Here is a 68,622-nt window from a genome sequence, read left to right as displayed (position 1 = left end):
CCCTTACAAACAATACAGCTGCATAATGACCGAAACCAACGACCAGTTTCATATGGGCGTGACCTTTAACTAGAGTTTCGATGGCCATGTGTACCATTCGCAGAGGATTAGGGAATGTTTGCAATCACAGCATTGTAAGATGGCGACAAATGCATAACAACAGAGACCAACGACCAGTTTCATATGCAAATATGGGTGTGACCCACCCATATTTGCATATGAGGATAGTTTGAGGTCAGTTTAGACTGAAGAGGTCACTGAGTTGAGGGATGAAACTGTATCTGTCGATAAACGTTATATCCAGATGAACTGATTCAACCTTCTTTGGTCATGGTAATTTGCATATGTTATTCCACTGTATTGTATAAAAGGGTGGGGATACCTGCAGTCAGTTGAGACTGAAGAGGTCACTTAGATGAGTGATGAACAATGTCTCTCTCAATACATGTTGTGTGCAGATGAACTGATTCAACTTTCTTTGATTTTCTTACCTGGATTATTGAGCATGCATAAAGACATATTATATTGTAGCGAATTCGGGGGGCAGTCTGGGAGACCGTCACCACAGCCGGGACGCGAACCCGTATCTCCCGCTCCGCAAGCGACAACGTTAACCAGTCGACTAAAGGATCCGACCCGTTAGTCAAGCACCAACGTGTCTTCTTATCCATGCACGTTACACTACCCCCCTCCTTAGGGAAGCGCGTCCCCGCGCTTAAGCATATCAGCTCCTTCACGTCTCAGGGCGCCTACGCTTCCGATGGCCTTACGGCCGCTCCATCCCACTTCTGACACCAATGTAGCGAATTCGGGGGGACAACGCAACCACAGGAACTGCCGCGGCCGGGAAGCGAACCTGTATCGCCCGCACCGCAGGAGGCGTCGCTAACCGCTCGACTAAAGGGTCAGACCCGCCAGCCAGCCAGCGGCCAGCGTGTCTTCTTATCCATGCACGTTACAATATCTATTATAATGAATGCTGAGGCAGCATGGTGGTGCAGTGATTAGTGCGATCACCTCACAGCAAGAAGGTCCTGGGTTCGACCCCCGGGGTCATCTAACCTTGGGGGTCATCCCGGGTTGTCCTCTGTGTGGGGTTTGCACGTTCTCCCCGTGTCTGTGTGGGTTTCCTCTGGGTGCTCCGGTTTCCTCCCACAGTCCAAAGACATGCAGGTCAGGTGAATCTGCCGTACTAAATTGTCCCTAGGTGTGAATGTGTTGGCCCTGTGATGGACTGGCAGCCTGTCCAGGGTGTCTCCCTGCCTGCCACCAGGTGACTGCTGGGATAGGCTTCAGCATCCTGTGACCCTAATTAGGATAAGTGGTTTGGGTAATGGATGGATGGATGGGTGGATGAATGTTGTACATGGCACATGAAAACCTGAAAACCACACCCTGTTCAGATATATTTTTTTTGCAGTGAATCTGATTACAGGCCTTGCTCATACCCACTGCCCTGCTTTGCATCCACAGTGCTATAAATGCAAACCTTATGCCTGCGCTGGGGAACTGTGAGACTTTGGCTTTTGTCAAAGAACGAATCTACACAGCTAACGACGTCAGCCTTTCAAGAGCCAATGAAGTCAAGGTGTCTTTTTCACAAAAAATGAAAGAACTATTTCAAGGCTCTCATAAAGTGAGTATGTGTGTTTATTTGTTGGCTTGTTAGAGAAAAAAGGGGAGTTAGACAGATGTTATCAAGATTATAAAATGAGCAGCCGCCGGCTGTTTTATTGAATTAGACGATCACTCTTAGGAGCTAAACCTAAAGGCGGCTGGAGTAAACCTGACTTGGGCTCTCATCTATTATCACGGCCGGTGTCATTTTCAGATGATAGCGTCCTACAGGTGAATGACCAGCCCCCTTTGCCAGCTGAAGAGAAAAGGAAAATATAGTCTGTTCTTTTAAATCAATACAATTTATCGCTATGTCTTTAATATTAAACTGCGGGTAAATGGAGCAGGCTGAAAAGTGAGCAGTTCACAGGGCTAGCCCAAATTCATGGAAAAAGAAAGCGTGGTTGTCTCTTGTTTTTGGTATTTTGAGAGAGAGAGAGAGAGAGAGAGAGAGAGAGAGAGAGAGAGAGAGAGAGAGAGAGAGAGAGAGAGAGAGAGAGAGAGAGAGAGAGAGAGAGAGAGAGAATAAAGGGGTGAGGCTTTTACCCAAACACAGCTCTGTATTCTTGTGAGTTTGGTTATGTGCTCTGAGTTCATTCTGTTCACCTCATCAGGTCACAACCGAGAAGACAGAAGCCTTTACAGTCCCAGCAGGAGCCGCTGTCGCTTACAGCCTCGTGTACATCACTGTTATAGAAGAAAGTAAGAGAAAAGACAGACAGACAGACAGACAGAGAGAGAGAGAGAGAGAGAGAGAGAGAGAGAGAGAGAGAGAGAGCGAGCGTATGTGTGAGTGTGTGTGTGTGTGTGTGTGTGGGGTGAGTGTCCGCGTGTGTTTCTTCAGTGTGACGGCTCCAGTGTCTCTCCCTTTGGTGCTGCAGTTTGTGCGTAGTGTGTTGCAGGTTGTGGGAGTGTTGCAGCTGAGGTGCCATCGAGTATTAACTGACCTGGCCGGTTCCACTCACTCTGATCTCCCCGATGGAGTCCTTGTTCACCAATCCTTGTTCGTCTGGTCATATTTCATTGTATTACCTTGCGAGCCGGTCATAACAGGAATCGGTGCCTATGTGTGTGAGTGTGTATTTGTGATTTTAGATGTGAAAAGCTGGATTTACATGATTAATTTCATCAGTTAATTCTTTGTATCTCTTCTATTTGTGTGTGTGTGTGTGTGTGTGTGTGTGTGTGTGTGTGTGTGTGTGTGTGTGTGTGTGTGTGTGTGTGTGTGTGTGTGTGTGTGTGTGTGTTCAGGAATTAAAATGCAGATGCACTGTTTGGATACCAGAGCTGACGATAAATTAGATGGTGAATCTTGTCATTATGTTTTCTATTGTCTGTGAACATCATGGAAAAGCTCAATACTATACTATATTCCCCCTCCTACAGCCAAAAGTTCATTGTTATATTGGCTTTTCGGTATGTTGGCCATTGATCAATTTTAGCTGCAGCAGTAATGATTGCTCAAGTGTGTACGTGTAAACACACAATTTTCAAGTTTTATACCCCAACAAAAAAAAGAAAATATATATATATATAGGATTTATTCCCCCTTTCTCTCCCCAATTGTATCTGGCCAATTTCTCAACTCTTCCGAGCTGTCCCGGTCGCTGCTCCACCCCCTCTGCCGATCCGGGCAGGGCTGCAGACTACCACATGCCTCTTCCAATACATGTGGAGTCACCAGCCACTTTTTTTCACCTGACAGTGAGGAGTTTCACCAGGGGGCCATAACACATGGGAGGATCACGCTATTCCATCCCAGTCCCCCCCCCCCCGAACAGGCATCCCGACCGACCAGAGGAGGCGCTAGTGCAGCGATCAGGACACATACCCACATCTGGCTTTCCACCTGCAGATATGGCCAATTGTGTCTATAGGGACACCCGACCAAGCCAGAGGTAACACGGGGATTTGAACCGGGATCCCCGTGTTGGTAGGCAACGGAATAGACCGCCACGCCACCCGGACGCCGCCGCCGCCGCCCCCCCCCCCCAACAAATATTTTTTATCCGTTTGTGGCAGAGTTATGTCTTGGAATATAAATGTATTTTTTAATTTGGTTCTTTCATTTGTTGCTGCTGCAGTTTTCAGAAGTCTGACTATGTTTTCCTCTCGGGGCAGGAATTGTGAGAGCACAGATGGAACCAGAAACATCTGACGACGACTCATCACAGGTTTCCGGCAAAACCCTAAATCAAGTGCGAGAGCGTATGTGTTTGTATATAGGTCCATATGTGTGCACGGTTTTATGTTTGTTTTTTCCACTCTTTTTTCGCCTCTCCTGCTAAATCCACCGTTAACACCCTGTCCTTTTAGGGTTACAGAAGCTCGAAGAGAGTCTGCAGCCCCTGGCCCATCTGCCTAGGCCAAGTCATTCTGCACTGGTTAAGAGATTTTGTGCGATCGCCGAGCAGAGAGATGAACTGACAGATCTGGAGGAAACAGTAAGAGCAAAACAGATTCTTCGCATGTGTGTGAATATGCGGTTAAAGACGTCAAGTCAAGTCATTTTTTATTTGTATGACACTAAATCACATTTAAGTCCCAGAGGGCTTTACAATCACATTACATTCTGCACAATGCATGCATCTTTAGGCCCTTAAAGACATACATTTTGAGGTCTTTCTTCTACCCTTGCTCAGCTGAGACAATGGTGTAATGGTGTGTCATCTGATGAGCCAAAGACACAATCTGGATGTGAAATATTGAATCTGCTGAGGCTTGGCACCACCTCCCAAATGACCGAGATGACCGACAAGTCCCCTCTGCTGGAGGCTGTCCATCTACTAGTTGATGCAATGACCAGTGAGTAAACATCAATGCAATGTTTTTTTTTCTTGTGTGTCTGTGTGTGAGTCTGTGTGTGCCTGTTTGCTTGCCTTTCCTCTGGAAATGCACCACAAGATTAAAACATGGTTGTAAAACATTAAAACATAGGTGGCACGGTGGCCCAGTGGTTAGCACTGTTGCCTCACAGCAAAAAAGGTCCTGGGTTCGAACCCTGGGGTTGTCCAACCTTGGGGGTCATCTCAGGTCATCCTCTGTGTGGAGTTTGCATGTTCTCCCCCTGTCTGTGGTGGGTTTTCTCCGGGTGCTCCGGTTTCCCCCACCATCAAAAGAAACATGCATTAGGGTTAATACTCCTGCCTCTGCCCCTGACCAAGGCAATGGAAAGAAGAAGTGGAGTTGGTCCCCGGGTGCTGCACGGCGACTGCCCACTGATCCTAGCTACACAGCTAGGATAGGTTAAATGTAGAGGAAGAATTGCCCCACGGGGATTAATAAAGTAGTAAAAATAAATAAACCACTTTTTTTTCTCCATAGGATTACCAGACCCTCTGCCATCAAAGCTGACCAAGTGTAGTCCTGATGTACTGAGAAACCTCAACACAATGGTCAGTTTGTTCACACTCCATGGTCGAGGCACTCTGATTCAGCCAGTTGTGACCGTTCTTCTTATATTGCACCTCACACGACAGGACAGTTTCCTGAAGCCTTGCTCTCTATCATTTTGTCTGACAGGTGAGCAATCTGAAGGTGAATTCTCCATCTCCTCGTATTGAGTTGCTGCACCTCTCCGACCAGGATGATGGAGACTTCGACTGGGCGACTGACCTCCTCTGTTCACCCAGCGAGACGCTGGAGGAGTTAACTCATCTGTGGTTGGAGACTGGAGTCAAACCAGAGGTGTTCCTGCTGGCTCTGTGTATCACTGTGGAGGGCCTCAGCATGATGCATGCTTAACTTTGTGAAATGAAGTTGGCTTGCTCTAACGTTTTAAGCTATTTTTTTTTCTTTTGCTGTAGCAAAATTTTAGAATCGCATCGAAGGTTTTTGCAGGCTAAAATGACTTTGAATGATAAATCTTGTTCATATATTGCACAGCATTTCAGATAGAAATTTAATTGCACAAATCTATCATATGGGAAAAAATTATTAAAGATGGTTGAAGGTTTATTTGGGTCAAAAAGACAGCTTCAATTTTAAAAATGTGGAAAAATAGGCTTTTCGTTGAATTTGAAATAATTCAAATTCATTTAACTGATTGCACTCTAAAGTTAAATGCTAGATAATATCTTTGCTTTTGAGACAGATATAAAAAAATGTTAATGGGTTGACCTTTCTTGCTATATACTGTGGAAAAGTTGCTTTATTGCAGGGTTCCCCAATTAGCTTTTCCCAAGGGCCATGCATGTCAAGGGCATGACATATCATGCATGTCAAGCCAAGGGCCGAAACTTCCGTTTTTCCCCATTGCACCAGTAAAAGTTGTTTTATGTGCAGACATTGTTGTTGCTGCTATTACAATTATTATTATTGTTACTATTATTATTATTATCATTATCATTATCATCATTGTTATTATGATTATTGTTGTTATTATTATTATTAGTAGTAGTAGTAGTGCTAGTGGTGGTAGTAGTAGTAGTAGTAGTAGTAGTAGTAGTAGTAGTAGTAGTAGTAATAATTTAGGCCTGAGTCACACAAGAAAAAAAAAGCACTCTTGAAACAAAATAAGTCTAAACCAACCATTTCATTATGGACAAATGGACAAAAATAGATTGATGTTCATTCATCAATCTGAGAGAAGTGAGAGTGACGAGATGAGGCAATCCTTCTGAGGTTGGGCCTGTATTCTGTTGTGGCAAGCATGAGGCGCTGGCCAAAATGTTCATTGGAAAGTCTGTTTCTTTCCTGGTTCTTGTTCAAGTTCACTGAAGAACACGAAGACTCACATCTGTACATGGAGGGGGAATTTGTGAGTAGAAACACTGCAATTCATGTTTTTGAATCGAGCTTGAGGAACACATTGATCCAAAAGTCACTCGCCCCAACGTCCATTTGATGTGCTTTGAGCAAATCAGATGTTCTCATCTCCAAGACCTCCACCTGAGGAGTCTCCTCATCTGTGGAAGGTACCAGCCTTTTGGCCTCTGCAGTCCACTGGCCGTCAGCCAAAATGGAGAATGGTTGTCTCAGGAAGAGGAGGATGTCGCCTGGGAATTTAGGGGAACTTTCAAATCGTTCCTTGAAGTTTTCTGCCAGGCTCGTCACGAAATCCTTCATCGCTGGATCCTCCCGCATTCTATTCTTCTCGCAATGCTCCCGCAGATGTGGAAAGTGTAACTTTCTCCCATGGATGTCTCTCTCCAAAAGGTTCAGCTTTGACTGGAAAGCTTCTACTGCCTCATAACTGCGTCCCCACTATGCCTGCTCAGCCCAGTACTACGGAGAGATCACCTCTAGGTCCGCTGGCGGACCGAGCTCAACAGTGGTGTATGTGTGTGGCATCAGATTGGGTAATAAATACTGTAACCAGGGATTACATACTCCAGTTTGCATCCACTCCCAGTGGCTATTGCAGTCGCGGTCTCAGGGAGAAAGGGCTCATATTTTACAGGAGGAGATCACGTCTCTGCAAAACAAGGGAGTGATTCGGATGGTACCGCTAGAGCAGAGCCAGAGTGGTTTCTTACAAGGTATTTTCTAGTCCCAAAGAAGGGCAGGGGTCTGTGAGCGATACTGGATCTGCATGCACTGAACAAAGACATGGGACAGTACAAGTTCAGAATGTTGACACACAACTCTGATTTGCTTTGTGTGTCCAGGCGACTGATTTACATCTATAGACATAAAGGATGCTTATATTCACGTTCATATTTGTCCCCCTCACAGAAAATATCTCAGATTTGTCTTCCAGGACATGGTATATGAATATCTGGTGCTCCCGTTCGGCCTTTCATTATGTCTATGGGTGTCTGTAAAATGCACGGAGGCTACCATTGCACCCCTATGGTAGGGGGGTGGGGGGGTGGGTGGGCTTGGCAACATAGACAGACGACTGGCTTCTGGCAGTGCAGTTGCCCCAGCAAATTCAGGCACACACCAGATCGCTCACATCACATCTGGAGGGCCTTGATTTCACAATAAACTGGGAAAAGAGTGTTTTGATTCAAACTCAAAAAACATCATATCCATTGGCCAGTCTCTAGATTCAGTCACATTCAAAGCATGTCTGTCAGCGGAAAGGGTGAACACCTTTCGGGCTTGTCGGGTACTTTTTCGCAGCGGGGCGATGCAAAAGTTCAGATTGTGTCCCAGGCTGCTGGGGCTGATGGCTGCAGCACTGGGAGTCATCCCAATTGGTCGTTTGTACACAAGGCCGTTTCAGTGGTGGGTTGCGTCACTCAGTCTGAACCCAATGCACCACGGCCACCGCCAGGTCTTGGTTTCCATGGCGTGCATCCTTGCGCTGTGCCCTTGGAGAGGCATGGATTTTCTGACTACAGGCGTTGCCATGGGAACTGTCCTGGCAAGGAAAGTTATCACAAAAGATGCCTCTCTAGCGGGCTGGGGAGCCACACACGAAGGCAGAACAGTAATCAAAATCAGAATCAGCATCAGCTTTATCGGTCAAGTGTGCCTATGCACACGATGAGTTTGACTCCGGTGCACAGCAGTTTCTAGCACATGCAGACTCACACAAAAATAATAAAGAAAAAAGAAAACAAACAATAAAGGAAAAAAACAGAAGAAATAAATGGAGCAACAACAGGATATTGGAGGAATGTGTGTATGCACAACAGGTATGTCACTACTATCCAGGTTTGTTAATGTTGAGTAATCAACAATAATATTTTACCATATTGCTTATATACTATATTGCCCATACACTATACCATATACCATACCACGACTCCACAGCCCATCATGCCCATATACAATGCTATATACTCCTGCTATATTACTCTATATTATCTTATGTATCATAAGTATACACTATACGTATGTTCACCTACCATCCACCCCACAACTACCTGTTATATACCTGTGTCACAACCACAACAATAACAGCAATAACTGTAAGCAGTATATACTAGCAGTTGAATATGTATTTACAATTGTACATTTGCACATCTGGTTTAAAGAGTTAGTGCACATCATACATATGTAGGTGAAACATCTTGACCAGAAGGGACTGTTAACGAAGTGTCATATTTACATAAGTGTCCATTATTGCACCATGCTGTTAAGTGAGAGAGATGGCTTGCTGTGGAAACGACCATGGGCCGTCAAAATGACAGCCGGATTTTAAACACTATATTTTGTCAAGATGAATACCCAACTGAGGTATTAATGCATTGCAAATTTTAGTATGTCTGTTAGGAAACGACTGACACCAAAATTAACATTTTAACCATAATATTATTTTTAAACAATTTAAACTTCAGAGAGACATGGTCGAACTTGGATAGCAAAATAGAAAAAGTGAAAATATTACCTCATCTCATCTCATCTCATCTCATCTCATCTCATCTCATCTTCAGCTGCTTTTCCGGGGTCGGGTCGCAATGGCAGCAAGCTAAGTAGGGCACTCCAGGCGTCCCTCTCCCCAGCAACGCCCTCCAGCTCCTCCTGGGGGATCCCAAGGCATTCCCAGGCCAGACTGGACATGTAGTCCCACCCCTGTTGCTACCCAGACGCCCATAGGGAGAGATATTGTCTCGGGTGATGTAATGGACAGCGGTCAACCAGGGAAACCATCTAACGTGAATTCAACCCTGAACTCTCTTATGGAACAATTTGACATCATTGATATATGGAGAGATATGTATATGCAGAGACGATGGGATTTTTACTTGGTCTAACAAAAATGGCTCTAGACAGTCACGAATAGACTTTTGGCTTGTTCCCAAATCCTTAGATAGAGACAGTATTTCTGCTAATATCTTAACTACTCCAGTAACTGACCATAAAGCTATTTCAACAAGTATTCATTTTATTTCAAGTTTGTAGGTTGTGCCTACAGGAAAATGAATAGATATCTGCTGGCTCACAGTTGTGTCCAACTGGAGAGGTGTATAAATCACTACTGGACAAAGGTACGAAATGAAAGGATTTTTTGGTCTAAACTGGAAGCTTCTAAATTTGAAGGTGGTAAATATTTAAGGAGATATGGCACCTCTCGCGCTAAATCGAGATGTGCTTTGGAAGAATCGGCCGTTTCAGAAATAATCTCCCTTCCACACTTCCCTACAGATAAATCTGCCAGAAGAAGACAGATTAGAATAGTCTGAGCATCAATTAGATGACATTTACAAAAGAGGGTGCTTATTATTCGATCAAGGCAAATGTTAGAACAAGGGGAGCAAATGTCTACCTATTTTTTTTTTGTTCAACTTGAAAAATCAACATAGAAGGGGCTGTTACTTATAAAATTTCCATCCATTCATTCATTATTCAAGCCGCTTACCCCTACCGGGGTCACGGAGCCTATCCCAGCAGTCACTGGGCGGCAAGCGAGGAGACACCCTGTACAGGCTGCCAGTTCAACACACACACAATTTAACACGGCTGATTCAGCTAACCTACATGTCTGGGGACTGTTGGAGGAAACCGGAGCACCGGGAGGAAACCCACGCAAAGAACGTGCAAATTCCACACAGAGAATGCTTTGGGATGACCCTCAAGGTTGGACTACCCCGGGGCTCGAACCCAGGACCTTCTTGCTGTGAAGCGACTGCCCTAACCACTGAACCACGATGCCACCTGGAAAATGTCCCTTATCTTCAAATCCTAGTGTTGACAGGTATGAACTGCACAAGGACAATTATACTCAATAAAAGTTGATCCAAAACATATCGAAGTTGGAACAAAAAGATATCTTGGGCTTCAAGCCCAAGATATCTTTTTGTTCAAGAATGTGGAGCTGAGGCAGGACTCTACCACTAGAGGGCGACTCCATCACTCCCGCTCATCTCGGATCAAGTTCCCTGGTTCCCTGTGTTATGGTTACATGGAGAGAAACAGCGGAAACAGCTGTCAAACTACACATTTTTGTGTCGGATTTGTATCGGAAACGTTGTCATGTCAGCTACTGAGTTTGTTGATTTTTTTAAATGTAAATTTGTTGCTAAGCTGTTGATTTTGGACAAGGGGGGGGGTACTCATTAACCTTCCCCTTTACCATGAGACACTTGAGACAGCCAGGCTGCAGGCTTCCTGCAGCTCCCTCAGCCTCTTATAGAGCTCATGCTCTCTCTTCCCAAGCCTTAAAATAACATCATAAGAGAAGAACCCAGAGGCTTAAGGTTGTTGTGGTGAACGTGTGCAAACCATATCGATTTTGGACATGTGTTATTTAACATCTTTTTAAATAACAGACGGCTTATTATGTAGCTGGCTAATAACACTATGGTGTAAACAATTTCACACACGATGCAGGGACCACAACGCACACACGGCTGTTCATTTCCATGCTTTACTAGGAACTCTTCTTCTGTTGGTTACAACAGCAATATAGAATACAGGTGCCACCTAGTGGTCACTGGTAGAACAGCCTCATCCATATGTAACCAGGTTAAAATTAATGTTTTTATTTTATTTTGGTTGAGTATGAAATATCACAAAATCCTGTCTGTGTGCTGTTATTTGTGTTTACTACATTTTATTTTATGTCATTATTTACTTTTATCTATGTTTTACAACGCCCGTCATATACATGTACTGTCGCTTTAAGAGAGAGGTCTTGTGGGTACACGGAAGAGGGAACGCGGGAGAGGCCATTTTTTGTTTTGGGGGAGGAGTCTCAAGCAGCGATCGAGCCGAGCCACGCGTGTTTCTTACCGTAGCACAGTTTTGCTGGCTGAAGAGAACGTAACCTCGAGTATCCCTGTAAGAAGATACTGCAAGCTGTGGGATAAAATACTTGTTTATCCTTTCTTACATCCGAGTCCCGTGGACGGTTTCTCTTTCTAACGCACACGAGTGAAGTCCGGGCAGTGGTTGAGCTTCGACCCCCACGTCCGTAAGAAACCGCTCCAGCTGGAGGACTGGACGTTTGTCGAAGGGTTTGAAACCAAAATAAATGGCAAGGTGGGCCAAATAGAGTCCTGTGTGTCCCCCCTCCTTCTTTGATCATGATGATGATGATGAGAGACTGAGGGCCCCCCACAACACCTGGGGCCCCACCGAAAATAGAACACAACGCAGAGCTAATGATGAGAGTGACGGGCGTGCAGCAAGCTGACCAGCATAGAAAAGCATAGGACTGCCCCCGTTACACATACATAACACGGCTGTCACGGGTTTTTCAGGCTATGTCTTCGTTAATATCAAAGGTGGCTTTAACTGATCTCTGGTGGTCTCTGTGGTTGAGAGAGGTGGAGTTTGTTAATGTGCTGTTGGTTTTAACTAAATGTGCCTGTGCTTTAAATCCAGTTGAGGTACAGATGAATTTTAGTTACGGTGCCATATGCTTTAATGGCGCGCACCTGTGCTGGGCGAGGTGTTGGGGGGGGGGGGGGCAGGGGGCAGCATCAAAAACTTCAGTCAACTGGGAAGGTATTGAACCCCCATAGACTACTAGGAGACTCTTTCTATCTATCTATCTATCTATCTATCTATCTATCTATCTATCTATCTATCGAGACTAGAGTTGATGGACAATAGCACCCCCGTGTGTTTTCGTTTTGCACAACACTTACAAATAAAACCATTCATGCGTTGCTTGTAGGGATTTCACAGAGCCAGTGAGTTGAACGACTTTACATTTGGCTTGTCAGTGCGTATTGCATGTTTGCCGTGCGTGTTTGTGTGCGTGTGTGTGCACTCACGTGCGTATGATCTGGGTTGTATACAGTTCGTCTGTCAGTGTATTGTAGGCAAATCATTTGAAGGAAACAGAAAAAAAGTAGGAGTTAGAGTAACTGGGATTCCGCGCCCTCGCTGCATTCCGGAGTGTTTCACCTGTGCTGGCTGCTGTGCGAGTTTCTGCTGTGCTCACCGTCCAATAGCCGCACACAGCATGGGCCAGCCACAGCCTAACAATAGAGTCCTCCGAGTAAACACAGCTGCACAATATCACACATCGAAACTGATTCCATTCATAATAAAAACGAGCCTGCTCCACCCCAAGTTTCTGCAACACACGTGATGCTTTATTTTCTTCAGCAATGGCAAAATCCCCTATCGTTGGCCAATGAATGTGCCCTTTGTTTCATTTTGCTTTTTAACCCATAGAAACAACAGCCAGCAACACTAAAAGGTAAGTGTTTGTTCATCAGTGAAGTACCTGACTTTTTTTCTAAGAAGGGTAGATGTGTTTGTCTTTGTGTATATGCGCTCGTGTTGTGCATCTGTGTGTATATAAATGTGTGTACCTATAAATGTGTACCTGCACCTGAGTAAGGTGTAGGTCACCCAGGAAGTGAGGGGCAGTGTAGTCCGTGCGTGAATGTGCGCGCGCGCGCGTGTGCAATTATTGTTGTTAGATACTAGCCTGCCTATTTCCTTTGAGAAGCTTTTAGCTAGCTGACTCTACCAGTCCAACTGGCTGCTTCCCCGCTTTGTTTCCCATGACCAGCACTCCTCGGTTTAACCTGTTACTCAGTGCCGTGCAAAGAGGCAGAGAGACAGTTTCAGGTTTATCAATTCACATGCAACCCCTGTCCTCATACGGACACGGCAGCTGCGTGAGGCTAACGCGCTCTCGTCATCACACACACAGCAGGCACTGCACGGACACGTTAGCATAACAGAGGCAAGCCGCGCGTGCGTGTTTCAGCCATGCACAGCTGTATTAGTCAGTTCGTGGTATGCTCATTTCCTCTCTTCTAAGAAGTTTGACTCATTTTGTGTGGCATGCCATTCAAATCTCTGTTACCAGACTGTTGAGCAAGAAAAAGGTCTGAAAGCAGCAAATGGGATGGTTTGACTTCATATGGTGAATGTAAATTGAAGGAACGGGAATCGCGGGGTCAACTGCACTCATCAGGTTGTATTACCGAGTCCGACAATCTTGTGATCGATCGACAGCAAGATGGAGCTCATAGTCTGTGCTGTCATGTGATGAGATGTGAGCGATTCTAGGCTAAAGGGAACCTCATACATCCACGTAGATGACATTGTTGTTGTATGATTGTGCATGGTTATTAAGAGGAAAATGTTTATTTATGTGGTTTGTAACGGCATTAAGTGTGTCATTTGCACAACGGAAACAGATAGATTATTGGTTTGGGTGGGGGGGGTGTTAACGTAATGCAACTCCAGTTACTCTTACAGTATCTTTCACATTTCTGCACACATTCTCAACATAACTCCGTTCGTTCTGTATCTCACCCGGAGAAACCACTTGGTTGAAGTGAGGACATGTCTCAGTGTGAGACATAAATATTTGCACTGCTGCTTTATCAGAACATATTGTAGCGAATTAGGGGGGCAGCCCGGGAACCGCCAAAGCCGGGACGCGAACCCATGTCTCCCGCACGTGCATGGATAAGTAGACACGTTGGTCCTTGGCTAATGGGTCGTAGCTTTTAGTCGACTGGTTAACGTTGTCGCTTGCGGAGCGGGAAGACACGGGTTCGCGTCCCGGTTGTGGCGGTTCCCATACTGCCCCCTGAATCCGCTTCAACACCTTCTTTTTTTTCTCCAGATCTGATCGAGGGGAACCATCAGTTCTCAGTGAAATTTCCAGATGATCTCTGTTTTGTGTAGAGGGAAGGGAGTCGGTAAATACGGGGAGTACTAGAGGGGATTCAAAAGGAGGACGGGGTGAAACAGAGTAGAGCACCAGATACGCCGTGAGCATCAGAAGTATGGTCTCCACATGGATACAAACAACAACAACAACAACAACAACAACAACAACAACACCGGGTAGCGTAGCGGTCTATTCCGTTGCCTACCAACATGGGGATCGCCGGTTCGAATCCCCGTGTCACCTCTGTCTTGGTCGGGCGGGCGTCCCTACAGACACAATTGGCTGTGTCTGCGGGTGGGAAGCCGGATGCACTAGCGCCTCCGCTGGTCAGTCGGGGCGTCTGTTCAGGGGGTACCGTGCTACGTCCCCCTGGTGAAAGTCCTCACTGTCAGGTGAAAGGAAGCGGCTGGCGACTCCACGTGTATCGGAGGAGGCAAGTGGTAATCTGCAGCCCTCCCCGGATCGACAAAGGGGGTGGAACAGCAACCGGGATGGCTCGGAAGAGTGGGGTACAAATGGGGAGAAAAAGGGGGGGAAATAACACCCGAAGACCTCAGTGTGATTATGAAACAGTGTCTACCCTATGTACGAACACGTCATTACTAGATGCAGTGTGGCAATTCACTGTTGCAGCGCCCCCTGGCAGCTGTAGATTCACATGATGTATATTTGTGTTGTGTGTGCATGTATGTGCGTGTGCGTGTGCGTGTCAGAGTGTTTTCACATTCATTCATGCCTATAAGTGTGAACGCAGTAAACGTCTTCACGTAGGGTGGATTTAGTAAGAGACCCTGCGGAGTTTCGAACAGAGCGGAAACAGAGGGAGTCCCCCAGGTATGCACACTGCTGTCTCGGCAGTATTGGTTAGTGAGAGACAGAAAGAGAGAGAGGGGAGGGGGGTAGAGAGAGAGAGAGAGGTGGCACACATTCCTTCTGCCAGGAGGGAAACCATTCAGGTATTCCCTCCATCCGTCCTCTCTCTCTCTCTCTCTCTCTCTCTCTCTCTCTCTCTCTCTCTCTCTCTCTCTCTCTCTCTCTCTCTCTCTCTCTCATTCTCTCTCTCTCTCTCTCTCTCTCTCTCTCACTCTCTCTCTCACTCTCGCTCTCTCTCTAAGAATGGGGCCTCCTTATCTACACAAACGCACACAGAAACCATTTGGGTAGGCGTTCTCAAAGCGGCGTTGTTATTCTCATAACAATGAAAACTTTCTCCTCTTAACCTGATGTGAAGTTTATGACACCCGATGACCCATCACATCGCCCAGCCGTCTGGAGTCCCGGGTGGCTTATTGGCAGACCTGTGTAAAATAAATAAATACTGGGGTTGAAGTTTAGTCGAACTCTTCTACAAATGTTTGTTGTGTACCATGTACATGGTGTTTGTCACTCTTGAAACACCGTTATTCTGTTTTAGCTTACTCCTCCCTCGCTGATGCATTTTCCAAGTCGTTTACGTACTCATCCACCTGAATTCCTATATCCAAAACAGCTCCGGTTATCAAGTCGATATCGTTCTGTCTTGAAATGCATACAGTATAGCTGGCCAAATAATTAGTGATTTAAACCAAGATTTAAACCAATTGAAAAGGACAACTAAAGCAACACAGACAGACTCTCTTGCATTTACAATGGAATAAATTAGTGAATGTTTTCTTGGTATTCCTGTTGTTGGCTATACTGTGTGTGTGTGTATGTGTGTATACATGTTTTTTGTACGTTTTTGCATGTAAAATGTGTGTCAAGAGTATACCCATAACGCTGTAATTGATGCATATGCTTGCAAAGGCAGTGCATGTCTGAAAGAAAGGGCAGCACATGAGGTGGATTTAGTAACAGACCCTGTGGAGTTTCGAAGAGAGCGGAATGAGAGGGAGTCCCCCAGGTATGCAGACTGCAGACCGCTAGGTATGGGGAAGCGAGAGAAAGAGAGAAACAGAGAGAGAAAGCGAGAGAGAGGGGGGGGGCAGATGGCACACGTTCCTACTGCCAGGAGGGAAACCATTCAGAGTCCACTTTCTGCTTAGCCTCTTCCTGTGTCAGATTGTTTCTGTGTGTGTAGATCTGCACATAGAAACCTTTGGAGAGGCACTCCTGAGGCAGAGCAAAAAAGAAACAAACAAACAAACAAACAAAACAAACTCTTATCACAGCCTCATGTCTTCGCCTTTGTCTGATAACCTAATATATCATCCATTAACACATTTATTGCAGCATTCACACATGATGAAGAAACTTCAAAGAACAACAACAACAAAAAACAACTCTGTTCTTGGGAAGTGTGTGTGTGCGTGCGTGCGTGCGTGCGTGGGGGTTAGGGGGGTGGGGGGGTCCGGGGTCCGTTCCATTCAGCAAACCCTCCCTGATGTTTACACATCACAGTATGTGTCAGTAAAGGTGAAAACAGACATAACACCCTAAGACAAAACAAAAGCAAACGCATCCCACGTACACACCATATGCGGTTTCCCCAGGAAGCTGAGGGAATCAGAGAGAGGCGGGAGAGATGTACAAATGTTTGCTAGTTTTCTTTTATGCACGTACATTTTTACAAGCACCAGAGACGAACACATCTAACAAGTACCGCTGCAGGTGAAACTGGCACCGGGCCAGACTGCCTCCACCGAGTTATGTGCGCTTGCGTCACCTAGAGATGCGCACCTAGTGTGACAATGTCTTTTTAGAGGACATTCACTCTTCTGCTCCTTTGAGTTGTTGGTGATTTCGGCACTTAAGTCTCGTTGCAATGCATTTAGACCAAAGTGCTTTGCTATTGCTGGGAACAACGCTGCTGCTGGAAAGTGTCAGTGGTCACATCGTTGCAATCGTTACACACGGCGTCGATTAAAATTGCTTTTTGAACATCACAACGTTGCGCTCAAAGCTGAATATAATTTGGCTCCTTTGGCTGGGCTTGGTCCTATTGTTGATACAATGGGCACTTTTTTCAAGTCTGTCGCGCTCCCCGGGGGCTGTGTTGCCAGGTTACCACGAGCCCCGCCCACCTGTGGAACCGATTCACCTGAACAACGCTCACGTTAGAGACTCGTAGATTCTCAGCCAATCAGCGCCGCGGACAGGTGCTTTCACGGGCGAGAGTTTCGGAGGCGGAAACCTGCGGGGTCAAGCAGACAGAAGACGCTTCTTTATAAACGTGTGGATTCGTCCGAGGAGTTTTAATTGTTGGAAGATTGTTTTAGACGTTATGTTCCAGCGGGCATAACGTCTACCAAATTACTAACTGGATTTAGGAGACGCGACGCGGCTGAGCTGCCTGTCCGTGCTGCGCCAAATGGATCGTGTCCGGACTCCTTGAAGGATCGCTGCCAAAGTTGTTTAAAATGCTTCAGCACTGAAGAAGACGCGAAACTGGCTTGTGAATATATCTCTCAGCACTTTCCGCAGACTGGTATTTACACTGCACTGGGCCTTTTTCTGGGCTGTTTTGCACTGCTTTCCACCTGCCTGATATCTAAGGTGGGTGATCCAGTAGATGAGTGGTGGTTTTGCATATTGTTTAACTGTGATTCATGGCTTAGGTTTGCTCGTCTGTTCTCACGACTCAGTAAACCAGTTTAGCAGAGTAGTTAAACGTGGCTAAACTGGCCATTCATTGGATTAGCTGGTTGGTTGTCTTGCCAGTAAAAAGAAAATAGTTATATGTTAGTGAACCTCAGTCTGTTCTCAATGAAGTTTTTGTCTGACCAGACAATAGAGGATGATGGGAAAGGCAGATAGATGATCACAGTCTGGATCAGATCAGGGCCTAAAACACTAGCAGCAGGTAATGCATGCTCTGGCCTGCAAAGCCACACAGATGGCTTAAAGATAACACTCTTCTTTATCAAATGACAGCATTCACAGGGGAAATGTCATCAGTAATGCCAAAAAAAATGGAGAAGAGAGAGAGCATTTTCATGTTGAACTGATTATGAGATTTGTCATGCTTTGGTTGCAGTACCCCGGAGTGAAAGATGGCGGAAAGGGCCCCTTGGTGGAGGGCGTTCCTGGTGAAGAGGAAGAGTGTAGGGGGCAAGGATGCAGGTCTTGCCTCAGACTTTGACCCTTTTGCATCACAGCCCGAGAAGCCAAAGGATCCCATCGTTGCCTCCAAAACTGCCAACGACCAGCCTGCTCTGCAAGCCCAGCAGGGAAAGCCGCAGCAGCCGGAGCAGGGTACCAGTCTCCTCAGCGATGAGACCTACGATGATTCTCAGCTGGACTCGGTCTTCAATGAGCAGACCTGTCGCAGAAACATGAGGGTGTCGCGCTCGGGTCGCTTCAAGGAGAAACGAAGGGTGCGTTCTAGCCTTCCAATTGAAGAGGAGAGGGACAAGACGACGTCTGCCAAAGAGGACCAACGATGACGGGGGGGGGGGTGAGGTTGAGGTAAAGGAGGATGCCAATGAAGATCGAAGACTGTCTGTGAAAAGTGGTTGAAAAAGAATGAAAGGCGCAATGTGAAGACTGCCTCGTCTGCCCAAAAACATATCCAGACGTCTTTTAATGGTTTTAATGGTACCACTGAAAACCACAAAGGCCCATTCGACCTTTTAACTCAACATTGTAAGAAAATGAGCTACTGGCTGGCTTCAAGTACAGATGTGTGATCAACATAATAATAATAATAATAATCTCCTTGGATATATTCAGACACAAACTGTCTGCAGCTGTTTCATGTTTGTGAGGACTTGTTCAAAAAGGCCGCAGTAACAGATGTAGTGATTGGAAAATGAATTAGATTTTTTTTTATACCTACATTGTGGTTATGGTTATTGCATCATAAGACAAAAGCATGAGAAAGCGATAACGTGCCAATCGCCTTTCATGTGGTCTGTATCGCACCACACCCCGTTCAGGTCACGCACAACGTCATTATCTCCACACAACTTGAGTAAGAGACCAGCCAATCCTCCCATTGTTGAATGAGTAGCTATCAACCAATACTAAGAAGTTTATTTTCTACCAGTAAGGAAGACGGAGTGTGATGTACTTCAAGAAATCACTGTTAATGAGTTGTTTACATGATTTGTGTAGTGGCATTAACATAAGATAAATAATGAAGGATATTTTAAGTGTTTGTTTTACAGACGTTGAACAAAGTCATTTGCTAATTCTGTAGGGATAGAGGTTTGCTTGTAATGGGGTACATTATTTGATTGTCATGTGCAGAAAAATCAGTCAGTGGGTGAAATTGCAGAAGGCCTTTAAGCAATTTATTTTTCTCGCTGCATGCACGTTTGCTGGGTAGTGAATACTAGCCAGCTAAATGCCTCTGCAGAAATGTGCAAATGCAGCGTGTTGTGCCGTGAGTGAAGGATCATGATTTGAAGTTCTAGGTCACTTTCTGATATGTTAAGTCCCAAAAACATACAGCTGAGATTGAAGTAAGAGCTATATTTTCTTGTACTGCAATGAACACTAAGGGAGGAGAGATGTGTGTCTGCAGAATTAAGGATCAGGCCACTGGTGTGGTTTTATATGAGACATGGCACTAATGTACTGAAGCATCTGTGAATACGTTAATGAAGGAAAAACATGAGTAATAAGTGCTAAATGTTTCATTGTTTTCTTTGTGTGTGTGTGTGTGCGTGTGTATGCATGCATATGGATCATTGCACTGTCCACTACAACAAAGGGCCGGGCTCCAGCTGGGTGCAGAGAAAGACCAAACCCAAGACTGTCATTGTCTGAGAAAGGCAGTTCAACCTAATAAATGTCAATTACAGTCTATTCAAACCCAGGCTAAATTACACTGCCGACTGTCATTCAGGTGGAGGAGGAGAAGGCCTGTGTGCCTGCATTCCTCAAACACGTTTGTGTGAATGTAAAAAAACACACTGACATATTCATACAATGTGACAGCAAACACACACATGTGTTCTTGACAAGACAGATTTATGGTTGCTGTACTCGGTATAATTGCATCAATTTATTTTACACCAACCCTGGGAGCTCCTCGAAACACACCTTTTGAACCTCACCTGTTCTGCCATCCGCATAGCTGCAACTTCCCGGTTAAGTGCCTTCTTGTTGGAAATATTCATTTTGTCTGTTTTTCTTTTTCACCTCTCTATTTTACCGTTGTTTTATTTGTCCCCCGTCTTTGTAGCTTCGTTAAACTGGTGTCCATTCTGAACTGGTGTCCATTTTGTGCTTTAACTCTGTAACATCTACCTCTATAATTTGAATTTGTGCTTGAGCTTTACGGTAGAACAACGACAACAAATCATTTAAAATGTGTTTCTTGCAGCATAGGAAAGGTAGGCGAGGTAAAGTCAATTGTAGGGTCCGTTTTCCAACACTAGGTGGTGCAAATGCGTCATCTTGTAATCTACATTGCGGTGCAGCCATCTGCTACGCAATGCCACTGTACACCCAGAACACAATAGAAAAGAGTATTTCCATCGAACGTACTTCCATCGATAAAGTCACCCATACACACGTGGGCACTTTGCCGTTTTCTACACTTGCCAAAAACCAGTTTTAATGCACGTAACAAATGCGGAACATATCCGGCTGGTGTAACCCGAGGGAGTCCATCGGCATCTTTACTATGGAGGAGGACGACAAATTAAAAGCATACGGAGTCCCGCTTTCTGATTGGTCAAGGCTTGCATCTGAAACGTGAGGTGGGGCCTCACCCTGTCCTCCTCCTGCCGTGGGTGTAAAGAGGAGGGCACACTGGCCGAGGAAAACAAGACAGCGCACTGACAGTCTCTCTCTCTCTCTCTCTCTCTCTCTCTCTCTCTCTCTCTCTCTCTCTCTCTCTCTCTCTCTCTCTCATACGCACGCGCACACGCACGCACACGCACAGTTAAGGGCCGTCATGTCAGAGCAATTATGCACCATGTCGGTGGCTGCTGCTACTGCTGCTGTTGTTTCTTTAGGCAGAGAGGAAGTGTAAAGCAAACTTCCCTACAACTTTCTTGAGATTCGGCGCGGCTTCGGATCCCCGCTGTAGCAGAGGTGTATTGCTGAAGACGTCCCCCGCAGGTGGAGTTATCTACGAAGCGAATGTCAACTTTTGCTCTCTTATTCCCATGGCCCTGCAGCGGGACAAGTGGGACGAGCTATAACGGTGTCCTCGTTGTGCTAAAAATAACCCGGTGACTTAACTGAACTCTCTTTCACGGCACACAGGTGGAATTCAGCTCGTATCTAAAAGGTAGGTGAAACTGCATAACGTCCACACTACTGAGAACAGCGACCTCCTTTCCTTATTTCTAATGCCGAAGCTTTGTGCGAATCCGTCCCCGAAGTGTGTTTGGCGATAACGGACGGGCACGGTAAATAAGCTTTAAACAAGACAAGTTTGTATATTTTAAATATCTGGGTTGCACTTTGTGCTGTGCACCTTGCTCCTGTGTCGCCACTTTATGGGAGATGTGTGACGTCAAGAAACAAGACGGTTATAATGACCTTCCTTGGTTTTTCTTGCACATTCACTTTCGAGAGTTGCTGTTTCACGGTCCAAGTTGAATGAAGGGGAAATTGGGTCAGGTTGCAGTTGTCAGCTGCTTCGGAGGGGATCAAGGACCTCAAAAAGCAAACGGATCCGTTGTGAGAGGTGCGTTTAGTTTTGACTCACACCTGTTAGCTGCTGCTGTTCAGCCAACTGTTGAGCAGCACTGGCCCCTTTTAAGATCAACATCGGCTGTGCCACAGAAGCTGCTTGACACAGATATGTCGATAGAAATAGTAAGGGAGGATAGACAGCCCATGGCATAGAGGGCATACATACACACATGCACGCACGTACGCACACACGCACGCACACAGAAAAATGCACGGTCCCAAAGAGAAAGGGGAGAGGTGCCCATTACTTAATATCAGATTGAGACCTCGGGCCAGGAACTAGCGCATCGCAGAAAACAAAAACAGGCTCTGTCCTGCATTTCATTTAATTATCCGAGAGTCTGAAATCCACACATTCCGGAGTACTGCACATGAGCAGACCTTAGACAACCCACCCTTCCTCACTACACTGCGAGGCAGCTCCTAAAGCGTTTACAAGGTCCTTTATTTGGGAGAAAGTTTTTGTGACTGTCAACAAGACCCAAGTGCTTAGTTACGTTGCTAGCATCTTGCTGAGTTTGAGTCATGCTCAGGTGTTCGATGTAAGCACGTCTTTACGCATGCTCAATAACATAGGTAAGGATCTATCTATCTATCTATCTATCTATCTATCTATCTATCTATCTATCTATCTATCTATCTATCTATCTATCTATCTATCTATCTATCTATCTATCTATCTATCTATCTATCTATCTATCTATCTGTAACAATAGGAACTATTGTTAGGAACCATTGTTTAGTTCCTTGTTTACACAGGGGTCGTTCAGGTTGTTGCACCTGGAATAACGGACCGAGCATGATGCATAACCTTACGTGCCGAAGTTATTATTAAAGTTTATAGCCCAGTGGGGTTGAAACGAGTTGTAACGTCTCATTAGTAGAAGGAAACAACACACTTTAACACTATCTATCTATCGTAACCTACAAAAAGACCCACTGGCCTAATGCCTGGGGGTCGGTTTTACTTTAGTCGAGCGGTTAGCGACGTCGCCTTGTGATGTAATACACCCCAAACCGAATCCCGCAACGGGCGGAAAAAAATGCTCGATTACATTGGTGGCAGCGGTGGGATACGGAAGCTTGCAGATCCTAGTAAATCTCTTCGGAGCGCGGGTTCCGGGAAAGGGTGACTGCTGAAACCTACAGAAGACTTGCAGTCGAGCGGTTAGCTATGTCGCCTCTTGGTGCAGTAGAACGATGGATCGAATCCCGCAGCGGGCGGAAATATGCTTGGTTACTCTATCTATCTATCTGTATGTTGTAGGGATTTGCAACTCAGCAGTCTTGTGTGGGTATAGTGTCGGCGCTACGGGGGGGCATTGGCCGGGCCTCGCCCCCCCCAAATGAAAGTTGTGCCCCCCCTGCCAATTACCCAGCGATGATGTGAAAATTAGTACTTAAACATCATGTAAAAATTAAAATTAATTAATGCACATAGCACATTTAAATACATAATCAATAATAATCAATGAAATAAAATGCGCCTCGTCACAGGTCTACGCGAATTCTGATGGGTGCTTAGTTTGAAGATGTTGCTTTAAATTCGTAACTTAGTTGTGGAGTGTTACACTTGCTCAAAAATGGCATACCTTACACACCACTGTAACCCGTTATTTTCTTGCCCGGTGCGGGATTCGATACAAGGTGTACCGCACCACAAGGCAACATCACTAACCGCTCGGCTAAAGGGTTAAACCCGATAGCTAGGGACTAACGTGTCTTATTAGTAGTTTACACCACTTTTTTCTTTGATTCGAGGTTCTTTCAGCTTAGCCTACTGTGACGCAGTGCAGCTAGCATATCAGTGTGTTGTTGTAGTGGGCTGTTTGCTGCGAGTAAGCTCACGCGATCTGCTTGTAGCGTCTGTGCGCGAATGGAAAACAACGGGGGAAAAGAGCAGAGCACAAGTAAGGATTCTAAGCGCACATTCGAAGGTTAATTTAGCAAATAATTAATAATTAATAAAAAAATTCACAATCGAAGAATATTCCAATATAGGATGTAAATTTGACAGCCCTAATGCTCATGCCCCCCCGGTAAACCGTAGGCCCGGCCGTCAGATTTGTTCTGGCGCCGACACTGTGTGGATACCTGGAAGGCCACTGAAATTGTGTGGAAATTCCTGAATCCTCATCTTAATGACGTCAGTCGTTGGCATTCGCTACAACAGCTGTATGTAGCGTTGTTTCTTGCAGTCTCTTACTGTAGGCCATTTCCATGTAGCCCAGTAAAGGAAGTGAAAAACAGTAAGTAGGGGTTGTAGCTAGTGATTTCGTTGGCAGACACTTTTACATACAATTTCAGTGGCGTTTCAAAGGTACACAAAAGACTGCCGATTATAGTTGAGAGAGAGAGAGAGAGAGAGAGAGAGAGAGAGAGAGAGAGAGAGAGAGAGAGAGAGAGAGAGAGAGAGAGAGAGACAGAGAGCGAGAGAGAGAGAGAGAGAGAGAGAGAGAGAGAGAGAGAGAGAGAGAGCAAGAGAGAGAATGTTGAAAATCACAAATGCTTCCCTTTATGTTCTTGGTGTTGATCACGTTTAGCACCATTACACCTCTTCAACATAGTTAGTTAGATGATTTCATTTATTCAGGATACATCGGAAAAAACGGGCAGCGCTCAGTAGCATGTGCCTGAAGAGTTTCCCCCTTGTGTTTTCCACCCCATCAACACATAATGCCTCTGGTCGGTGACGGTCTGCAGGTCAAAGGGCCATTACTTTCCACACAACGCTGGCCATTGTTCTTCTTCTCATCCTCTACTACTGGGCATTATGGGAAATGGGAAGAGTATGCGGGGTGGGGGTCTCAGATTTCCCCAGAGAGGAAGGAGTGTTCACTGTTTCCTGTTTGCGACACTGGGTGGTGAAAGCTCTTCCTGTTCATGGAAGAGGGGGTTGAGTTGAGGTTGTTGGATTGCTCCTTTCCACAGTAGCGACATCTTTTGTGGTACAAGAAGTCCTCGGTTGTGGAGGTTGCGGTGGCCGGTCCGTGGCCTGGCGGTATGAGACGATGATCTTGTTTGTTTTGTTACAGGAAGTGTGCACTGTTCTCTTGCAGGTGTCCGAGGCCAAGGCATGCCGGTGCCGCCCCCTCCCCCACCCCCTGCACCCCCACCACCGCCCCCACCCAGCGCTGCCCCGCCGCAGGTAAGACTGCGTTCACCCCTGGCTCAGATCTGATTAAGTTAATTCTCCTAGGCGATTCAGACCGCACTCACATCTGAAAGTGACCCATATCTGATATCACTGATGAAATGGATCTCCATCCTGACAGGACACACGTTCACGGATGACTGAAAACGAATGAGGTCTTGTGACCGTGCATAGACATTTCCCCAGTAAATTTTTTTTAAAACATTGGTCGATTGAGACGTGTGCCTGAATAGCGGCATCTCCCCATATAGATATTAAACCAGCAACCTTGCCCGCTGTCTTTCTTTGATGACTTCCATCAGCATCTTTTCCCCCCAAGCTAACTCGTGTAAAAACCACATCCCCACTAGTGCCCCGTGTATGTCACAGGCTTTTCCCCTGATCTCAATGGAATATAGTGTCAATGAAGTGATAGCAGTGATTGGTCAATAAAAAATAAGCTGTGGCGTCACTATAAGCCTGTCAATCCTGCAGATCTGTACTGCAGAGCGTGAAATGAGACGCACATGAATTAGGACTTTACTGGCTTGATGCACATGTATTGGATATGAATGTGGCCAAAATTGGAATTGAAAAGATGCATTTGCATGTTGTTTTTGTGTTCACACTCCCCCCCCCCAAAAAAAAACAAACAAACAAACAAACAAACAAACAAACAAACTGTGTCAAATTTGAGGATAAACTCGGAATTGGGTCGGATTTAAGGGCGGTCTGATTGTAGCCAATAATGCTGATAAAATCGACTCATCTGCAGCTCTGGACAGCTTAAAATAATGAGATAATGTCAAGAGTAATTGGCAAATGCATGTGCCCCAGGTCTGACATGGTTACACACAATTACAAAGATTCTCTCTCTCTCTCTCTCTCTCTCTCTCTCTCTCTCTCTCTCTCTCTCTCTCTCTCTCTCTCTCTCTCTCTCTGACTATCTTTCACTCAACCTTATTTCTCTTTCTGTCTCCCTCTCCCTCTGGTCTCTCTTATGCTCTCTCTTACTTTTTTTTTGTTTGTTTGTTTGTTTTTTGTTGTTGCTCTCATGCAATTGTAAGCATTCACTCACATAATTGTCATCGATCGTCAACCAAACACCTGGGGGGCTCTATGCATTATAGATTACAGGTACAGTTACACACAGACAGACAGACGGGGGGGGGAGGGGGCAGCACACGGTAGGGCTTGACAGCAAACTCTCCATACCAGCACGGTGTTATATTTCCAGAGCAGGATCGCAGCAGTCTCGTGTTAAATGAGCTCCCTTCACTGGCAAACACAGCATGTTTCAGATGGACACGCCGCAGACACACACAGAGCCCAGTAACTTCTCAACCAGTCAAGGATTTGAAATCATTTACACCGCATTACACCCTGCAAAATATTTGTCTGTGTGTGTGTGTGTGTGTGTGTGTTTGTGTGCGTGCGTGCGTGCATGCGTGCGTGTGTGTGTGTGTGGTAGTGGTGGTGGTGGGACGCAAAATAAGTGCATGGAGTCCTTGCCCTTTATTTGTATAGTGCTGCTACCTTGGTCATCATGTCTGTCCAAACAGTGAAGCCGTTCCATTATTAACTGTGTCCCGTTTTCGTAAAAACTCTCTCTCTCTCTCTCTCTCTCTCTCTCTCTCTCTCTCTCTCTCTCTCTCTCTCTCTCTCTCTCTCTCTCTCTCTCTCTCTCTCTCTCTCTCTCTCTCCCTCTCCCTCTCTCTCTCTCTCTCTCGCCCCCCCCCCCCTCTGACTGTGTGTGACAGTCTCGGTTGGACCCTCCTAAGCTACAGTCCAGTGGTGGAGGAGGTGACAGGAATGCCCTGTTGGTGGACATCCAGAAAGGGACCAGGCTCAGAAAGGTCACGCAGGTCAACGACCGCAGTGCCCCCCGTCGTCGACAGTGAGAGAAATAACCCCACTATCACCCACTAACTTGTATATATATATATTTATATTTATATACACACACACACACACACACACACACACACACACACACACACACACACTCACAGAAACGCACAAAGACCATGTCCCAGTACCCAATGCAGCTCACGTGGGGCGCGTGTTACCAGCGGGAGGAATGGTAAAGGGCTTTAACAGTGTGCGTTTTGTTCGGCGAGATACTGAACCGATGTGTTGGGGGGAAGCAAGAGCAGCGAAGGCATAGAGAAGATGGGATTAGAGCGGGAGAGAAAGGGAGGGAAGAAGGAGTGATAAATTCACAGAGGGTTTATCGCCTTTTTAGGCTTATATTTGGTGTCACGTTTGCTCTGGGTACACCCCCCCCACCCCCACCCCACACACTCCCATCACCACCTCACATAACACACGGGGACCAAACACTTGAGGAAGGAATGCCTTGTGGCAGATAAGCACGAGGGTGGAGTAGTAAACTACTATGTGGTGATAAAGGCTTTATACAGATCAGACAACAGACAGGACAAGCTGTACACCTCATACTGTACTGACAATACTGTATAGCACACTGACAGACTGTACACATACTGTACTGTCGCCTGTGCATCACGCACTCGAGTACTATGAACTATGAAAGGCATCATTAATAGTGTTAAAAACAAAAAGCCAGTTTTTATCTCCACCTTTAAAAAGAAAAAAAGAAAAACTTCCTCAACAAGTTTCATGAGCCTCCGGGTAATCTGATAATAGACATACATGCAAATTGTAAAATTCAAATGAGAAATGATTAATGGCCTCAGTTGTGAGGTTTCTGACTGATGTCGTGGCCGGTGCCCATGATGTTGTATTGGATGGCAGTCAGTGTCGTCCTAATGAACCTAATCTGTGTGTGTTGTTTCTCAGAGCCCAAGACTGGCGCTGATGTGTCCAACAGCGCTGGTTCATGTCAGGGTCCGTCAGGAGGGATGCCACCTGTAGGACCCTCTCTGGGTGGGCTCTTTGCCAGTGGTTTCCCAATGCTCAGGCCCACCGGACAGAGAGATGCAGCATCCAAGACTCCAGGTTGGCCGAATAGTTTTTCTTTTCTTTTGCCCATTTTTCTCCCCAATTGTACTTGGCCAATTGCCCCACTCTTCCAAGCTGTCGCGGTCACCGCTATACCCCCTCTGCCGATCCGGGGAGGGTTGCAGACTACCATATGCCTCCTCCGATACATGTGGAGTCGCCAGCCGCTTCTTTTCACCTGACAGTGAGGAGTTTCGCCAGGGGGACGTAGCGCGTGGGAGGATCATGCTATTCCCCTCAGTTCCCCCTCCCCCTCCGAACAGGTGCCCCGACCGACAAGAGGAGGCACTAGTGCAGCGACTAGGACACATACCCACATCCGGTTTCCCATGCACAGACATGGCCAATTGTGTCTGTAGGGACGCCAGACCAAGCCGGAGGTAACACGGGGATTTGAACCAGAGATCCCCATGTTGGTAGGCAACAGAATAGACCACTGTGCTACCCAGATGCCCGGGTTGGCCGAATGTTTTAACCTAACTGAGCATGTGCAGTCTGTCTGTATCTTCTCTGACCACCTTCATGCCTGTGTGTGTGTGTGTTTGTGTCTGCATGGATGTGCTGTAGTCTTTCGCTCCAGCTCATCGGCAGCTCTGAAGCCTCTGTGGAACCCGTACAGTTCAGCGGAGCCTGGTGGTTCTTCCGAGCTTCACAGGACACTGGAGAGAGGAGGCGCTGCCGACCGCCCTGTGGCGGCCTCCTGCTCTGCCCCTCCCTCCCCCTCTCATGGCGGCCGGCATCCTCCTCCTCCCCCTGCTTCCTCCCTCCCCCCGCCTCCCCCGACTTCTCCCTCTGCTCCCCCTCCCCCTCCCCCCTCAGCCTTCCAGGACCGGCCACCCAACAGGCCTCCTCCTCTCCCCTCATGTCCTCCTCCCCCACCTCCCCCCCCCTACCTCGCAGGTCACCAAGCCTACTTGGCTCCCCATCCAGCAGTCCCACCAGGTTACCGTGCCGCGGCCCTCGACCCCCTCCTCCGCCCCCACCCTCCATGCCCCCCTCCTTTGTCTCGGACTGCTCCCCGGGGTACCTCTACTCCCCGCCCCCCTCAGCAGTCCTCCCCGAGCCCTCCAGGTTCCCCGTGCTGCGGGACAGCCCACTGGGACCCCCGCCCCCCACCTCCCCTCCCCGCCTCCTTCATCCCCAGCTGCCCATCCATGCTGCCACCTCCCCCGCCCAAAGTGCCACCTGTGCCCGCCCCGGCCATGCGCCCGGGGGTGCCTCCCCTTCCACCCTCCTACCCTTGCACCGCCCCTACCCGACGTCCGCCTGCCGTGCCCAGAAGTGCAGGTACTTTTGTTTTAGCAGGACAAAAATTCCAGAAGTAGAATATCTATCGACATTTTAGGCACAATGAGAAACGTTTCCTCTTCTATGCCACAAATAGCATAAAGAAATGCACGATGCTTTAGTATGTGGAATCTCATTGATGGTGTTACATGACATCACTGTGACCTGGTCTTGTATCCATTGCTAACAGGTCGATTGGCTCCGCCCCCTGCTCCCCCAGCCCGCTCCCCCTCCACTGAACTGTCCAACTGTCCAGCCGCATTCCTCCACCACCACCACCCCTGCCACCCTCCAGTCTCAGGAATGGACACCTGCACAGTCTGGGTGAGACCGAGTGTGTGTGTGTGTGTGTGTGTGGATGTCACACATTCATAAACCTTCACCAGTAACACAGAACTGTAAACTCTCATGCATGTCTTAAAAGAGGAGGGTGGATAGAGAGGCGACGTCTAATGACACCTATGGCTCAACCCTCTAGATGACTTTGAGTCAAAGTTTCAGTTCCACCCCGTAGAAGATTTACCCCCACCCGATGAATTCAAGCCCTTCCCACGGACCTACCCCAGCAAAGAAAACAGAGGTAAAGACGCCCGACTCATGTCGCATCCCAGGTTTGATCACAGAGTTACCCATGGAGTCATGTGTGTGTGAGGCCAGTTCATATTTGTTGTTTGCTTACTTTTAATCTTTCACCATGACCTTACATTGCTTAGCTAGATGCTTGAAGGCCATGTGTAATAGAACAAAGGTAGTCTTCTAAAGTGTCTTCTCCAATAAGGGCCTGTTGTTAACTGTTGGCTGTATGGGAGACTCACTGAGTGTAGCAGGTCTTTACACACTAATTGGAGAACTGGCCTTGGTGGATGAGAGCGGGAAGACATGAGATAAGGAGAGGAAGAACAGACAACTGCCCTATAAGAGAGTCTGTACTGTATTGATCGGGTCACATTCAAGTACCTGGGCTTGGAGGCGTCTGTTCATTGAACATGTATTAAAATCGTGTGACAATACTGTAAGAGATTTTTGTCTCGCTAATCATTTAATGTCAGAATGGAATTAAATAATTGCCACAACAATTTGGGGGCTCGTCCGGGAAGTCTAACTCATATTCTTCTTTGACCCACTCTCTGCGTGGAATCCGGCTGGCCAGTCTGGTGAAGGGATTGAAAAGTCACCCAAGACCCAGGAAGTTTGCCTCCCCTGAGGAGAGCTCGTAGGCGACTCCCGGGGTTGAGAAGAGAGTTGTGCGATTGTGGGGGGAGGAATTGTGTGATACGGCTTTTTTTTTCTCTCAGAGTGAAATTAAATAATTGCCATGACAGTGTGTGTGTATCTTCTCTCTTTTCTCTTCATGCTTCCCCTGCAGTGAACACCAATCCACCTGGGATCAGGACACACCTCCGCTGACGTCCCAGCCTCACGCTGCTCCACCCCACCCCACTGCTGCACAGAGTGAGCCGCTCGTCCAAAACCTCCTCCTACCTTGGCTGCAGACAGAAAGATGGGACTCTAAAAGAGCATGAGATCAAGGAGAAGTCTTTGGGTTTCGTATTGGATGTTCCGTCCATTCTGAGATCCTCGCATATCGAGTCTCTCTCTCTCTCTCTCTCTCGAGTGTTTTCATGTGAGTGCTGAGCTGCATCCCACCACGACTATGTGACCTCTAACCCTTGTGAATGTGGAATGTTTTGAATATGTGAGAGGAGGGCCCTCCGTACAGTGCTCTCTTTCAATCACACACGCGCGCACACAAATGCAATATCTCTTTACACACGTCTTATGGGTTGATATTAAGAGAGACATCTGTCACACTACACTGCATATTCTTTGCACGGCACTCGGAATCTGGTGTCAGATCCACTCATGAAGTTGCCGCGTACCTCTACTAAATCTCTATTGCAGAGGCACAAATACAACTGTGGCCTCTCAGCCTGCAGGATATCTAGCCGCTATGCTCATCAAGTAATTAAAAAAAAAAGCTTGACAATTTGCTAAAAGACATATTCGCGAGAGGCGATGTTCTCCTCAAACCCTGCAGACCTTTTGGGAAGGTAATCCTTTTCAAAAGTTGTAGATGATTTCGATTTGCGAGGGCAAGTCACTGACCGTGTACCCGGCCGGTCACAGGGGGCCATAAATTGTGGCCATAAATTGTGGCTCACCCTCAACAAGCAACCTGTCTATTCAATCTGACACACGTCTAAACCAAAATGCAAGCGGAGTCTGATGCCTGCTGACCTTTAAACTGCTAACATGCTTTTATTGTCAATGTGTTAACCTGATATGTTTTTGTAAGTGATTTAGAAGTGTAATGGACAACATAACTTGTATTTTAAGAAAAATGAAAATCCAATGATATTTTTATCTTGTGAAGCATTATTGTGACTGTGTATTGGTGGTGTGTAAGGCGTTGTTTAATTTCCCCTCTGCCCATAACGAAGTAGTAACACTTCCGGAAACAGTGCCACCTGCTGGTTTGATGTGAGAAGTATTGCAACGTTCTGCCACCAAATAAACCTCCATAGGTTATGTTTGTTAAACGGTTCACGTGGTTGCTTTATTGATGGAAAAATTCTACAAAATTTCTAATAAATACATGGTTTGAAAAGGTAAACACCCACACTGAAGATGTACATAGTCTCAGATTTGTTCTGATGCTTTTACCTTGCGAAATTTGGCCGGCCACATACACACACACACACACACACATATATATATATATATATATATATATATATATATATATATATATATATATATATATATATATCCATCCATTATCCAAACCGCTTATCCTGCTCTCAGGGTGGTGGGGATGCTGTAGCCTATCTCAGCAGTCATTGGGCGGCAGGTGGGGAGACACCCTGGACAGGCCACCAGACCGTCACAGGGCCAACACACACACACACATTCACACCTAGGGACGATTTAGTACGGCCAATTCACCTGACCTACATGTCTTTGGACTGTGGGAGGAAAACTAAGCGCCCGGAGGAAACCCACGCAGAGAACATGTAAACTCCACACAGAGGACGACCCGGGATGACCCCCAAGGTTGGATTACCCCGAGGCTCGAACCCAGGACCTTCTTGGTGTGAGGCGACCGCACATCCATGATGGTTTTCCAAAGATGAAGGTACATTATCTAGTTAAGGATACTTGCATGGGCTAGATATTAAGCCCTACTACGTGGGATGCAGGAATGAGTGGAGACAGGATTAAGTAATATGAGTTGGGTCTAATTTTCCTAAGATGTGCTAGAAGAGGTTTACAAAAATTAAAATCAAAGTTGAGTTGACAGTGGGTCTTGGATGGAGTGAATCTGTTTGAATGACTATTTATGATCTCCCATAGTGGTGGGCAGACTAAAAAATGAAGCTGCCCGACTGAAATATAATGCTTACAAATAAATAAACCAAAAGGCTTTCGAGCGCTCACAATATATCTGCAAACAGGGAGGTTGCAAATAAAAACAGTGTTTGTAAAAAAACTAACACATTTAATGAAACATTAACACCCAACACTTAATGCATTTCCACAGCAGAGGGGTGAAAAACAGGGGAACGACAATTATTCATCCTAGGACAGGGTAGCAGTTCAAAGTTCGTCATGTTTGTATGTAAACTCTCTGGAGGATATGAAGCCATCTTTGTTCTCGTCCTCTTTAGTGAATATATCCTCAACCATGTTCTCATGGTGAGTGTCATTGGGAGGGTAGCCGTGACGCTCAAACTCCTTTCTAAGGTATTCTTTCACCTGGTGTACAACGAGAAAGAGAGAGAGAGAGAGAGAGAGAGAGAGAGAGAGAGAGAGAGAGAGAGATGATGCTGTTAAACTAAGATTTTGTGAGAGACTCGAGAAAGAGACATTCAAAAGCGAGAGGGAGAGAGTGATTGAAACAGAAATCATTCCAAGTTTCATTTCATTTTGAATGAAAGGGAATAACACTGAGGAAGCTGCAAAGTGTGTGTGTCTGTGTGTGTCTGTTGTGTGCACACCAGTTAACATAGCGCACAAAGACCAATAGTAAAACTAAATAAAATTCATGAAAACACAGTTGTACTCATCCCCACCTCTTGCTTGGAGAGCTTCCAGTCATCGTTGAGGTCCATCTCCTGGAAAGACTCATGTGACCTGGGGCCATTGCGGATCTCCATCACCTCAATCATGAAAGTCAAGGTGCTCTCCGGCGGGATCTTACCTGACCGTAGACAACATTACTGAGCAAAGGTCAATGTAAAAGGAGACTGGCTAACACCTGAGGTATCAATGTACCTTTATCCACTGCTCAGTTCTCAAGTCCGCTTTGCTTGGTTAGTTCTGCACCAGTCCCACCCAATCACCATCAGTAGATGTGATCGTATAATTAGATATATCAGACATTAATTGAAAATAAGCTGAACATGTATGCTGTCAAAAAGCCCACCTACACTGTATCAAGTCATTCAGGTTATTTCAAATTGTTATTTGTGTTAGGGAAATGATAACTAAGGCCTAGTATGGCAAGATGTGAAACGATTTGGAGTCGTGCTTACCAGGGAATACTACTGCATTGCTTTTTTTTTCACATGCTCCATGCTGCGAAAAGGTCGACTGATATTAGTGGACTACGTGAAATGCTCATTCAGGGTTGGCCGTGCTAGCTGCCATTCAAAACAAGACAGGGTTTAATCAGTGCAAGATTAGATGCAGTCATGTGTAATATGAAAAGCATTACACATTTGAAACAATGGAGGTACTTCTTAATAAGCCGAGCAAATGATATCGTTTAAAGAAATGTGCATACGTATGCATGGACCTACCTCTCCCCTCCTTCCCATAGGCCAAGGCTGGAGGTACGACGAGTCGTCTCTTCTCCCCTGTACACATGTCCTGCAGGCCTTTATCCCAACCTTTGATAACTTCTCTGATGCCCAGAGTGAACCATACGGGCTGCTTGTCACCATGGATCCGACTGTGGAATAACAGACATTTTTTTTGGCAAAGTACAGATTTACAGAACTCCAAAGAGTCGTCATCTACCTTTCCTGTGCATCACACTGTTGCCACATTTCACCCTACTTGTCGAGCTGTCCTATTGCGCATGCGCATATTGGCGTTACTTAACAATTGCGCTACGTGGAGTCATTTTAAAAAGGTAAGAGATCTCCAGTGCTGGTTCCGTCAATACGTACTACCAATCGAGATGTGCTACTTAGCAGTTATGCGCATGGTGGCGAAGTTAGGGTTGGACACTACTACTGATTTGCACTACAGTAGTATTTTTCGACAAGGCAGCTATAAATCGTCAGACCACCGGAACACAAGTTGTTTAAATCTGACAGCCTAGCCCTCTTGTCACACATCAACCAACTTACCTCGAGTGGAACAGTGTGCCATTCTGCAAATATCCCTCATGATGCACCAACATAATGTCTCCATATTTCGACTTGCGATGACAGAGGAAAGGCTTTTGCAAAACCTCTATTTGTACTTCAGCTTCAGGCAGTTTCCCCCCGCTGACGAAAACCAGGACCGACGAACAAAACCAGCTTAGCACAGTCAGCAGCATCCTGCAAGGAAAACTCTTGCTGGTTTAATTTACCAATACTTGCCACAAAGTTGGGACACTGTGCGCCAACTTGTACAGACAAGCGTGCAGCTGGCGCTCTACGTGGCAGTGACGTCACTAACGGAGGTTGTTGCAGGAAGTTTTCGTGTAATTGGTCGAAATTTTTTCATATTTCTCCGCCTCTTGGCACGCCTCTTTCAAGATCCACTGAATGGAGAATAAAAGAGGAATTCTTCAGTGTAATTTTTTATTTAAATCGATTTCTCAACGTTTTATGCCATTTTACCACCATACAGATAGACATAAATGAATCAACATTTGTAAGGAGGTTTTGGTGTCATTTTGATAGAGGGAAATACAACTTTTTTTTTCCATGCATCTGCTATATTCATGTATGCTTCTTTTTGTGGCTATTGTTATGCGTGTAACATTAATTTTACAGTTACTGTAGCTTCGACATTCACTCCAGTGGGTCGATAGGTCCACACAGTTGGCTACTACAGTTGGAGCACAGCTTAAAAGCCAAAACCAATTACATATAATTGAAAGCAATCTGTTACACAACCAAACACATTCACATGCAATAACACAGCATTGCAGGCGCTACATGTTTCGTAATAAATTTCTCTGAAATATAAACACTTATATACCCCTGACTTGGATACTAAATAACATGATTCTTATTATCATCTCTTCTCTGAAAGTGCCAACTTGGAAAATCTTTTTTTCACTACAGGAGTTTCAAAGAGCACAGCTTATTTCTGCAATAACAGTCAGGAAGTCATTGACATTACAACTACATTACTGTATAAGATACAATCATAGTCCAAACATATTGCCCATGGCTGACAGAGTCCATAACAGTGCTTCAGTCGATTGTATGACAGTGACATGGAACTATTTCCTGAGACCACTGAAGGAGTTAAAACTTCATAGAGGTCAGTCATTTCAAAGTTGACTCCCGGGGCTGTTTTGTAGCTCTGAGCACAAGAGCTTCCCTCGAGCATTTTCTCAGTCTGCTGGTTACCTTTCTGGGTGACACATCACAAAAAGCTGAAGTGTGAACCCCAAAAGCAGAAAGAAGATTTTGGAAATGCAGCTAGTGTAGCTGCCATTGCTTCTTTTTCTGTTGTTGTGGTTGTTGTTCTCAGGTGAAATACTTGCAGTCGGTGGAGTCAATAATGCAAGACTCGGTGCATCTAAGCTGCCCAAAGGATCTGCGGAGGACACGCGCAACATTGACATTATACATGAGTAATAGCCCTTGTGTTCATTTGCATGTGTGTGCACACCATGGGCATTTGATATCGGTGAACATACCCAGGAAGATAGGACTTGCAAGTCTGGAAACCAAAGTCCTTTCCGTCACACTCCTCCATGCCCTCATGTCGATAGCCGTCTCCACAGTATGCCCATTTACAGTCTGAAGGGAGGGTGGGAAAGAGAGAAAAAGAGCAGAAGGCTAGCGGTAAGAGTATGTAAGGGATAAATGGAGCAGTGGAGAGGGAGGAAGAAAGACCTTGCTAATTGGTTTGGCACATCTGTGTGTTATGCTGATGCCAATACAGCATTTTTCTGCTAATTGAATTGAATCGAGGAGTTGAGGGGTGAGACAGGTCGACAGAAAGAGAGGGTGATTAATGAGCCATGCTAAGTGTCTCACTATGCTTACTTTAGTTTACCCTTTGCCATGAGAGAACAGGATCTAGATGGACATACAGAGAAGGTTGAAGCATGGAAAATTGCGGGCGAGCTCTGCAGGGAATCTTGGAAGCAAACGTGAGAGACGGCATGTTATGTGTGTGTGAGTGTGTTTGTTTGCATGCATGCGCGTCTGTGTATTTGTGCAAGTATGCCAGTGAGCAAGAGAGACATGTGTAACTCACTGAGGCACGCATCTGTAACAATCTTGTTGCCATCATCACACTCCTCTCCATTCTGGGCCTGAACTTTCCCATCCCCACAAACACCCAGTCTCTCCAGAACCTTCTCTGTTGACTGGTACGGCTGGAATGGCTTGATAAGACACAGTGGAAAAAGTAAACCAGTGCTGACTTCAAACTTTAGCAACTTAGAAATCTTGCTGTTTGGCACTAGGTCCTGGGATTATTTGAAAAAGCTGTGGCGTTTACCTGTACAGGAAACAGGCTTGCAAAAAAAGTGCCTTATACAAGCGGTTCCTATACCTGTATTGGCTTCCATCCATCTTTATCTTTGAAGTAGAGGGACCTCTGGTCTTTTCGAAATGCTATAGCGTTTTCTATCTGTATGTGGTCCAACTCCTCCCCATTGTTTACCACAAATATCTACACGCACACACACACACACACACACACACACACGCCACAAGTATGTAGATGACAGCCCGGTATTATGACTCATGGGTAGAGCCAATATTATGAGTAAAGTAAGCAGGTGTTATTTTTTTAAGTGACTGTTCATCGTTTTGTCTGAATGTGTTCTCACTGCGGGGACTCTGTTGAAGTTCCCCCGCTGGCTGTATCTTCCAAAAGGGGTGCTGCTCGCTCCAAGAGGTGGGTCACACTGACAGCGGCCTGGGGCACCCGCGGGACCCTTCTCTCCCTTCTCTCCTACCAGATAGAGACCTGCACAAAACATAATGTGTGTGTGAGTGGGAGGGTAGGTAACACACAGTTAAGGTATAACGAAAATATTTGTGTATGTGTGCGCACATATGTGTGTGTCCGTGCACAATTTTGTGTTACCTGAAGCTGGTTGACCAGGGGGCCCAGGGTGACCAATGGGACCTGGGGGTCCACTGGGGCCCATGGTCCCTGGTGCTCCACTTTGGCCTTTCATACCCTGCACAAAACCAGACAGCATTGAATTATTACAAAACACACACATGCACGTACGTATGTGCACACGAGCACACACATACACGCAGGCACACACACACACACAGACGCAATGACTCACACGTGTACACACAAACAAATTCCCACAGTAGGTGACCTACATGGCAATGCCACTTGTGCATAGCTGTAATAATCTAGACCATGGAAAAGGGTACGTGTGTGTATAGGTGCATGCACAAGTCTAAGTATATGTGTGTGTGAGAAACATAAACAGAGCGAGAGAGAGAGAATATACCATGGAAAAATAGATAGATAGGAAGGGCGGTCGGCAGATAGATAGAAAGAGAAAGCGAGAGAGAGAGAGAGGGTGAGTATGTGTGTATTTCCTAATACTGCAATGCTGCTTGAGCATACATGTATATTTAGATCTACAAGCATGAAGTTCTACAAGGCCGAAGATTATATGGCCTTCTGTATGCGGAAGTCTATACTTAGAGGTGGAATTAAGGCCCGAGTGACTGAATTAGCCAGCGAGAGGACATACCTGTAAGTTAACAGTATGAGTAGTACGGGAAAGTCAGTGTGACCCAGGGTTAAGTGAAGCTGTTGTGGAAAAGTGAGCCATGTCTGGACGTGTGTGTGTGTGAAATGTGTGTGAAATCTGATGCCATTATAAATAAAAAAATAATCTATATATAAATACATAAATCCAAACACCCTGTGCACTTGTGTGACATTCCTTCTTTCCTTAACCTATCCCGCGCTTCCCTAAATCCCCACCCTCCCTCTCTATCCCCACCTCTTCACCTGTTTTCCTCTCTTTCCTGGGCGTCCAGTGGGCCCTCTTTTGCCCGGTACCCCTGGCTCTCCACTTGGTCCCATCTCACCCTGAGAGTGGAGGCAAGTTAAGAATTACTGTAATGAATTGCAATTTTAGGGTTTAATCAATATTTCGTTATATTCACCTTCTGTCCCAGCACCCCAGGCAAACCAATGGACCCCTAAAAAGAGAGACACAGGAAAAGAAAATCATTGTCTGTGTCATTAATTTTTTCCAGCAAAAGGCTCAAACTGGGTAAATTTTCTGTTATTCAAGTACCTAGTAGATTTTTTTTATCCCCCCCCCTTTTCTCCCAATTGTAACTGGCCAATTACTACACTCTTCCGAGCCATCCAGGTCACTGCTCCACCCCCTCTGCCAATCCAGGGAGGGCTGCAGACTACCACATGCCTCCTCCGATACACGTGGAGTCGCCAGCTGCTTCTTTTCACCTGACAGTGAGGAGTATCGCCAGGGGGACATAGCACATGGGAGGATCACGCTATTCCCCCCAGTTCCCCCTCCCCCTGAACAGGCGCCCTGACTGACCAGAGGAAGCGCTAGTGCAGCGACCAGGACACATACCCACATCCGGCTTCCCACCGGATACGGCTGCCCGACCAAGCTGGAGGTAACACGGGGATTCGAACAAGCGATCCCCTTGTTGGGCTCCCATACCTAAGGCCTTTTTAACGTGGATACTTCCATGGCTCTGACCAATATCTAAACAACTGATGTCGAGATTTTCACGGCTTTGCCTACTTAGCAGGCCCTTGGGAACCTAGCATTGTGAAATTACAGAAAGAGCAACCCTAACTAATCTGTTGATCATCTGATGCAAAACTTCTCCAAAAAAATTTCAGAAATTATATCAACATTTTTCTGCTTCTGCGGTGGACTGGCAACCTGTGCAACATACACAACCCTAAACTGGATTAAAGAATGAATAAATGAATTTCTCTCCTGACCTTATCACCCTTCAATCCTATGACTCCAGGGTCACCTCGAGACCCCTTCCAAGAAGAACAGAGAAAAGAGAAAGATAGCAAATTAAGGTCAAAAGACAGGTTACTGACATACTTAAGAACTACGGAGAACAGATAAATCTGGGTGTACCTTCTCTCCTTTGTACCCTGGCAGACCCTGCAGAAAGGATTATAACAAAAGATAAGACACTAGCAAATCCCTCCGTACAGTGCATGTGCAGACCATACACAATTTCAGCCATCTTCTCCACATAGGTAACTTGTGTATAATATTTGTTAAGGTGTCTCATTCCAACCTTTGTCCCTGGTGGTCCCCTCAGTCCTGGCAATCCCATCAGCCCTTGGTCCCCTTTCTCTCCCTGAACAGAAAAAATTAACATCAAATTGCTGACACTAAGTCAGCCACCAAATGCATAGATCTGCAAGTTGGACCCCGTCCAAACAGAAGCAACTTGAAGGGCACATTTTATCACTTAACGGAAAAGCATTACTTCACTTAATGACGTAACTATAAGTTTTGTTTGGTGCTTAGTTTCTTCACTTTTGAGATAAACACCAAGTGTTGTTAATATCATTAAGATTTTTTTTTTGAAAATGTTTCCCTCCCCCCTTTTCTCCCCAATTGTATCTGGCTAATTACCCCACTCTTCCAAGGCATCCCAGTCGCTGCTCCACCCCCTCTGCTGATCCGGGAAGGGCTGCAGACTACCACATCCTCCTCCGATACATGTGGAGTCGCCAGCCACTTCTTTTCACCTGACAGTGAGGAGTTTCGCCAGGGGGACGTAGCGCGTGGGAGGATCACGCTATTCCCCCCAGTTATCCCTCCTCCCTGAACAGGCACCCCGACTGACCAGAGGAGGCGCTAGTGCAGCGACCAGGATCCATACCCATATCCGGCTTCCCACCCGCAGACACGGCCAATTGTGTCTGTAGGGATGCCTGACCAAGCCAGAGGTAACACGGGGATTCGAATTGGCGATCCCCGTGTTGGTAGGCAACGGAATGGACTGCCACACTACCCGGATGCCCCCCATTAAGGCATTCTTAAGATCATTAAGATACAGAGGTCCTTAACTGATGCAGACTGTACCATATTTAATCAGTTCAGGACATCCATTGTTTGAGCCATCTTGTAGAAATGTCAGGAGACTCACTTTGACTCCCTCTGGACCGTGCCATCCCTGTAGTCCCTGTTTCCCCGGTAGGCCTGGCGCTCCTGTGCGTCCCTACCATAGCAAAGCACAAAAGTCAGTCAGAAGAGCGCTCAGTTCAAAGTGATACAATATCAATGTCTCTCCCCTTATTTGACATGTTTGAAGACATGGCTGAAAACAGATGAGATGAGAACAGGTTCTTCAGAGGACAGGAATGAGAACTCAGCTGATCTTGTTCCATTGTCATTTCCTTCCTCTCAAATGCAAGGGGCTGTATAGATATTATGCAATAACTGTGCATCTCTGCGACACCTGCGCTAGTGTCCCCTCGAGCTAGCACCCCCGGAGCGTGCTCTCGTTTAGCTGTGCGCTATGAAAACAGCAGCAAGCAGAGACACTGAGGGCCTGCCACCGTGTGATTCATCACCATGATTTATCGCAGAGAGCAGAGGCACTTAGTGAGATTAGAGCGCAGGAGCACAGCAGTGGATTGCCTGGATCAGCAGGACTGAACTCCACAGTGCAGGGACCAGTGGAGTTAGGCCAAGAAAAAGTGAGGCGAGAGGAGAGAAGGGGATAGGGGACGAGCGAGAGGGTGATGGGAAACAGCCGGATAGGTGGTCGAGTTTTACTAGGTGGTCAGGTATGGTAGTAGTGGTAGATGGAGGGGTATGGTTGATAACAATCGACAAACAGCATGAAAGAGATCTGCGACGAACAGATTGAAATGAGAGAGCAAGAGAGAGAGAGAGAGCGAGCGAGAGAGAGAGTGACAGAGAGTGACAGAGTAATGGGGCAAGTGAGTGCGAGAGAGGAAGAGACTGAATTCAGATCTCATTACATCAAGGACATACTTGACAGAGCATTGGAAGGGGGGACAGTGAAAAGGGATCAACGAGGAAACATGGCGAGGAGGAGGAGGAGGGAAGGAGAACCTCACCTTCAACCCAGGACGTCCAATTTCTCCCTGGAGGACAAATCAGTGGAGAGGAGGCCTAACACTCATTAAAGCAGACACAGACAAGGACACACACATGTTTCTCACAGCAAATAACATTAGATGTACAATACAAGGCAGGTGCCAGAGTACACACACACAAACCTTCTCCCCCTTTGGTCCTCTTATGCCGGGCAATCCGCTATGACCCTGAAAGACGAGACAACATTTAGAAACAGCTCACGTCACCTCCGAGCACTGTACATCTATCAATCAATACTAAAATGGCAATTTCTTTTCCCTCCCATGCTTGCATATTCCCATTCACCTGGATTTAAGTGGTTTCGAGCCTGCTGATAAAGTGTGATGTTAGTCAGAGCGGAGGGTGTTGCAGCTGGTGTTTTATACCTGAGCTTTACTCTGCATGGTATTTTGTTCAGAGGTGGCACCTTACCTCTGGGCCACGTGGTCCGGGAGGTCCAGGAGGTCCAGAGGCACATACCGGTACCACCTGTTTAGGTCTTCGCTCCTCCTCTTCTTCTCCGTCAATGCCTGGGGTTAATATGCCACTGTCATCCTTCAAACACACACACATGCACACGCACGGACACACCAAAGCTCAGAGTAAGAACCAGAGTGATGGGAAGTACTGTATGTCTCGACCCAGTGTGTGTATGAACACCTACAGTGTTTTTCCGCTTCCAGAGTTGTGGAGGTGGAGGGAACAATGGGGGTGGAGGTGGAGACATGAGACAACAGGGGTCAAACCTAATCGGCTTATCCAGCAACCTGAGGACTGACAGGAAAAAAACAAACAAACTGTGCATCACTGACAGTCTATCATGATAAATCATGGTGGTCACAGGTGTCTGTCCATGCAACTTGTGTTCTTTACATTATGCATTAGTTTCTCTCTCAGACTGTGCACAACATGCACATACCCCCCCACACACACATGCACATACCCCCCCCCCCCCCACACACACACACAACATACCGACACAGCACCTAAAAAACAGCTGCATATAGCCTACCTGAGCGAGCTGAGAGGATGTCATCCGTGTGAGAATGATGGGAAAAAGACCATGCAGAGAGCAATAGACTGTGGAGGAGCACTGCGGTCCTGAACGGTTCCATTCTGCCAGTTTACTCGGTTTGTTTCTGAAACAGACAGTGCAAACTGTACAACACGCCAAACTCTCTCTCCCTGTTGCTGCCTGCGCTCCCTGTGGTTGCTGGTGTAGCTGTCACTCATCTATTCCCTCTTGACGGTGTCACTCCGATTTCTTTTCATGCCCCCCCTCCCTCTCTCTCTCCCTCCCTCCCTCCCTCTCTCTCCCGTTAGGAGGACGGCATAAATTTAGCCAGCTCTGCACGCTACGCACTGCAGCAGATGCGAGCCACCGCTGTAATTCCAGCCGTGCTCCTACACCCTCTCAGCTGTGCCCATGTGCCAGAATTAGATGGGGTTTCTTTTACAAACAGGAGTCAAAACAACATAGCGAATGATAACATCCGGAATAAGTTCATTTGCGCGACCATTACCTGACATTGGCTCAGCGTAAACTGTATGCCTTTATGGAACCACGGTACGATCTATATACCCCCGAATGGCCATGCATCCACGGGGTTGCCTGGGCTGGTGTAAAGCATGGCACTCCGAGTTCAGTAACACATTCTAGACCAAGTCATACACACCAATACCGTCTTTAACCACGTACGCTTTGCGCCTTTGCGTGCTTTCATCGCTTTCCCATGTCCCCGTCCTCCCTCTGGACAGATGGGAGAGACCTGCCCTGATTCCGTTCTCTGATGAGTGCGGATTAGTGAATGCACAGCGTGTTCCGCGATCGATCGATCGATCGGTCGGTCATTGATACGCGCCATCTTACCTTTCAACTGAAATTCCCCCGCCGTCGCTTGCACTAATCTATCGCGCTGCACGACACCTTAACGCGGTGCGCCGCCCACCAGGCCGTTACACCAACTGCGGCTCCTCCGCCACCTCCTAGGCTGCATCTGGACTCGTAAATCAATAGAATCCACTAATAGATCCGTTTCTTTCTTCCCTGGTCCAAATAAATAAACAAATAAATAAAAATATATGCAGCTCTGTAGGGTGGTGGACCTTTCTTTGTGGCGTTCCAGTGCTCGGTAATGGTTTTTGAATGGAGCCAATCCTGCAGAATTGGCAGATTTTCCGGCCTCCTCTCCGTAGGATCGCTATTTTTTTTTGTTATGCAATCTACGTGCGGGATGTTTCGTGTAAATACGTTCGAACATGTGTGTTGACATTGGCGTATGTCAGGTATCGACTGGTTTGACGCGTCCTCGATTTCATAGCGGTTTGTGTTATTGCTCTGTTGTGCAGTGCCATGCTGCCCTCTGTCGAACATTTTAGTTGGTGCACCAGGGAAATAATTTCCGATTTGCTCCAAATGTTTCCCTTCTTTTCACGTAATTTCAGTCTATCTTGTATTCAATATTAACTGGATGCAGTCCAACATTTCAGAATTTAATACGAGCAGCCAAAAGCTGAGGTTTAAAAAAGGAGCCACGGAAATAATTCCCTCAAGCAGAGGTAATCTAAAATATACTTATAGGTCTCTCTGCATGTTGAAAAATCTCAAAACCTCACTTTTCAGTCATTCACGCAAATGACATTTGATTTGACCATTTGATTCTCCAGGTCAGTTGTACTGGTCATTATTGGGCTGACGTTTGGGAATTGTGCCCTTTGGCTTACATGACTGCTGGTGACTACATTTCCTATAGTATCCTTCTGAATACTGAAAACATTTCCAGATAAATTTCAGCCATGTAAAAATACCCTACATTTCAGAAAACTGCAAAGAATACTCAATCCAAGATACTGTCATTTCACTGGCTTCTACTCAGCTTTAGAAATTACTGAAAGCTTTTAATATTTGTTTTTAAGGCACTTTCTGAGTCTTTCCCTTGCTACATCTCAGACTTTACAGTTCGAAGTCACTCAGATTCTCTATTCGAGCCAGGTCTCATTGACAAAATAGACCTTTTTGCAGTTCTTACAATACCATAGTTGTCAGTGTTGTGCTGTCACAACTTTTTTCCCCAATTGCCACACACCTTTCCTTTAATGTACAGATCCAGAGCACAGAACCACCAGGAAACCAGATAGGAGGAAAACCAATGAGGGTTTTTCCCTATGTAAACATTAAAATACAAAAAAAGTTAAAATAAGATAAGTAAGACAGGATAAACAAAACTACACGATAAAAAGGAACTCTAAACAAGTCCAACTACAGGCTGTGAGGATGTGTCCTGAAGAGCCAAGGTGACTGTCTGACTCCAGGTCCTGACTCCGCCCAGTAAGACGGGCTATGCAGCACCGTGCATGCGGCACTTGGCCATGCCCTCCAAGACAGGTGGATGGTGCTGGTCCGCCTCCCTTTACAAAAAATAGTATACTTGAAGTTTATTCTACTAAGTAAACTTCAAGTAAAGTTCAAGTATGTGTACTAATAGTATACTTAGGTATAATTTTGTTTAGTAGTATATCTCCAATAAGTACTTGAAAAATCAGTGAGTATATTTTCAGTTTACTTTTTTTTTTTAAATAAGTATACTAATAGTACACTTGAATCTACTACTACTACTTTCGGCTGCTCCCGTTAGGGGTCGCCACAGCAGATCATCCGTTCCCATTTCTTCCTGTCTTCTGCCTCTTCCTCTGTCACACCAGCCACCTGCATGTCTTCCCTTAACACATCCATAAACCTCCTCTTTGGCCTTCTTCTTTTCCTCTTCCCTGACAATTCCATATTCAGCATCCTTCTCCCAATATACCCAGCATCTCTCCTCCACACATGTCCAAGCCATCTCAATCTTGCCTCTCTTGCTTTGTCTCCAAACCATCCAACTTGAGCGGTCCCTCTGATATAATCATTCCTAATCCTGTCCTTCTTCGTCACTCCCAGTGAAAATCTTAGCATCTTCAACTCTGCCACCTCCAGCTCCTCCTCCTGTCTTTTCATCAGTGCCACTGTCTCCGAACCATATAACATAGCTGGTCTCACAACCATCTTGTAAACCTTCCCTTTAACTCTTGCTGGTACCCTTTCTGTCGCAAATCACTCCTGACACTCTTCTCCACCCACTCCACCCTGCCTGCACTCTCTTCTTCACCTCTCTTCTGCACTCCCCGTTACTTTGGACAGTTGACCCGTAGTATTTAAACTCATATGCCTTTGTCACCTCTACTCCTTGCATCATCACCATTCCGCTGTCCTCCCTCTCATTCACGCATAGGTATTCCGTCTTGCTCCTACTGACTTTCATTCCTCTTCAATAAGTAATAGTACACTTGAATAAACTCTTTTTTGTAAGGGTCCGTCTGGTTATTAGCATGTTGTTAGATGGCTGGGTCTCTCCTCTGTAACTTGGTGGTGCGTGGCTGATGGAGGTCAGCTCGGTCCGGTTGAGGAGAGTCAACAAGGACTCCGTCTCTGTGTCGGTTCGTCTGCTTTTATCAGGGAGTGATCTTTGTCTCAGTTTGTTTGAGGAGGGGCACAGTAATCAGGCTGACAGTTGCGGCTGTGAGAGATTAACCATTCTAAGAGTCGAGGTTGTGAAGGCAAGTCAGTTTCCACAACACACAATCCAGAAAACAAAGCAAACACAATTAGGGGCACAATATGGTTACCAAAGCGCTACACACAATAAAGCATACACCAAGTGAATAAAAGTTAAGTGAACTATGGAAACTATTACTATCCTTATGGCTCTCAGGAGAATCGACATTAGAATGCAAAACCAACCAAAATAGCAAAATTGCTGTGCCCCGGACCCGTCCCCCACCCGATACTTTCATCCAGCCACATACCACATACCGCATGGAATGATCGCACTTGGGTGATCCGCTCCTGTTTGCCAGATCTGGGCCAGAACCAAGCCATAGCAATGCTGCATGTGTCACATATTTGCCAAAGATGGCCCATATTTGTTTTGTGATATTTGGGCCATATTCACCATTTACCAAATGGGCCACTTCAGGGTCACATCCAGATTACATGTTGCCGAGAGCACCGCATCTTTGCCAAAAAAGGCCAACATTTGATTTGGCATATTTGGGCCATATTTGCTAATATACATGTGGGCCACTTCAGGCTCACATCCATTTTGTCAGGGCCAGAAGAAGGTCATCAGCGCCGCATCATTGCCTGAAAAGGCCCACATCCGGATGCTATCTGGGAACTCTCTGACAGCTTCCCCCCCAGTTTAACATTAGTCATCCTGACTATGTGTCCACCCCATACTGTCTGGGCCTTATGCCCCTGGTGACCCTCTCTGACCTGCATAACTCTGGGGGCTCAGCGCCGACGGTGGGAGCAATAGAGTTGGCTGCAGGATCGACAGACCCAGACTCTTCGACTTGATGTGTAGAGTTGGTGCAGAGGTCCTTAGTGAATGGGTCCGGTAGAAGACGGCTGGCCATTGTCTGAGCCTAGTCTCTTTTTTGGGGGGGATTTTCCTCCTTTTTCTCTCTAATTGTATCTGGCCAATTTTTTTTTTTAAGCAATATATTTATTGAATTTTGTTTGCAAATTACATCAAAACAAGTAATAGCACAGTGCAGCAAACATTTTCACCCTACCCCCCCCCCATAACCCTGTCCCTATAACAAGTAATACAATTCAAAGCAGGGTTAAAGAAGATAATAAAGATAAAAATTCAATTAATAAAAATAATAAAATAAAATAATAATAACAATAATTTCTTTCACAGACTGATTAGAGGGTGTGGGTTTTTTTTCAGTTGCTTTTACGCATATAAACAGTCAGATAGAGTTGTTCTACTCCCCCAGAGCTTGTTCTTGATTAAGCAAGTTACCAACATTAGTATTACGTCTTAGGAAGTACAGAAACAATCCCCAGATTTTATCAAAAACACTTTGTTTACGTCTAACAATATACATTATCTTTTCCATTGACATGTTTGAGGCCATTTCTTTAACCCACATACCAATTCTTGGTCCATCAACACTTTTCCAATTAAGAGCAATTACACGTTTTGCTTGTAATATACACATATCTATAAATCTGAACTCATTGCTATGTAAATGTGGGGTGGTAGGATATAAACCAAGAATAAAAAGCTTTGGACTCAATGGTAATTTCTTTGACAAAATTTGATCAATCATATCAACAACATCTTGCCAGAAGGTTTTCACTGCCACACATTCCCATATACAGTGAAACAGCGTCCCCCTTGCCTCACTACACTTAATACAGGTATCAGGAATATTGTCATTAAACTTGTGCAATTTAACAGGAGTTATATATGTACGCATCAGCCATTTATACTGTAGAAGCTTTAGGTTGCTGCTAACTATCTGTCTCTGGGCCTCTTTACATGCCTCACTCCATTCTTCTAAAGATATTTCCCCCTCTATATCTCCCTCCCATAATCTCAGTTTTGTCTCTGATGATTCATCAGATCCAGAAACAAATAAGTCATACATAGTTGAAATTAAACCTTTATCATAACAGTGTTTTGTGACTGCAACGTCTAATATAGAAATAGTAGGAATGTCTAATGAATGGCCTTGACAGGATGATATAAAACTCCTTAGCTGAAGATATTTGAAAAAATGATTCCTTGGAATGTCATACTTGGTAGATATTTCCTCAAAGGACATGAATACTTCATCCTCCTCCCTGTACATGTCTTGCACTTTCCTTAACCCCTTTTCAGCCCATAATTTAAATCCCCTATCATTTTGCCCTGGTTTGAAATTGGCATTACCCCAAATAGGACTGAAGCGTGACCGGGACATATTTATATTCAAATACTTACAAGCATCGAACCAAACATCAATCATATTAAATATTATAGGGTTGTCTGTATTTTTCTTCAGATATTTACGGTCTGCTGAATACAAATACAGGTGCAATGGTAAGCCTGGTTTAACAGAGCAGGCTTCCAGATCAATCCAAGCTGGGGGACTTCCAGATGAGAAGTAAAACATAATCGACCTTAATTGTGCTGCCCAGTAATACCATTGGATATTTGGACATTTCAGGCCTCCTTGATCATATGGTAGATAAAGTAAAGATAGACGTAATCTAGGACGTTTATTTTGCCAAATAAAGTTGGTAAACAGTTTCTTGATTTTCGTGAACAAAGATGAAGGAGGGGGTAGGGGGATATTCTGGAACAAATAAAGAAATTTGGGAAGTATATTCATCTTTAGGATATTAATCCTGCCGATCATTGAAATACACTACCGTTCAAAAGTTTGGGATCACATTGAAATGTCCATATTTTTGAAGGAAAAGCACTGTACTTTTCAATGAAGATAACTTTAAACTAGTCTTCACTTTAAAGAAATACACTCTATACATTGCTAATGTGGTAAATGACTATTCTAGCTGCAAATGTCTGGTTTTTGGTGCAATATCTACATAGGTGTATAGAGGCCCATTTCAAGCAACTATCACTCCAGTGTTCTAATGGTACAATGTGTTTGCTCATTGGCTCAGAAGGCTAATTGATGATTAGAAAACCCTTGTGCAATCATGTTCACACATCTGAAAACAGTTTAGCTCGTTACAGAAGCTACAAAACTGACCTTCCTTTGAGCAGATTGAGTTTCTGGAGCATCACATTTGTGGGGTCAATTAAACGCTCAAAATGGCCAGAAAAAGAGAACTTTCATCTGAAACTCGACAGTCTATTCTTGTTCTTAGAAATGAAGGCTATTCCATGCGAGAAATTGCTAAGAAATTGAAGATTTCCTACACCGGTGTGTACTACTCCCTTCAGAGGACAGCACAAACAGGCTCTAACCAGAGTAGAAAAAGAAGTGGGAGGCCACGTTGCACAACTGAGCAAGAAGATAAGTACATTAGAGTCTCTAGTTTGAGAAACAGACGCCTCACAGGTCCCCAACTGGCATCTTCATTAAATAGTACCCGCAAAACACCAGCGTCAACATCTACAGTGAAGAGGCGGCTGCGGGATTCTGGGCTTCAGGGCAGAGTGGCAAAGAAAAAGCCATATCTGAGACTGACCAATAAAAGAAAAAGATTAAGATGGGCAAAAGAACACAGACATTGGACAGAGGAAGACTGGAAAAAAGTGTTGTGGACGGATGAATCCAAGTTTGAGGTGTTTGGATCACAAAGAAGAACGTTTGTGAGACGCAGAACAAATGAAAAGATGCTGGAAGAATGCCTGACGCCATCTGTTAAGCATGGTGGAGGTAATGTGATGGTCTGGGGTTGCTTTGGTGCTGGTAAGGTGGGAGATTTGTACAGGGTAAAAGGGATTCTGAATAAGGAAGGCTATCACTCCATTTTGCAACGCCATGCCATACCCAGTGGACAGCGCTTGATTGGAGCCAATTTCATCCTACAACAGGACAATGACCCTAAACACACCTCCAAATTGTGCAAGAACTATTTAGAGCAGAAGCAGGCAGCTGGTATTCTATCGGTAATGGAGTGGCCAGCGCAGTCACCAGATCTGAACCCCATTGAGCTGTTGTGGGAGCAGCTTGACCGTATGGTACGCAAGAAGTGCCCATCCAACCAATCCAACTTGTGGGAGCTGCTTCTGGAAGCGTGGGGTGCAATTTCTCCAGATTACCTCAACAAATTAACAGCTAGAATGCCAAAGGTCTGCAATGCTGTAATTGCTGCAAATGGAGGATTCTTTGACGAAAGCAAAGTTTGATGTAAAAAAAATCTTATTTCAAATACAAATCATTATTTCTAACCTTGTCAATGTCTTGACTCTATTTTCTATTCATTTCACAACATATGGTGGTGAATAAGTGTGACTTTTCATGGAAAACGCAAAATTGTTTGGGTGATCCCAAACTTTTGAACGGTAGTGTAGGTAAGGATGTCCAACGCTCTATCGAAGCAATACTAGCGTCCAGGATGGGCTCATAATTTGACTGAGCAATCTTATTCACCTCAGGGACAATTTTTATTCCCAGATATGTAAATGTGTCTGTTGGGTTGAAGGTAGAAGCATAAACAAGACCATTCTTCCTCTCTGTTTCATTCAGTAACATTATAGATGATTTGGAGTAATTAACTTTATAACCAGATATTTTCCCAAATGATTCAATAAGGCTTAGGAGCGCTGGGATAGATCTATGCAGATTTTTAAGCATTAATATCACATCATCGGCGAAGAGTGCTACCCTGTGCTCCAGATGTCCCTCTCGAATTCCATAAATATCGCTGTGTGTCCTCACCGCTATAGCAAATGGTTCTATCGCTAGGATAAAAAGTAAAGGCGATAAAGGGCTCCCTTGAGGGCAACTTCTACAAATGTTAAAAGGTTTAGAAACCTTACTATTCGTCAAAACTTCTGCAGTAAGCCCTGTACAAAGCAATCTTACCCATTTGATAAATGTATCCCCAAGGCCAAATCGTGTTAACACTTCAAACAGATAAGGCCATTCAACACGGTCGAAGGCCTTCTCTGCATCAAGTGAAAGTAAGGCCGTGTCAGGCGCCTCCCTCTGACTGTATAAAATATTGAGCACTCGTCTAACGTTATGAAAACCCTGTCTCCCTTGAATGAATCCGTTCTGGTCTTCTCCCACTACTCTAGGTAGAAGATCCTCCAATCTTCTTGCAAGAATTTTACAGAGTATTTTTGTATCAGAATTTAGGAGACTAATTGGATGCATATTTTCACATTTTGTATTTGGTTTCCCCGGTTTTGGGAGTAAAGTGCTTAGGGCGCCCCTCATAGATGTAGGGAGAAGACCATTCTCAAAGGATTCCTGAAACATCTCCAAGAGGGGTGGTATTAATTTGGTTTGAAATTTTTTATAAATGTCTATAGGGATGCCATCTGGACCCGCTGATTTTCCAGCCTGCATACACCCAATTGCTTCTGCAATTTCCAATGCAGTTACATCTTGATCTAATACTCTACTTTCCTCTTCCGAAATTTTAGGAATATTAAGATTGTCTAGGAATTGTGTTTGCGTGTCCAGATTAGGAGAGCACTCAGAGCTGTATAATTTCCTGTAGAAGTCTCTAAAGGCTTCATTAATCTCTGTCGGGTCCACTATAGTTCTACCACTTGGGACTTCAATACAATTAATAGACCTTTCTGTTTGTTGTTGTTTAATGCACCATGCTAGAAGTTTTCCGGGCTTTTCCCCCTGATCATAGTAGGACTGTTTGAGTCTCATTAAATCAGCAGCCGCTTTATTAGCTGCCAGTTCATTGTACTGTGCTCTAAGCAGTAGCAGTCTTGTATGAACATCTGTAGGTATATTTCTATTATTATATATTTATGTTTCCAGTTTTTTAATTTCCTCATCTAATGTCTTCATTTCAAGTCGTGTAGCCTTTTTCTTGGAACTAGTGAAGGAAATGATTTGGCCCCTGATAAAGGCTTTGAAAGCCTCCCACCTTGTGCTAGCAGAAGTCTGGGACTTGTTACATTCAAAATACAGGTCAATCTGCTTATCTAAGAAATCTATGAATGTAGGATCCGCAAGCCACCCGGGTTGAAAACGCCATCTCGGGGGGTCGCACACTAAGTTATTATCTTCATAGGTCAAGGATACTGCAGCGTGGTCAGACAGAACTATACTACTATAATGACATTCATCTATTTTGGAGGCAAGCAGTGCTGAAACCAAAAAGTAGTCTATGCGTGAGTGAGTTCTATGAGTACCGGAATAGCAGGAATATTCTACTGCGTTCGGTTTACCATGCCTCCAAACATCAAACAAATTTAATTCCTTCATAAAATGGTGTATCGTCTTTCTGGACTTACTGTGGGTATCATCTAAACCAGTTGACCTGTCTTTTGAAGGATCTAACGTACAGTTAAAGTCGCCAGCTATTATGTATTTCCCAGGATGATTTGAAGCAGTCAAAAACAGACTATTATAGAATTTAGAGTCATCTTCATTGGGGCCGTAAACATTTATCAAAGTTAAGGTTTCAGATAATAACCTACCCTGGACTATAATATACCTCCCTGCAGGGTCCTTAACTACATGCTGTACCCGTAATGGAACCGATTTATGAATTAGTATCATAACCCCTCTAGCATGAGTGGTGTAAGGAGCAGACAACACTTGACCCTGCCATCGTCTTGCTATTTTGGGAACGTCCTCATCCACCATGTGTGTTTCTTGTAAAAAAACTATTTTTGATTTCAAGGATTTTATCCTGCTCATTACCTGCTTCACTTTTGTGAGTTTGATCAAACCCTTACAATTCCACGAAGTAAATTTTACCTTGCAACTCTCTGACATTGATTCCGGTATGTTATATTAGGAACCGTAGTGAAGAAGTACTTTGACAAACCACACCCACTGATGAAAGAATAAATAATAAAATGAAACCACAACAACCCACCCTCAACCCCATACGAACCTAAAGTCCATGAACTCTGGACATCCCCTCCCATCCCACGTTTAACTACCGCTAAAACGAGTTTCTCTAACTTTTCTTTTCTTCTCGCTCTAGCTCGCTATCTTACGTTTTCTAAATACTAATCACACATAACATCATTAATGAACTGTTCAACGCCAACAACATGTAGGCATATATAAAATTAACCATCCGAGCACATACACAAACCTGGAACCCGTGCATGCAGACTGGAAGACGAGGAGAGGGAAAAGTCTGTAGCCTGGTCACAAGAGTCCGCGATGCATCGGGCCTTCCTTCCTCCGACAGGCGCATAAACCGATGATGACTCTCTCTGTCCCTTAGGTCTAGCCCTACTTGGATGTGCCCATGTCATTTCGGCTGGTGCTTGGACATTGTCTCTCATTCAGGGTTAAGTGCATTTCACAAAAGCTGAATAGTCTAGCTATAAACCAGACTCCGTCCTGTCCAGGTAGAAAAATAAAGCCTAAACAAAAACAAAATGGCGACAGCCCGACCACGTAGCTACATCTTTCGTGTAAATGGAAATAAAATAAAATAAAGTGAGCTTAATAGCCTACTGCATCAGTCCTTATCCGAGGGATTGAATAAACCGCTCCACTTCTGCCGGGGTTTGAAAGGTGTGGGGTCTCTCGTCGTGTGTTACCAGGAGCCGGGCTGGAAAGATGATTCTGTGCTTGTGGATCCCCTGGTCCCTCAGCTTCTTCCGGACCTGGTCATAGTCGCGCTGCATCTTGTGCACCCCAGCAGAGAGGTCGATGTGAAAACGGACCGGCGTGTTCTTGTAAAGGACCTGTCCCTTGGTTTTGGCTGCCTTTAGTACTGGCTCCCTGTCCTTAAAGTTCAGGAACCTCATGATCAATGTCCTTGGACGACCCGTGCGAGAGTCTACCGGAGCGCCGATTCTATGAGCCCGCTCCACCACCAAGCCCTCCCGCGGATCCATGTTCAGAGCCTCCGGCAACCACTTCTCCAGAAATGCAGGTGCATCCTGGCCCTCTTCTTTCTCCGGTAGGCCCACCAACCTTACGTTATTTCGCCGACTCCTGCATTCCAAGTCCTCCACTTTGTCAGTAAGGCTTTTGACGGTGCTTTCCGGCGTGCTAACTCGGGGTGTTAGCTTCTTAACGTCGTCCTCCACGTCAGAAATCCGTTGCTCGGCCTGTTCCATGCGGCCCGTGCATTCCTGTATTTGTTTCTTTACATCCGCAATTGTCGCTTGCACTCCATCAATTTTCTTGTAAAGTCCACTTTTCAAAGACTGTATGGCTTTCATGATATCTAGGTTGCTATTCTTATCTGTGTCTAACATTTCGTCATCTTCCTCGTGGTCGTCTCCTTCGTTAGCCATATTTTCAACCTGCATGGCGTCGCTAACCTTCTCGGCCTCTTCCTCGTGTCGCGATTTCCTTTTCTCCTCCTCTTTTTCTCTCTTTGCCTTTTCTTTCGGGTTTTTCCCCTGACATTTTAGTTCTGGGTACTCTTATACACGTATTGCGTGACTTTAGACAAGATTCGGATTAGTATTGTAGGATTAATTTACACGGTAGCTGCAGAGCTTGAGATGTGCGACCCCCTAGTCCCTCTCCATAACCGGAAGTGTATCTGGCCAATTACTCCGAATCTTCTGAGCCGTCCCGGTCGATTCTCCACCCCCTCTGCCGAGCTGGGGAGGGCTGCAGACTACCATATGCTTCCTCTTATGCATGTTGAGTCTCCAGCCGCTTCTTTTCACCTGACAGTGAGGAGTTTCACCAGGAGGATGTAGCGTGTGGGAGGATCACACTATTCCCCCCCAGTTCCCCCTCCCCCCAAACAGGCGCTGCAACCGACCAGAGGAGGCGCTAGTGCAGCGACCAGGACACATACCCACATCCGGCTTCCCACCCGTAGATACGGTCAATTGTGTCTGTCCCAGCTATGGCATACTTAGAAAAGAGGTCAGTCATTCCTAGGAAGTATGGGTAGGCATCATCAGGGTGGCTTAGGGATAGGAAATCTATCTCCACAATTTAGAAGGGGTAAGATGTTGGTATAGGCACCAGGTGTGCCCTTACCTCCTGTCCGACTTTGGTGACCACACTTTGGCGACAGCTAGCTGCCAATTCCATGACATCCTTCTCCATTCCAGTCCAGAAGTAACTCCCCCAAACCCCCATGAATCGATAGGGTCTGTGCTGGGCTGACATGGCCAGTCTTGGTATGGTACTCCTTGCGTGGGGCTTTTGCCTGCAATCGGGGGACAATTATTCGAGTGTAGTTCTCACCTGTCCTCTTTTTACTACTCCTCCTCATCAGGACGTCTTGAGTCATTTCGATTTGGTTCCACTCTCTATTTAGGCACTGTAGGGGTGAGATTAGACGGTTCTTCGGGTGAGGGGGGCTGACCATGACTCTTCTACTCCTTACCAGCTGCAAATCTGGATCTGATGGTGTCGTTCTTTCCGGTCGTTGAGGTCAGGCCCCGATGACACTGTCCCCGTTCCTCCGGTGACCAGCTGGACCGTCACCACATTCACCTGACAAATGGGGCAGAACATCAGCATCGTTGTTAGTGGCACCAGGCTGGTACCTGATTTTGTAGTTGTAGTTCACCAATGGCGCCACCAAGCGTCGCCCGACATCCCTCAGCTTCGCTGTTTCAAGGTGTACCAGAGGGTTGTTATCTGTGACCACTTCAACCCTGGCACCCCAAAGGTAGTCCTTGAAATGTTCTGTCACAGCCCACTTGAGCGCCAACAACTCCAGCTTGAATGAGCTGCAGTTTTGGGGATGCAGACTTCGATTGACATAGGCAATAACATGCTCCTGCCTCTCTTGCACCTGAGCCAAGACTGCCTCAAGACCCTCCAGGCTGACATCTGTTTATAGACAGAAAGGTAAGGTAAAGTCAGTGTTAGCTCGAATGGGAGTGCTTACTAGTGGCTCTTTAAGCTTCCAGAATGCATGTTCAAAGTCCTTGGTCCACTGGATGAGAGCAGTCTTTGGGGCAGCTTCTGTAAACTGCAGGAGGTGATAGAGGTGTGCAGCAAACTTTGCAAAATCCTGAATGAAATGTCTATAATAGCCAACAAATCCGAGGAAGAAGCGTGTCTGTTTCACGGTTTCTGGTGCCTTCCAGTCTTGGATGACAGCTGTCTTTTCTTGGTCGGTTGTCACCCCCGGATTGCTAATGCATGATCCAAGTAGGTGACTTGTTGTTGGAAGAGTTTGCACTTCTTTTGCTGTAGCTTCGATCCATGGCTATGAAGACACTCAAACACCTGCTCCAAGTCCTGGAGGTGATTGTCAAAATCAGGGGGAAAGACAATGACCTCATCCAAGTAGAGTAGCAGAGACTCGTTTACACCCCCCCCCAGACAATATTGTATGCGCCTTTGGAATGTAGCCGGGGCATTGCAGAGGCCGAAGGGCATCCTCTCAAACTCTGATAGGCCAATGGGGGTGGTGAATACAATCTTCTCCTGGTCAGACTTCAGCCTGCCAGTAGCCAAAGTCAAGATCCAGCATGGAGTACCACCTGGCTGCTTTGAGAGTGATAAGGGATTCTTCAATTTGTGGAAGTGGATAGGCGTCTTTATGGGTCACTGCACTGAGTTTCCGGTAGTCAAGGCAAAAATGCTATGACCCATATTTCCTCTTTGCAAGCACAATGAGTGCAGCCCAAAAGCTTGAGTGTAGCCCAAAGCTTGAGCGTTCCCGAATCACTCCACTGTCCAACATATCTCTCAACAGGCTGCTCAGCTCTGGATACAGACTGAGAGAACGGGTCGGTAGTGCTCACAGCTGGGGGGTGCAGTACCTATGGGGATCTGATGTTTAACCACCCCATATGGCCAAAATCCTCATCATGCTCAGTGAACACTACTTGCCATTTCCTCAGCAGGTCCTCCAAGTGTTGCTGTTGAAGGGGGGTCAGGCTTGCTCCCTGTAAGTCGAGAGCGGGAAGATAGTCGGAGGCGTTGGCCCTCACCATGCTTACCTCCACTTCCACTACTCCAGGACTGGCAGGTCAAAGGAACAGCTCTTTTTGAAGTTGGATGTCTTCAGCTGCAATTTGGGTGACCTCTGCCAGGGGTCGGTGCTGGGGGATCTTGACAGGGCAAGGATTTGGATTATAAAATCTCAGGGGGAGCTGTCCATTTCCCACCACTGCCACACACCAGGCAACTTTCCCAGGCTCATCCTGTTCTGGTGGCAGATCCAGTTGCATCTGGCAGCCTGACGCTCCAGATACCTGGTACCACAGCACCATCTCTGTCTGTGCAGGAATAGACTCAATAGGTTGTTTCATAGACTAGCCACCCCCTTAAAGTGTGGGGCTGGTATTTCTTGTTCGATCTGGCAACATAGATCTTCCAAAAATTGCTGCCTGTTGTAGGGGGTACCATTGCCTGGAATGCTACCTGTCCAGGGTATACACCTTGCATCAACTCCCTCCAACATGCTGAAATTACATTCATGCCTAATATGGCCTACTCAGGGCCCAAGCAGGTGTCTTCAACAATAATAACTCCTCTCTGAGTTGAAAAAAAAAATCCACCCACCTTGAAGTCTAGCATGGCGTAGCCCACATATGGGAGTTGAAGTCCATTGGCAGCTTTGAGGATCAGCCATTGGGGTCCAGTGTGGTGAACAGTGGTCTCGCTAAACTGTCGTTTAAACAGACTCTCACTGAAGAGGGTTATCTGTGAGCCAATATCTAACAGACAGGTTATCGCTTTTCTATTTAACTCTACCTTTACACCCGGGCACTCACCCACCAATGCAGACTTTTCTGCTGTGTTCCCCTCTGCAGCGGGGGTTTCTAAAAACCCTTTGGTGGCTGTCGCTGATGGGGGCAGTAACGCTGAATGTGTCTTGCCTCCCCACTATCCGGGCATATGGGGCACCCGTGCTCATGATAGTCGCTAGGGGTGGGAGCAGAATGCTGTGGTCGTGAGCCTGCATGGTGGGCTGGTTGCTCTCTTGTGGGGCCTGCTGGTGTCAGTAGCAAATGGGAAAGTGCTTTCCCCATTCCCCCACTAAGTGGCTGCTGAGAACCTTTATCTGCCTTGTCAGTTCCTTTCTCAGTTCTGTTCAAAGGCTCTCTTTTAAACCCTTCAGCTTATCTGTCAGCTCATTTGTACTCACATGCTGGGGGTTTTGGTTCATGTAAAATAACCTGGGAGTGGGCCTCAGTGCAGAGGTCTGCAAAGTCATCTTTTTGGGTCCATGCTTTGGCGGTGACTACAGAGAACCCAGTTTGGGGTGCACGTCGCAAAAATCACTGTATTTCTTGTTTCACTGGAGATGGTGCTGGTCCGCCTCCATCTAGCTGTGAGGTTATTAGCGTGCTGTTGGGTGGCTGGGTCTTTCCTCTGTAACTCGCCAGTGCGTGGCTGTGGGCTCAGTCTGAGTGGAAGGGCTGACAGAGGTCCATGTGAGGAGGTTGTCGGCTTGGTCCAGTTGAGGAGTGTCAATGAGGGGACTGTCTCTGGGTCCGACTGCACAAAAGCTAGCTCCGTCTGCTTTTATCAGGTGAGCGAGCTTTGCCTCAGGTTTTTTGGGGAGGAGCAGAACAATCAGGAAGGTGGATATGGCTGTGAGTGATTAACCATTCTAAGAGTCCGGGTAGTGAGGGCAAGTCAGTTTCCACAACACACAATCCAGAAAGCACAGCAAAGAAAATTAGGGGCACAATCTTTCGCTTCAGGTGTGAGAAGATGGCGGCGCGAATTCATGTTTACAGCGGCCTCACCCAGTACCGTCCATGCAGTGTCTTTTTCCATGTCTGCGTGAAAGTTTGTGTCTTTGTTTGATGGCTGAGAGAGCTGGTGCTGGATCGACTGGGAGAGCTTGGTCTGCCGCGTCCTGTGGTCCCAGGGACCACGGCCCTGCCCAGAGTTTCGCCGGAAGAGGAAACACCGAGGGCTGTCTAACAGGACACGGAAGTGGGGCAGGCTAAGATAACTGCTATCCCATGCAGACGGCAGTTCCGATAACACCAAGGGCGGTCTGGAGGTGGCCTCGCCTAGCGTTGACTGTGTTTTTAGTGTCGTCGTGTGGAGTGCGGGGAGGTGGGTTGAAGGTGTGTGACTGGGACAGCTGGCGTTGGATCGGCTGGGGGAGCCTGGTCTGTTGCATCCAGTGGGCCCAAGGACCACAGCCCCTGCCTTGAGCTGCGCCCAAGGAGGAAGCACCAAGGGTAGTCTGACAGGACGTGAAAGTGGGGCAGGCTAAGCTAACTGCTAGCCCATGCAAACTAGCAGCTCCAACAATCATTCTGGCTGCCGTTCGTTCTCTTGGACAGTGATTTTTTGTAGTTTGATATATGTGTTCTTGTAACTTTTGGATATGTGTTTTTGTCTTTGTGTTGCATTGCTGTGGGCTGAGGGAAATTATATTTCGTTTCATTTCATGTGTGCAAGTACATGAAATGAAAGGACCAAGTGTTCCTGATTCCTGATTCCTGAATAAGGTGAGGTGACTAAAGCACCACACACAATAAATCATACACAAAGTAAAACATAAACAAACTATGGAAACTGCTATCCTTGTGGCTGTCAGGTGAATCAACATTATAGTGAAAAACTATGTCTATATATGTAGATGAATTTGGATGTAGTTGAAGACATCCACTGAGAGTTACTCTTAACCCCAATTTATACTCAATGCAGATTATTACACTTACTCTGACATTAACCAAGCCAAAACCATACCTAAACTTAATCATTTCTAACCTTATGCCTGAACTCAACCATCTCGACCATCATACGCGGTCATGGTCTCCACTTCCACTGCTACGCCAATGATGTCCAGCTCTACATCTCCACTAAATCCATCACCACTGCAATTTACTCCACTCTGACCAACTGCCTCACTGAAATTAAATCATGGATGGATGCCAACTTCCTCAAACTAAATTGTGATAAATCTGACATGATCCTCATCAATCCCAAATCCATTACCAAAACCATTCACAACTTCTACCTGACCACTGATAACTCCACTCTGTCTTCCTCCCCACACATCCACAACCTCGGAATCATTTTCGACAATAACCTCTCCTTTGAACACCATGTCAATCAAATCACCTGAACTGCCCTTTTCCACCTAAAAAACATAGCTCGTCTCCGCCAATCACTCTCCTGCTTTGCTGCGGAAACTTTGCCATGTCTGTATCATATCCAGAATTGACTACTACAACAGCATTCTTTACGGCTCATCATCCAAAGTACTTAAACAAACTCCAGTACATCCAGAACCCTGCTGCTCGCCTGATCACCCACTCCTGCTGCCATGACCACATCACCCCTGTCCTCCAGAACCTCCACTGGCTCCCTGTCCCACAACGGATCTAATTCAAAGACCTTCTCCTCGCTCACAAAACCCTCCGTTACCAGCAGACACGGTCAGTTGTGTCTGTAGGGATGTCCAACCAAGCCGGAGGTAACACGGGGATTCGAACTGGCGATCCCCGCGTTGGTAGGCAACGGAACAGACCGCCACGCCACCCGGACGCCCAGCCTCACACACTTTAGCACTGCTGGACTGCACAACAGCAAAACACAAAATCAGACGAGTGCATTTGTTACAAAGATATAATTTATTAGCTGTGCAAGTATAAATCACCGCGACGCAATAGATACACGACAAAAGGGGCCCGCCCACATCTCTTGCGTGTTTATTTGCACGTATCCCCTCCTAAGAAAGAGGTGGCGTCCTTTAAATAGGCAATGAGGTCCTCTCTTTCTCTTTTCTTTCGGATCCCGGCGAAGATCATCTTGGTCCCCGGGATGTATTTCCTTGGGTTGTGGAGGTAGGTCATCAGCGTCTCTTCTCCCCACACAATCCCTGGAAACACACCAAGGAAACACCGTCTTTGCTTTATGACGTTAAGAGTATCTGTAATTATGTGGTGCGTTTACAAGTCATTTGCATATTCGCGTCCTTTGCGTCAGCTAGCTGTTAGTGGGCAGTGCTTTTCACGGTATGTTACATCATACAGTCAGAGAAGGCCTCTTGTCTGTCAACCCCTTCATGGCGCACGCGCACGCACGCACGCACGCACGCACACACACGCACACACTATGGCAAGTCCTTTTAATATTAGCTAGACGAGATATCTGCAATTCTGCAATGACGTAATTACAGATATCTGCAACGTCATACACACGCACGCACACACGCACACGCACGCATACACACACACACACACACACACACACACACACACACACACACACACACACACGCCTGCAGCCGTTGCACGCAGTGTGCCTTACCCTTACTGACGTTGGCCTGTGTGTAGGAGTAGCCAGGAGACTGGCCGGTCTTCCTACCGAACAGACCCCAGAGGTTGGGTCCCGTCTTGTGTCGCCCCCCCTCTTCGACGGTGTGGCACTGTGAACACTTCTGGACAAACACCTTCTTCCCTTTCTTGATGTCCCCCATCGCTGTAGCAGCTGAGGTGTTATCTATCCCTGGGGGGCAGGGGACCTGTGAATACGTACTAACAAGTCAAACTTGCCATTCAGACCTGAACAGTCGTGCCATCGCGTTATTATCAAGTAAAAAGAAAGCACTTTGTCAGCAAAACAGGAGGAGTGGCTTGACTAGCATGACTTCTCGCAAGGGTGCATACGCTTATGATTATGTAGTCTTATGATATGCCAGCTCGGGATAATCCACAACGAAGCTTTTCACCTGCGTTATAGCGACAGATCCACGTGCTAGATTGGTTTGCATTGCGGTTCGTGTTCATTGATGGGGAGGGAAACGTGAGGGAAATACAGACACAACCGACGGAAATCCGCAGTCGCCGTTGTTTACAACAATAGAAGAGGTCGCATTACACCGACCGACAACCACACACACACGTTTCAAACAACACGAAAGTCTTACCTGGTCTGACAGGAAGTGGTTCAAGTGTCTTCTTTTTCACGGTCTGCTCTGTTTGGTGACTCACACATCAGTTTGGTGCTTTTGGAAATTCCGCATTCCTTGTTTGTTTTCAAGGAAACTGCTCCTGCATCGGATTGGACGACGGGAGCAGAAAGCATCAAGTGTCCCAAAAGTCTGATTCGAGCGTTGTGGAGGATATGATTCACCCTGGGTGGGGCGGCCGCTTAAGGGAACATGTAGTTCTGCAGGTATTTTAGGGCGTACCTGCTTGGTTGCGAAATAAGGATGCGCGGTATTGAGTTGTGGTGTTTGGTGGTTGTGTCTTTACGTATTTACTGGCTGTTTCCCGGTAGGAAATAGTGGGATTGAGAGCCGACTTGTAGTCGCTGAGTTCTGCGGCTGCGCGTCCCTGCGCGCTGCGGTGGAGGCGCGTTAGGTGCGTCGCTGAACTTAGACTTGGATCTGTTTAGACCTGCCACAGTCCTCCTACTCCCTGAAACCTCTGGCCCCAAACCTCCGCACTACACCTGCCCGCGTCTACACTGAGAGACGAGGAAAGACAGAGCTGATGTTCCTCCCGGGGAAAGGTTACCCACACCGAGACCTGGCCATCACCATTGGCAACATCGTGGTGACGCCAACTCGGACTGTGAGGAATCTGGGTGTGATCCTGGACGACCAACTGTCGTTTGCTGAAAACGTTGCATCGGTTGCTCGCTCCTGCAGATATCTCCTCTATAACATCAGGAGGATTCGCCCATTCCTCACCGACGAGATGGCACAGGTGCTGGCTCTGGTCATCTCCCGGCTGGACTACGGCAACCCCCTCCTTGCTGGCGCCCCGGCGTCGGCCATCAGACCACTGGAGCTTGTTCAGAAAGCTGCAGCTCGTCTGGTGTTCAACCGCCCTACGTTCTCCCACCCAACTCCCCTTCTCATGTCCCTACACTGGCTCCCAGTAGCTGCTCGCATCCAGTTTAAGACTCTGGTGTTAGCCTACAGGGCAGTGAAAGGAACAGCTCCTTCCTATGTCCAGGCCATGGTCAAGCCCGACACCCCCGCCCGACCACTTCGCTCTGCTGCCTCAGGACGCCTGGTTGCCCCGTCGCTCGACCCGGTCACGGCTCTGTTCTGTCCTGGCCCCCCAGTGGTGGGATGAACTCCCCACTGATGTCAGGACAGCGGAGTCGCTGCCCATCTTTCGGAGCAGGTTGAAAACTCACCTCTTCAAGAACTACTACCCTGTTACTTGTGCTTAGCACTTATTGTATTCACTCATTAAAACAAACAAACGCATTCTTGCACTTTTACTTCAGCACTGGTTTTGCTCTTAGATGCTTGTTTAGATGCACTTACGACCTCTGATGACTAGTCGTTCTCCTGATTTCCTACGTTAAATACACTTATTGTAAGTCGCTTTGGATAAACGCGTCGGCTAAATGACTGTAATGTAATGTAATGTAAGGAACTCCCTGCTGGATTCTGCCGTCTTGCCAGTCAGAGTAGTCACACCCCTGCACGTTCACATCATTCACATAACTCAGGGATCCTGGCTGGGTGTCCTCCCTCCTACTGAAGGGTTTTAGTTTTAGTTTTTTTCGTGTACAGGGCAGCACCCATTGTGAGTTATTTCTGCTCGCTGACACGGATCAGTTCTCTGAATATGGCCCTCACGTGTGCTGTCTTCTAAACCCAATGTGCTGCAACGCAAACAAGCAGACAGGTCCCGTCAAGCAGACGGTGTCGGTGGCCTGACCCGGGACCCCCATCTCCAGGCTTACAATAAATACTGCGAGCTTCTTGCACAGAGCTGAACTCCTCCTCAGTATGCATGCTTGCCAGGTTTGCTGTCAGGGAGTGACAGGTTGCTATAGTTTGGAAGGAGTCGGGATGGTGCAGGTATTGTTCAGGGGGTCTTTGTCCCTGTTGGAGCTGCGCCTTGCGGCCATGCAGGGGTCGTGCGGGACACGTGACAGAATGGGGACACAAACTCCGAAATATCCCAGAAGGACTAGACACTGTGAGCCCCTAAGCATGCTTCTGTAGACGGCAGAGTGGCTGCAAATGAGTATGAATGAATATATTTAGTCCAGATGGGGTCTGGGCTCTTTCAGCTCTGCTTCATTTACTTTCTCCTGCAACTTGTTCAGCTGTATGGACATAGAACCATGGCCAACACCCCCCCCCCCATACACACACACACCGGTACAGAGTGAGAGACACCAGACCTGTTCTCTGTCTTTTTTCTATTCATGTCTAATTTGGACGAGAGGTTGACATACTCAAACATCATTATTGAAGCATGACACGTGAGAAGTGTGGCATTTACCAGATGTGTGTCATGCTTATTCACATTTTCTACCAACTGTCCAAGTCGGTGAACGGTGTTGTTTGGATATTCATTACACACAGCTCCTCATCTCTTAGCTGACTGAGGCCAGGCTGACCTGGCCTGCACGCTGCCCCGAGCCCTGTCACCTGCCAGGTGGACAGCATTCGCAAGAAAAGGGCGAGTTTGCATAATAATTTAGACATTTTATCAAGCATTTTTCCTTGTCTCTCACGTGCAGTCACTGATTCCTCTCCTTTCTTAAAACGACATTCCTATTTCTCCATATGTGTGTCCATTTCCCTCTGCATTCCTTTCCTACCCATCCCACCCGTGCTGGAGTAGTAAAGTAGTTACGCTGGATGTAAAGGAAGGTTGCATCTGTCCAGGTCTGTTTTAGTAAAACCTCTGATGGAAAGGCTTGTTCAGAGTATTATGTTTACATGTCAAAATAAACCCTGTAATATTGTGATTCATATCACAGCACAGCACACGTGTCTCAATCACAACAGCAATACCCCAAGTGTGACTCGTAAGCATTACTGAATTACGATGCTTACACACGACCCGTGGCTTCATTTGACAGATTCCACAGCTGCATTATGACCACATAATTTTGGATGTTTCTTCTGTTCATTTTTTTTAAAACTTTTTATTTCTGGGCATTTTCTTAATTTTATGAACGGGGGGCGGGGCAACAAACAAAAAATGGGGGACTGATTTTTAAAATTGCACTTGTGCTCCCCCTGTTATCTTTCTCTTCAGTCATTTTGGTACTTTTAATTTGCCCTCACTCACTCGCTCACTCACATATTCAACCTACCTTTTGATTTGGACCGAACAGTGATGTGACTGACACCAGGTTTATAGGAGGGGTTCCGTGCAACGTCATCACAGAGATGCGTGCGCAACTAGGGGGCAGAGCGCAGCTACAGCGCAGAGATTTTAACCAAGATAGAGCTCAGATACAGCAGAGATGACGCGCAGTTGTTGTGCAATAAACTGCACAAACCGCCAAAAGGATGGGTGGAAAATGTTGACCATTTTCATTGTTGAACCGCTTTGGTAGCTCTCAAAAGATTATTCATCTCATAATCTTTTAGAGCTACCAAAGCGGTTTTGCCCCCTGGCTGCGCACGCACCCAGTAATGTTTGTAAACAGGAAACCCGTCTATTGTTCATCCATGCTTTCACCGGAGACTCTGGGTTATCGAGAGAGCCAAAGGACGGAAACAAAGCGTAGCGGGAGGTGGTGGACCGATAGGGGGCGTTTTCTGTGCAATGGGACCTTTATCGTCTTCTCGCTGGGAGGCGGTGTCTATTTAGTTAATCCAGATTTCAAGGTGAAAAAAATGAGCATGCACCACTGAAAAAATTACATACATTGGCTTTAAAAATTGACTGCAGCTCACCCAACTCTGACTTCAGTTGGCTTAGGGACGCCGTAAAACAGAGGAAAGGTGAAACCAGGTACCTCAGTATCTGTCGCCATCTAGTCGGGAGCTATTATACCCGAAATCCCCACTAGGCGGCGCCAGTATGAAAGTAAATAATTTTTGGGCCTTAAAACTCGTTCAAACCCTCAGTGTAAGCTGCATCTGTAAGGTGTATCCCTCGTTCACACGGACAAAGCTTCTCCGTGTGGTTGTTATGTCATACAGTTGCCGCAGAACAACACCCCTTTTGGACTGTGAACACACACACACACACACACACACACACACACACACACACAAGCGCAAGCACACATGCACACACACACACACACACACACATCAATATAGGATTTTGAGTTTTCTTATTTGTGCATATCTGCTCTCTCTGAGGTTAAACATGGACGTAATGTTTTTAAGGATGATAGCATGACGGTTATCTTAGCACTGAGCTAAAGCTCCTCCTCCGTAGCCGTGATGTAGGTGCCCTTTGAGCAAGGCTGGGTGCGTCACTGTGTTTGAGCACCAGGAGTCTTCAGCTGTTCTTGTTCCGCTCAGCTGAATGCTGTTTCAGATGGGAAGAGAACATGTACACCTCCACTTCGATCAGGCAAACAACAACATTGCATTTGATGATTCTGAAGGTCTTTGGGGAGCTTTAGAATATAAGGAAAGTGCTGCTGTGATGCCCTATACCTGGGCCGGGGTGCATTCAAGTCCACGTGGTTCTCTGCAGTGCACCTCAAAGTCACAGCGGCGGCCCCGTTGTAGTAAGGAGGGGTTGTGGACCAGGGCAGATGCTTCCTCTGCTGGGAGGGGGAGTAGCAAAGGCATGCCATTTCTTTAGAAGAGTCCTGAAGAGAGGGGAGGTGGCGGAGAGGTGCAGTTGGAAGACTGGGACGAAAGGAGGTTTTCAGTGGTCCCAGTCTGACGGGTTCTTAAATTATTGTGCAAGCCATGACAAAGTCAGAATCAGAATCAGAATCAGAACCAGATTTATTACCAAGTAGTTCAGGAACATACAAGGAATTTTTCTTGGTATGTTGGTGCAAGAGGGAAAAATCAACAGTATATTGTAAAGATAAAAGTTAAAAATAATCGTAAATAATATATATACAGGATAAAATAAAATAAAAATAAATATAAGGTGCAATAAGGTGCAATCGATGGTTCAGAGTTGACATGAGACCATGTGGCAGCTCCCGATACCCACCACTGGGTGGCAGGAGCTGTATTTACAAAGTGTTAAATGAGAATTTTAAATAAGAAGTTATTTATAGAATAACAGTCATTTATTTATAGGGTAGTGTGAGCTTTATGCATGGCGTCTATGTACAGAGGGCACAGTAGGGCAGATAGATATATTACACTCCTTTTGTGCATGTGAGTGTGTGTAAGTGCATGTCGTGTCATGGTATGGAAAGAGGGTAAAGGGAGTGGGGGGTGGGTGGGGGCAGTGTCAGGATCTGTGGGTGTCTGGGGGCTTGTTAGAAAGGCCTACTGCTGTAGGGGAGGAGTTGTTCTTCTGGTGCGAAGTTCTGGTTTTTATAGGGGAAGGGAAGAGAAGGGTCGATCATGATCTTCCCTGCTCGCCTCAGTGTCCTTGAGGCGTACAGGTCCTGGAGCAATGGCAGGTTGCCGTCAATCACCCTCTTAGTAGAACAAAGGCTACGCTGAAGTCGACCCTTGCCCTTGGCAGTGTCAGCAGCGTACCAGATAGTGATGGAGGAGGTGAGGATGGACTCAATGATGGCGGTGTAAAAGTGCATCATCATTGGCTTTGGCAGATTGAACTTGATCAGCTTCCACAGGAAGTACATCCTCTGCTGTGTCGTCTTGGTGAGGGAACGACACGGGGTGATGGGGGCACGTGGGGCTGGGTACTTTCTGAAGTTCACAACCATCTCCACTGTCTTTAGGGTGTTGAGCTTCTTCAAGTTGTTTTGGCTGCACCAAGGCACCAGATGGCCAATCTCCCACCTGTAGGCAGACTCATCCCCTCCAGAGATGAGTCCAGTGTCATCAGCAAACTTCGGGAGCATGACTGACTGGTGACTGGAGGTGCAGCTGTTCGTATACAGGAAGAAGAATAGAGGGCAAAGGACACAGCCTTGAGGGGAACCAGTGCTGATGGTCCAGGAGTCAGAGATGTGTTTCCCCCTCAGCTCCCTTGTTCCATTTCCATTGATATTGATTCTATTGATAGTCTAGTAATATGTCCCTTTCAAGCTCCACATTTCCTGCATAATAATTTCATTTCAGTGCAACTGAATATGAAACTCACTGCCAGTCACTAACTTTATTGTCTGAACACAAGAAGTGACTTCACCCCAGACTAACAGAAATGTCAGGATAGTTGACTGAAATTCTTCCCTAATGAATTTGATTAGCAGGAGGAGGCAATGTGACTGACAAAGTTAGCAATGAACAATAATCTAGGTGGGTTTAAATGGTGGGGGACTGATGGTGATGAGTGAAAGCTCAATGGGATCATTATCATCCTGTTTAGTTTCAGAGACTATTTACCCCCAGAGATATTTTGTCCTTACCTTGGCTGTAACTCATAAAATTTTCAGATTTTTTGAAATTTCACTCTTTAGTAATTTAGCTATTCTTACTGTTCATCTGCACGATCAGTTTTGATAGTGACAGCAAACATGCAAGGATATGAAATGGCTCGATTATCAGTTTCAACCTCAATTCTGATCTCTGATTCTGATCTGATTCTGAACAATTGGCGCCAGGCACAACAAACCCCGGCCCTGAACTCTTACCACTACCGAGCTCCAATACGATTCAATTTTCAATATAACAAATGATAGAATTACATCTTAGAAATAGAGAAATGAACTATTTTTACCTAGTTTTAATTAAGTTGGACATTTTTGAGCAGGTAATGGCAAAAAAAAGGGTTTTCATTTTTCTGGTGACCTAGTTTAGACTCAGGAAATGGAGTAAAGGGCAGAGATAATGGGGGGAGCTTGTGATGACGAACCACACAAATTGGGGCCTTTTAGGGAAACCCTTAAAAACCTCCTGTATTGTGTCAGCTGCAAGTCCATTTCACTGTGACCTCTTGATCTTGAGCTTGATCTTGATCTTGATCTTGGGCCCCGTTGTGACTTGACGAGCTCATAATGGAAACATCAAAGAAATGGAACCGAGTCTCATCTGTGTGTGATGTCACAAGGCAAGATATGGTA

At 46.1% G+C, this 68,622-nt stretch overlaps 5 protein-coding genes and 1 long non-coding RNA gene across 6 annotated transcripts; 3 read left to right on the top strand and 3 right to left on the bottom strand.

Moving 5' to 3' along the window:
• Positions 1-1,528: 1,528 nt before the first annotated feature.
• On the top strand, positions 1,529-2,902 carry LOC130128263 (uncharacterized). The gene is made up of 3 exons (XR_008811906.1): positions 1,529-1,636; positions 2,232-2,319; positions 2,869-2,902. It is a non-coding gene; the product is annotated as an uncharacterized LOC130128263 (long non-coding RNA).
• Positions 2,903-17,260: 14,358 nt separating this feature from the next.
• On the top strand, positions 17,261-18,465 carry LOC130128362 (proline-rich protein 15). The gene is made up of 2 exons (XM_056297984.1): positions 17,261-17,575; positions 18,057-18,465. Exon 2 carries the CDS (start codon positions 18,073-18,075, stop codon positions 18,463-18,465), a length of 393 nt encoding a protein of 130 aa, XP_056153959.1. The 5' UTR covers positions 17,261-17,575; positions 18,057-18,072.
• A 2,430-nt stretch (positions 18,466-20,895) lies between these two features.
• Positions 20,896-31,776, top strand: LOC130128795 (WAS/WASL-interacting protein family member 3-like). The gene is given in 12 exon segments (XM_056298525.1): positions 20,896-21,266; positions 24,736-24,824; positions 26,570-26,699; positions 27,630-27,788; positions 28,359-28,684; positions 28,686-28,757; positions 28,759-28,898; positions 28,900-29,078; positions 29,269-29,324; positions 29,327-29,402; positions 29,557-29,658; positions 30,445-31,776. Coding segments are annotated over 11 exon segments (1,353 nt in total). The 5' UTR covers positions 20,896-21,266; positions 24,736-24,752; the 3' UTR covers positions 30,486-31,776.
• Positions 31,777-31,809: 33 nt separating this feature from the next.
• LOC130128966 (peptidyl-prolyl cis-trans isomerase FKBP14-like) lies at positions 31,810-34,716 on the bottom strand. The gene is made up of 4 exons (XM_056298750.1): positions 34,436-34,716; positions 33,881-34,032; positions 33,152-33,279; positions 31,810-32,834 (listed from the first exon to the last, which is right to left on the bottom strand). Exons 1-4 carry the CDS (start codon positions 34,627-34,629, stop codon positions 32,676-32,678), a joined length of 633 nt encoding a protein of 210 aa, XP_056154725.1. The 5' UTR covers positions 34,630-34,716; the 3' UTR covers positions 31,810-32,675.
• Positions 34,717-35,776: 1,060 nt separating this feature from the next.
• wu:fc38h03 (acetylcholinesterase collagenic tail peptide) lies at positions 35,777-43,321 on the bottom strand. Its single transcript, XM_056298861.1, has 18 exons — positions 43,241-43,321; positions 42,383-42,509; positions 42,035-42,144; positions 41,803-41,925; positions 41,514-41,558; positions 41,352-41,378; positions 40,412-40,483; positions 39,551-39,613; positions 39,385-39,411; positions 39,237-39,281; positions 38,414-38,449; positions 38,256-38,336; positions 37,356-37,452; positions 37,096-37,235; positions 36,816-36,935; positions 36,516-36,645; positions 35,950-36,052; positions 35,777-35,846 (listed from the first exon to the last, which is right to left on the bottom strand). The coding sequence occupies exons 2-18, from the start codon at positions 42,483-42,485 to the stop codon at positions 35,777-35,779; spliced, it is 1,392 nt and encodes a 463-aa protein (XP_056154836.1). The 5' UTR covers positions 42,486-42,509; positions 43,241-43,321.
• A 17,027-nt stretch (positions 43,322-60,348) lies between these two features.
• On the bottom strand, positions 60,349-61,808 carry LOC130128598 (cytochrome c iso-1/iso-2-like). Its single transcript, XM_056298246.1, has 3 exons — positions 61,658-61,808; positions 61,039-61,252; positions 60,349-60,607 (listed from the first exon to the last, which is right to left on the bottom strand). Exons 2-3 carry the CDS (start codon positions 61,205-61,207, stop codon positions 60,438-60,440), a joined length of 339 nt encoding a protein of 112 aa, XP_056154221.1. The 5' UTR covers positions 61,208-61,252; positions 61,658-61,808; the 3' UTR covers positions 60,349-60,437.
• Between the last annotated feature and the right edge of the window lie 6,814 nt (positions 61,809-68,622).

Source organism: Lampris incognitus, chromosome 18 (assembly GCF_029633865.1).
Source record: "Lampris incognitus isolate fLamInc1 chromosome 18, fLamInc1.hap2, whole genome shotgun sequence".
Classification (NCBI taxonomy): domain Eukaryota; kingdom Metazoa; phylum Chordata; class Actinopteri; order Lampriformes; family Lampridae; genus Lampris; species Lampris incognitus.
This window is presented reverse-complemented; position numbering and strand designations above follow the sequence as displayed.

Excerpts from the sequence above, each read along its gene's own strand:
- LOC130128362 (XM_056297984.1), top strand. The coding sequence starts at position 18,073 with ATGGCGGAAAGGGCCCCTTGGTGGAGGGCGTTCCTGGTGAAGAGGAAG.
- LOC130128966 (XM_056298750.1), bottom strand. The coding sequence starts at position 34,629 with ATGCTGCTGACTGTGCTAAGCTGGTTTTGTTCGTCGGTCCTGGTTTTC. Across the intron at positions 34,033-34,435 it reads GGCACACTGTTCCACTCGAG|TCGGATCCATGGTGACAAGC; the intron begins GTAAGTTGGTTG and ends GTTATTCCACAG. Across the intron at positions 32,835-33,151 it reads GGAAGCTCTCCAAGCAAGAG|GTGAAAGAATACCTTAGAAA; the intron begins GTGGGGATGAGT and ends GTTGTACACCAG.
- wu:fc38h03 (XM_056298861.1), bottom strand. The coding sequence starts at position 42,485 with ATGGAACCGTTCAGGACCGCAGTGCTCCTCCACAGTCTATTGCTCTCT. Across the intron at positions 38,450-39,236 it reads TAGGATTGAAGGGTGATAAG|GGGTCCATTGGTTTGCCTGG; the intron begins GTCAGGAGAGAA and ends CTCTCTTTTTAG. Across the intron at positions 37,236-37,355 it reads CCCTGGTCAACCAGCTTCAG|GTCTCTATCTGGTAGGAGAG; the intron begins GTAACACAAAAT and ends TGTTTTGTGCAG.
- LOC130128598 (XM_056298246.1), bottom strand. The coding sequence starts at position 61,207 with ATGGGGGACATCAAGAAAGGGAAGAAGGTGTTTGTCCAGAAGTGTTCA. Across the intron at positions 60,608-61,038 it reads ACAGGCCAACGTCAGTAAGG|GGATTGTGTGGGGAGAAGAG; the intron begins GTAAGGCACACT and ends GTGTGTTTCCAG.